Raw genomic sequence first — 71489 nt, 5'->3', positions numbered from 1 at the left:
CTTTGATATCCAATCGATAAACATGTCGATACACAAGCGTGAAGCTGAGAAATTGAAAATTAGACAAAATTATCGGTATTCAATCGACAAACCATCAATATACCATCGACAATTAATGTGAAAAACTAGTTTTAAAAAATTATCGACATACTATCGATATACAATCGGTAATTCATGCTAAAACTTGATTTTGGCAAATTATCGATAAACTATCTAGAAACTATCAACATACTATTGATAATGGTCTTCCTGACCTTGTCTTGATTATCAGTCAAAATATATCGATATACTATCGATAAACCATAAAAAAGCCAGCAACTGCGAGAAAATCAAATCTCGGTATTTCAGACAAAAAAATAGCAAAATAACACCAGTGCAAATAAGCACCACACATATAACGAAAACAAACTACATACAATTCCCAATGTTTAAGAAATTGTTAGAAAAAAACTTACCCATTATTGGAGTGAATAATTATCGAGATTAGAGTGTGGTCCGGTTGTCCACCACACTCACACAAACAGAGAGAGAGAGAGAGAGAGAGAGAGAGAGAGAGAGAGAGAGAGAGAGAGAGAGAGAGAGAGAGAGAGAGAGAGAGAGAGAGAGAGAGAGAGAGAGAGAGAGAGAGAGAGAGAGAGAGAGCCCGTTTGGCACAACTTTTAGAAAATGTAAAAGTTACTTTTCGAAAAAAGTTGTGATAAAAATGTATTTGGTAAGCAGTCAAAATATAGCTTTTTGAAGAATTTTTTGAAAATCTACAACTAAAAGCTAAAGCTGCTCCAACCCAACTTTTAGAAAATATTGTTTTAATTAAAAGACTATAATAAGTTTTTTTTATACTAAAACCATATTTACTTATTTATCATATATTAAAAAATAAAAATATTTAAAATAAATTAATTATAATAAAATAAATTATTATTAAATCTCTTATTTTTTTAAAAAATAATTTATATTTTATTTTAATACTAACAAACAACATCAACTTAGACCTTTTTTTTATATACTTGAATTTTTAAATTTTTTCTTAACATTTGATAAAACATAATATAAAAATACTATAAATTATTTTTATCAAATGCATATAAATTTATATTTGAAAAAAATTAAATATATAGAAAATAAAATATTATATAAAATAAATTTTTACATATTTGTAATTATAATAAACTAGATTATAACATTTTCATTATCATTATAATAAATCTTAACAACTCAAAGTATTTTGAAATTTATAATTTACCAAACACTGTTGCAGCTGTTTTTTCTCACAGCACAGCTGTAGTTGCTTTTTCCCACAGCACAACTGTGTCAAACTAGCTCTAAGAGACAGAAGGTGAAGTGAGGGATTGTGAGAGAGTGAGTTGAGAGTGACGACTGAGATAGAGAGGGAGAGCCAAGAGAGGGAGAGAGAGTCCCATTTTTGGTTTTTTTTTCTGTTATTAGACAAGGATAAAAGGGGAAATAATGTAATCAAGTATAAATTACTTTTTTTTTTTTAGTGTAGCGTAATGGTATTCTTACAATCAACTAATAGCTTATAGCTTAAAGGTTTTGGGTTCGAACCCATGACCATCCCTCCCTCACCACTAAGCTAGCCTTAGTGGCTTAAATCAAGTATAAATTACTTAGGTGTTTAAATTTTAGTGAAAATTACACTATATATGGGATTCTATAAAAAAGTTTGATAAATATGGCTTTTTTAACTTTACCACTTTTATATGGCATTTGTTTAAATTTAAAGTTTTTTATGGTATTTTTTTTTCCACTTTTTTTAAATTTAATTTTTAAATCCCATATTTAGGTAAAAAAAATCACAATCTCAACCCTAAACGCTACTCTCTCTCTCTCTCTCTCTCTCTCTCTCTCTCTCTCTCTCTCTCTCTCTCTCTCTCTCTCTCTCTCTCTCTCTCTCTCTCTCTCTCTCTCTCTCTCTCTCTCTCTCTCTCTCTCTCTCTCTCTCTCTCTCTCTCTCTCCAATCGGACTGAAACCTTTCTCTGACCACCGATCAGTGGTAGCTCCGGTGACCAAATTCCTTCTCGACCACCGCTACTGCCTTTTGCCTTCTCTTTAAGTTTTTCACTGATCAACTCTTATGCTATTGCTCTTCAAGAAGAGACGACAAGTACTGAGTGAGTAATTCATTTTGGAAATTTATTTACATCAATCAATTCATTATACTCTATTTTCAAACCAATATTTTTTTAACTTAATTTCATACCCACCATTGTTGATTACATGCATTTTTGTTTCCAATTTATTAGGTTAAATACCAGGTTGAAAAGAAAAAAGAGGAAGAGCTTAATCATACACAAATTAAGATCAGCTATACTCATTCACTTGTGTATCTATTATCATTATTTTGAATTTTTGTACTATTTTCATTTTCATTTATCTTTAAGATAGAGTTTTTAATATTGTGCTCTTGAGTTTTTAGTATATTCTGTTTTTATGAATAAAAAGTTTTGATTAAAAGCTTATAGTTTGATCATTCATGGTATAAATGGCTAGATTTTGTGATTTGCCAAGTGAGGTTGTGGAGAAAATCATGTTTTTGGTACCTCCAGATTGTTTAGTACAGTTTAAATTGGTGAACAAGTTTTGAAATTTTTGTATTTCCACTTTCTTTAACATTCTAAAATTTGTGGCCAAACACCACCTCATGACCAAAATCTAGTCTTTTATGTCCTTACTTTGTTTCATAGAGCCTTCCCCCGGTATCCCAGGTTGGCCTTTTGCTTCTTTTTGCTGATTCTCAATTTTTTCTTATGGTTCACATGTTTTGAGGATTTTATAATGGGGTTTTAATTTACTTTACATAACTGGTTTTTTTTGTTCGCTATAATTGGTTTCTTGTTATAGTAGTTTAATTTTATAAGTCATTTCTTAAGAATTTTTACGTGTATTATTTTTTATATAATATATATATTTTTTTTTTGTAAGTTTTCCATATTTTATTTATTTTTTATATGAGGGAAACTGGTTTTATAAGTTTTGTTAGAATTTTGTATGAGTTCACAAGGTTTTTTTTATGGTTTTATAGGTTTTGTTATGATTTTTCATAGAGTTAAAACTGGTTTCACAGGATTAACAAGTTCGAAACTGGTGGTTTCACATGTTTTGAGAGCTCTGTAATGAGTTGCTCTTATTTAGGATGTTATTGTGTATCTTTTATTTTAAGTTTCTTTTTATTATTTTATTTCTAGATTTGAAACTTGTTTTCACACTTATTTTTTGTTTTTAGATTATTGTTGTTTATTGTGTGTTGCTTTGATTATCTTTGTAATTAATATTTTTTATTTTTGTATTTGCGTGTGTGTTTTTTTTTCTCATTTGGTTTCTGATGAAATTGGTTTCAGTTAAATTTTATTGTTTATCATTTATGTTTTGTTATGATTTTTCATATGGTCGAAACTCGTTTCACAAATTCAAAACTAGTTTCACATGGTTCACAAATTCAAAACTAGTTTCACATGGTTTACAAATTCGAAATTGGTTTCACAGATTTTAAGGGTTATGTAATGGGGTTGTTCCTTTTTTTTATGTTATTGTAAATTTTTATTTTAAGTTTCTTTTTATTATTTTATTTCTAGGCTCGAAACTGGTTATCACACTGTATTGTTGTTGTGTGACGAAACTCATTTTAGTTTAGTTTTTATAATGTTCATTGTTGTTGTAAGATGAACTGGTTTCAGTTTATTTTTTGTGTTTTGTTCAAATGGAATATGATTCCTCTAATAAGGATACAATGAAAGATGTTGCTAAAGATTCAAGTGTCGACTTTGAGAAGAAACTTTCTCTAATTAAAATTAAAATTTTTAGGAAAGTTACTTACAAGAAAAAAGAAAAAAAGTAAATATGATCCAAATTTTAAGGATTTATCTTTGTTATGTATCTTTTTTTTTTTTTAAATATATTAATTTGTTTTAATTTATCTTCTTATGAATGTTCAAATTTTTTAGTTGGTTGTACTAAATAACTGATTTTCGTGTTTAATTGTTGGTATGTTATTTTACGTAATTGAGGTTTATGTTTTATTTTTTCTTTTGTTATTTTAGGAAACTGGTTTTACTGTGTCAGATTTACGTAATTTACTTGCTTTATGTAACTAGTTTTTCTGTGTCACTTTTTAATTGGTTGTTTAACATAACTAGTTTCAATAATTTAAATTTATTTATATGTTAAGAATTCTCTTGTGGTATGTTTTAATTTTTTTAATTAACTAGCTATTTCGTGTTTCAATACATCATTTTATTGTTTTAGGCTTCTTATGTTTTTGTTTCTATATTAATTATTAGTTTTGTTTAATTAGCTATCTAATGTAACTGGTTTTTGCAGTTTAATTGTTATTTTTTTTCTTCTAAGAACTAGTTTTTATGTTTCAATTTATATAATATAACTGGTTTATGCAATTTAATTATTAGTTTATTTCTTTTTTTAAGGAAACTAGTTTGTATGTTTCAATTTATCTTTTGATTGTTTTAGGTTGTATTGGTAACTGGTTTCCCTATTTATTTATAATTTTTGTTGTTTTACGTAACTGGCTCTAATATTTTAGTTTTTGATTCGGTTGGTTTACATAATTGGTTTCTCAGTTATAGTTTTAATTAGCTGATTATTGTAACTGGTTTCAGTGTATCAAATTCCAACGTCTAACACCAGTTACAACTCCAATGTCTAACAATGATGAGTTTCCAGTAATGAAGACAACTCCGACGAATTTTCTGATGATAATCTGACAACGATAACAACTTCAGCGAATATTCTCATTTTATTTTCTACTTTTTTTGCGGTTAATATTTTATTTTAGTGGATAATGACTATTTTGGATAGTGGCTGGGTTGATGATTAAGTCTTGAAACTTTTGAGAAGTTTTTAACTAATTTTATTTTGGTATTGTATTTGATTTGTTCAATATTCCATACAATATCTAAAATACAAGTATGTAAAATTTATTTATAATTTTTGACATCCATAACATAACTGGTTTTTTTCATTAAGATAACAACTCTAGCAATTTACTCTTATTCTATTTTCTACTTCTTTTGCGGCTAATATTATTGTTTAGTGGATAGTTAATGTTTTGATAGTGTGTTGATGGTCTAATATTGAAATTTCTGAGAAGTTTGTAACTGGTTTTAATATTAGTATTGTGCTGGTATTAGTTTTGGCATTAATTTTGATAGTGGGTTGATGATCAAGTTTTTGAACTTATTAAAAACATGTAAAATTTATATATGTGTTTTGACAACTGTGTAACTGGGTTTTCCATTAAAAAAATGGTTTGATTACTTGAAGTAAACTGCTATCTTAATTTATTGCCTTAACAAAATTATATTACTATTGTTTTAGCTTCTGTAGTTTTTTTTTTTTTTAAATAAATTATAGTTACAGTGTTTGTGTAAATAACTGGTTATTTTATATGACAAAAAATGAACCACAATTTTATAGTTTTTTATGGCATTTTTTTTTATCTATAATGATTTTCCCATATTTTAAAGTATTTTTTGAAAAAATGCCATATTTAATGCAATTAAGTTTGCATGCCATATTTATCAAAACTTTAATTCATTTTTCCATATTTTTGTAAATAGCCCTAAATTTTATTACAGAATATTTGTTAAGAATGGAAAATTAAATATAATTTCCCAAAAAAGAAGGAGGCTCTAAATGGGTAGATAGGGTTGGGAGGCCCAAAGCTGCCCAATGCCTTATCTAACTTGCAATTTTATTTTTGTTTTAAAAATATCCTACTTTTTTTTTTTTGAAACGTTAAAAATATCCTACTTTAACTTTGAATTCTTATTATTTTTATAGTATTTTAAGATGAAGATGCCAATCAATTCTAAGCCGGTGGACTATATGCAATATTATATAGAAATAATTATTAAATTTAAAAGCAAGGCTACATGTCTCATTGGGCAGTGCATGGAAGCATGCATGGCACTAGGGCTCCACGTATATTTCACTTCTGCCTCACTCACTCCATATCCGACAATGGTTTTTCTCTCTTGTTTTTATTTTTAACGTTTGGACCAACCTATCTTGTTTTTAATGTTGGGTTTTCTCTCTTGTTGCCACTATAACTAATTTTTATTAATTTTTTTAAATTAGAGTATGATCCAACGTTATTATTAGAAGCATTTATATAAATTGGTGTTCATATATTCAAAAATTAAATTTGAATTCCAATATAGGAAGAGGTTAGACATTGTAGTCATATTCAAATAAAATTTTATGAAAAGACTGCTCAACTGTGAATGTTGTTTTATTAATTACTAGCTAGCTAGCTATAGCAAGGCTGTCACGGGACGGTGAAGTCATTTATAGTTAGCCAATTGATTAGATATGGTCCATTTTGGGTAAGTGGATGAATATGGATTAGTCTTTTTTTTTTTTTTTTTTTTTTTTTTTTTTTTTAAAAAAAATAACCATCATCAAAATTTTTATTTTCTCTATTTTACGTTAAAAATTTACATTTCAATGTATATTAGGAGTGACAAAATGCCTTATTGTGTCTTTTACGTGTCATACTTGAACCGTTTCTATATTTCGTATAAGGAGTGTCAATTTATTTTTTGACTCGTGTCTAATTTTTTCAACTGTAACCCGACCCGTAAAAAATCGTGTCGTGTTCATATTGACCTATTTTGACCCATTTTGTTATTATTGAAACTGGAGTGTAGAGAAAAATGATAGATTTAAGTTCCATTAGAAAACTTATATACATTTACAAGTCATAACAAATTGTAACTTTTCTCCAAGTTACAACATGTAGGTTACAAAAATATAGGTTAAATTCATAGATTACACATTTATTTACAATACACTTAATATATATTATTCACATAATAATATATTTATCACATTTTAATCTAAACTTATTATATTATAAAATAATATAACAATAATCCTCCACTAGATTAAAATGTGTGACATACTTGTAACACACTTGTAACATTTATTTAATCAATCAAAATATATAATATTCCCTCACTTTGATTGAATAAATACACATTTTCAAAAAAAGTCTTGCTTAGGTGAATTAGGTAAAATGTCTTTCAACTTGAATTTTATCTTAGTGTAGTTATCACAAAGTTTGATAAAATTTTAGTTGTCGTAACATTGAACCACTATTCCTTTACTACAAATCGGTGATAACACACACACCCTCACTAATGCTCACTTGAGACCGCATGTCTCGCTCTTGCACCGTTAATGGTCATGTGCAAAATTCCAATTCATAGACTCTCTAGAGAATACTCCCAATTCTCATAAGAGGCAGCACCACCTCTAGTCTATATAGGTGGAGTTTTAGTGTCTCACTACTCTTTAGACACTTCTTAAGCTTAAATGAGTTTTCTTAAGCTTAAGCTCCATTAAAAAAAATTAATTTTAACCCTCAATTTTTACATTATGTACTCATCCATAGATGAGACAATTGAGTACCATATTCACTCTATTGACTTGTTATTACCTATTGAACTTAAGACTAGATTTTTACTAGTGTTAAGATAGGTTACCATCAATGAGCAAAACACTAAGGGAGTTTAGGTCCCATCCCTAAAAAAATTCATGTTATAATTTTGTACAGAGATTAAGCGATTTGTTATAACCTCTCACTATTGATTCCATGTGAATCATGCATGCCAAAATATAGTGTTCACTTTGTAACCACTTTTCTTCTTAAGTACTTAAGCTTTGAAATTCAATCAAAAAAGATTAATTTTCACACAACTCAAATTTTCAATAATTTTGATATCAAGCATATCAAAATTAAACACTAATTTAGACATCAAATATGTCTAAATGATACTTTATTTTAAGACACCAAACATGTCTTAAACTTTTTACATTGGAGTATCACCCCCACACTTTCGCATTTCACTATCAAGACAATATCTTGGTTTTAAAATACAGAAGACCACTTTGTCTCTATAATTTCTCTTAAATTTTAATTTCCTTCTTGAAATTATTTTCACCGAAATTTGACACCAAATATGTCAAATTTTTTACATATGCACATAGCCAAACTTGATTTAGAATTTGAATTTGAATTCAAATTCAAATAAATTAATCAACAATGTCTCAACACTTTTTGATTAGATTTATGGCTCACCCTCACATTTTTACCATAAAGTGTATATAAAATATCACTTTTATGTATTTTCTTGTTGAAATGATTCTTTAACGTCACCTTAAAAAATATAATTTGACATTTTTAATTTTCTCAACAAAACTAAAATATCAAACTCACATTACTACTCACAAAATAATGTGATTATTTTTACCCATTATTTTGATTTATCTCCTCAATGAGATTAACCCAAATATTATACCAAAGTAACAAAATTCTCATCAATTTTTTTCACGACTTTAATTATTTAAGATTCAAAATTGCTTCTCCAATTTTATTTTTTGAATCCACATTGATTCACTTTATTTGAGTCTAAAATTGCTCTTCCAATTAATTTATGACTTATTTCACAAGTTTGGATCCACTATGACCTTCATTGTTCTTGCTTATGACAATGCAAGTCCAATAAAAGTGTAACTCTCATAGTCTACTTTTCCTTATCTCAAATATGAGATTATTATCTTTTAAAATTATTGCATTCACTTCAGGGAACGACATTGAAAAGTAGAACATTATTATAAATTTCTTAAAAATTTATTAATTGTTCATCCATAAAAATATAAAAAATTATTCAACAATTTTTTTTATAATATTTCAAAGAATATATGAATACAATTTTTGCATAATCTTCAAGATGTATGCAAAATTTGATCTTTAATATATATCACATGCAATAATTTCCAATATAAATATTGCAAGTAATAACAATATACAATAACATGACTAATATATAGAATTCGAACAATCTTTAAAAGTAATTGAATCCAATTCGTATCATTCTCTGCAGGGAATGATGAACAATAAATAGATGTCTCATGTATTTAAATAACATAGTCATGTTCATTGTTATTCTTATACTTTGATGTTTTAATGCAATTTTTTTAATATTCTTTTTTGGGTATTCAAAACCCTCTACAAAATTGCATTAGTAATAATCATTTTTAATGATTCTTTAGTTGTATTCACATAAATACAATATTTTTTTTTTACAAATATAAAACATTTACTTCAGGAAATGTTTGTCAAAATCTATATCGATATTAGATTACTTTTCATTGTCCTCAAAGAATACAAGAACATATATAAATATGTATTCATCTCTTTCATCATATACCAGTCAACTATATAATAAATATTACGTTTGTATAATCTTCAGGATATATGCAAGATTTTATTGAGGATGCATAATCTTCAATATATATGTAATATTTTATCGAGGACACATAATCTTCTGAATATATGTATAATTTATATAGATTTTCTCTACTATATCATAGATACATATATTGTAAATATTATAAATGATAAGAACATATAATATATATTTATGAAATCAATAATAAACATAAATATATATATATACATATATAATATATAAATATATAGATAAAAAGAAAAAAAAAATTCTTGAAATTGTTTCAGTCAGATGAGTATATATATACATATATATTTAGTGTATCGTGACTTTAAAACAATTCAAGAACCTTAATAAAATATTTATATTGGGGCTTGGATCTCTGGCTTGGACAGAGACTCGTGCTGATAACGTGTTATAAAATAATATAAAATAGATAAGAAGAAAAGAAGAAGAAGATGATGAAGAGATAAAGAGAAAGTGAATAAGAAATTATCAGTTATTTAAGTATGGACTAAAAGAATAGAAAACTAAATTAATAAGTAGGAAAATAAATCAAACATGGTGATAATTTTCATAATAATTTTTAATTATATACATATATTTATAAATAATTCTATAAATATCGTTGAATTAAATAATACCTATAAACAGGGACGGATCCAATTGTTTTAATGTGGGGGCTATAGCCCACACTAGCAAAAATATTGCCTTTTAAAAAATTAAATTATTTTTTTTTAATTTGATAATTATAGACTAAAATAGTAAAAAAAAACCCCACAAAATTAAATAAATCTAGTAAAAATGATTATAATATATGTACAAATATTTTTTAATAATAAAAATCCCCACAAAGAAAAATTTCAGACTCCGTCACTGCCTATAAAATACTGTTGGCGCTACTCCCTTTACATGCCCAAATCAATGTTTGGCAGTTTGGGTTATTTAAATCTTTTTTTTTTGTCTCTTTCTAATAATCCACAGTAGTTTTTTTTTTTTCTTTTTTAATTCTTTCCAATAATTTCTATAATTTTTTTGTAATTTTATTTCTCTCTTCTTGCGTGTAATCATCAATTTTTTATTTTATTTTTTAAAAAAAAGAAATCTGTCTCCTTCTTGCCTCCCTCGTGCACTCCTTATTCTTATTTTATTTCTTTATTTCTTTTACAAAAATATTTATCTATTATCTTTAACTTCGAAACATTATGAAAAGTAAAAATAATAATTACAAAATGTGGAAATTGATCCTCTAAACTAACTTATTATCCAACTCATTTAAACCAACTAACTTAACTAACTTTCAGTTATGTTAGTTAGTTAGTTGGTGCTATCCTTGTTTGAGTTAGGACTATATATAAGTCTAGTCTTTTCACTTCTAGAGGTAGAGAACATAAGAAAGACAGAGAGAGAATAAGAGAGAGGATTAGAGGGAATTGCTTAGGGTTCTAAGCTGAGAGTTCTGTTCTTGAAGAGGGTCAAGAACAAGGGGTGTACTCGGGTTGATAGAGAGAAAACTGTGACTGTTTTCTCTGGTGTGTATCGAGTACCATATGAGCTGTGATTGCTCTGGTTATTGTAATTGTACTGTTGCTCTCTTATTCACATATTAATGAAGATTGGTGATGTTTCTCAGCTGGAGTATGGTCAGGGATCATATTGATCTCTAGGACCGGAACCAGGATAAAATTGTGTGTTGTTCTTTGTTTGATTTCAGATTTGATTCATTGTGGAGATTAATTGGTTTATGTTCATTTTACTGTCAAAGTTGTGAGTTCATTGCAGATTTTATGATTGAATCCTCAAGGTTATTTCCGCTGAAATTACAACAAAATCAGAGCTTTAGGTTCAAGATCCATTTGAGGAATTCAAGAATCAAGATTCAATCAAGACTCATCTGCAACCAGTTATGACAGGATATGCAAGATTTGAACTTGAGAAGTTCAATGGGACAGGGGACTTTGGCCTATGGAGGGAAAGTTTGAAGGGAATTCTTGTTCATCAAAAAGTGGCCAAGGCATTGAAACCCAAGGAAGAACTCACTGACAAGTTGCAGAAGGAAGAACTTGAAGATATGGAGGAATTGGCATATTACACTATCATAATGTACTTGTCCAATACAGTGAGAAGGAAGGTTCAGAATATGAAGACAGCTCGAGAACTATGGAGCAAGCTTGAAGAGATTTACATGAAACCCTCTCTAACTAACAAGATTAATTTGTTAGAATCTTTATATGGTTTTAAAATGTCTTCTCATTTGTCTTTAGATGATAACCTTGATGTATTTAACCAAATCATTATAGGGTTGGCTAACTTGAAGCACACTGTTGATGAAGAAAGCCAAGTTGTCATTCTTCTCAGATCTTTGCCACCTGCATACCAAGAATTAAAGGCTGTGATCAAGTATGGAAGAGATACTCTCACCCTTGATGATGTTCTTGGAGCCTTGAAGTCCAAAGAACAAGAAATGTCCAAGGAGAAAGACAATGTCAAAGATGAAGCTTACTTGGCCAGAGGAAGAGACAACAATAGGGGCAGAGATCACTACAGAAAGGATCATTTCAAAGGCCAACATAGATCCCAATCAAGATCGAAATCAAGAGGAAAATACCATAAGGACAGAAAATGTTATTTCTGTGGGAAAGTAGGTCACATCAAGAGGTTTTGCATTGAGTTCAAGAACAAACTCAAAGAAGACAGAGAAAAGAAGCATGATTCAGCTTCTAATGTTGAAGAATCAGATCGTTGCTCATCTGATGGTGACTTGTACATGGTTTCAGATCAAAGAATCACAAATGAATGGATTCTTGATTCTGGATGCACATACCATATGTGTCCTATTCTTGAAAATTTTATTGACTATAGGAAAGTAAATTGTGGTACTGTACTAATGGGAAATGACAATTCTTGTAGGGTAATTGGCATTGGAAAGGTTGCTCTTAGGCACTTTGATGGTACTATTCGAATGCTACATGAAGTAAGGCATATACCAGAACTTAGAAGGAACTTGATATCACTTGGTACTCTTGAGGATGAAGGCTTCAGTTACAAGTCTAACAATGGTCATATGAGAATTGCAAAGGGGTCTCTTACTATCATGAAAGGTGAAAAGAAGAATGGTTTGTACATTCTGCAAGGAGATACAGTAATGGCTTGTGAAGCTAGTATTGTGCAACACCAAGAAACTGAGATGGAACTGTGGCATAAAAGGATGGGTCACATGAGTGAGCAAGGGATCAAAGAACTGACCAAGCAAGGGCTCTTAGGCAATTTCAAACCGAACTCATTACCTTTCTGTGAAGCATGTGTGTTGGGAAAGCATCACAGATTGAAATTCATGGCTGGCCACCATTGTTCTAAAAGACCACTAGAATATGTTCATGCTGATTTGTGGGGTTCTCACAAGGTTGGAACTCACTCAGGTAAACACTATTTCTTGTCCATTGTAGATGATTTCAGTAGGCATGTATGGGTTTATTTACTTAAAACCAAAAATGAATGTCTTGAGAAATTCAGAGAATGGAAAATTGAAGTGGAAAATCAGTATGAAAGGAAATTGAAAGTGCTTAGGACAGATAATGGTTTAGAGTTCATTAATACTGAATTTGGCTTGTTATGTTCTGAATTTGGAATTGTTAGGCATAGAACTTAAGCACACCCCTCGGCAAAGAAATGGTGTTGCCGAGAGGATGAATAGAACCTTGTTGAACAAGGTTAGGTGCTTGTTGATTAGTTACGTTTAGGTAAAATCTACTGGGGAGAGGCTTTGATCACTGCATGTTATTTGATTAATAGGAGTCCCAGTAGAGTGATTGATTTAAAAACCCCATATGAAAAATTGCATGGCACTGCACCTAAACTGAATCACTTGAAAATATTTGGCTGCACTGCATATGCACACCAGAAACTTGACAAATTGGAACCTAGGGCAATTAAATGTTTCTTTCTTGGATATCCTAAGGGTGTTAAAGGATATAGACTATGTCATGTTGAACATGGAAAACCTAAGATTATCATATCTAGGGATGTAGTCTTTAATGAGCATGATTTCATGCACTTGATAGCCAAGGAAGGCAAAGGTTCTGATGTTGCAGGTACTAACAGGGATGACCTTGCTGAGTTGGAGATCAACACTGACAAGATTGAAGTCTCCATTGATTTACCCCACAAACCAGAAGCAAGGACATCTCTTGAGGTGGAAACACAGGTGCGTACACAACTGAGGTTGGTATAGATACAGCTGAGGTGGAAACCAGTCAAGATGATCAACCAGATTTGACCAACTATCAATTGGCTAGAGACAGGTCAAGGAGAGATATTAGACCTCCCAGTAGGTATGCTGAAGCTGATTTGATAGCCTATGCCCTGGCTGTGATACAATCTGAGAGTGAACCTGAACCAACGACCTATGAAGAAGCAATTGCATGCAAATCAAAGAAGAAATGGCTTGCTGCAATGGGAGAAGAGATGCATTCCTTGAAGAAGAATAGAACTTGGATTCTGGTGCCAAGACCAAAAGACAAGAAAGTTGTCTCCTGCAGATGGTTGTTCAAAGAGAAAGAAGGAATGTCAGAGGGTGAACCACCTAGATATAAAGCTAGATTGGTAGCTAAGGGATTCACACAGGTTGAGGGAGTTGATTACACAGATATCTTCTCACCTGTTGTGAAGTACAAGACCATTAGAATGATGTTAGCCATTGCTGCACACAATGACTTGGAAGTTGAGCAGTTGGATGTCAAAACTGCCTTCTTAAATGGTTTTCTGAATGAAGAGATATTCATGGAGCAACCACCTGGTTTTCAGGTGGAAAATGGCAAAACTGATCTGGTTTGCTCGCTTAAAAGGTCATTGTATGGGTTGAAACAGTCACCTAGACAATGGAATCAAAGGTTTAACCAGTTTGTTCAGAGTATTGGTTTTTCAAGGTCAAAATTTGACTCTTGTCTTTACTACAAGGAACTAGGAACACCTAAGGTTGTGTACCTACTACTATATGTTGATGATATGATGATCATCAAAGAAAGACAAGGCTGAAATACAAGTCATTAAGAACAAACTCAACTCTGAATTTGAAATGAAGGACTTGGGAGCAGTCAAGAAAATTTTGGGGATTGAGGTCATGAGGAATAAGCAAGAAGGAAAGATGGTGCTAACTCAAAGAAGCTACATTGAGAAGGTGATCAGGAAGTTTAACTTAGATTCATCTAAGGCCACTGCAGTTCCACTTGCAGGGCACTTCAAGTTGTCTAATGAGTACTGCCCTAAAACTGAAACTGAAAGGGAAAATATGAGAGGTGTACCATATGCTATGGTTGTTGGATGTCTAATGTATATCATGGTCAGTACTAGACCTGATATAGCACATGCTCTAAGTGTTTTGAGTAGGTTTATGGCAAACCCTGGATTAGAGCATTGGAATGCTGTAAAGTGGCTGATTAGATACTTGAAAGGGACAATCAAGTATGGTCTGATCTATCAGAAAGACACATCTGATGTGAGGTTAGAAGGCTATGTTGATGCAGATTATGCATCAAACAGGGACAATCGAAGATCTACCACTGCTTATGTATTCATGGTTAACAAAAGCTGCATATGTTGGAAGTCACAACAACAACCAGTGGTGGCACTGTCAACTACTGAATCAGAATTCATGGCCACCACTGAAGCTTTCAAGGAAGCTATATGGTTACAAGGAATACTGCAAGAGCTGCTACTGCTCAAAGACAAAGGGACAGTCTATTCGGATAGTCTGTCATCTATTCACTTGTGCAAGAATCCCGTATACCATGAGAAAAGCAAGCACATTGACATTAGATTGTATTGGATTCGAGAGAAGATTGAGGACAGGGTTCTGGAATTGGAAAAGGTGCACACGAGTGACAACCCTGCTGACATGGGAACAAAGGTTCTTACATTCAGTAAACTGATGCATTGCCTCAGTTTGCTGAACATTGGTTCTTGCTGAACATTTCGAGATATCACATCATCAAGGCTTCAGTGAAAAGACTCTGATAAATTGCTTTAGAGAATCAAGGTGGAAATTTGTGGAAATTGATCCTCTAAACCAACTTATTATCCAACTCATTTAAACCAACTAACTTAACTAACTTTCAGTTATGTTAGTTAGTTAGTTGGTGCTATCCTTGTTTGAGTTAGGACTATATATAAGTCTAGTCTTTTCACTTCTAGAGGTAGAGAACATAAGAAAGACAGAGAGAGAATAAGAGAGAGGATTAGAGGGAATTGCTTAGGGTTCTAAGCTGAGAGTTCTGTTCTTGAAGAGGGTCAAGAACAAGGGGTGTACTCGGGTTGATAGAGAGAAAACTGTGACTGTTTTCTCTAGTGTGTATCGAGTACCATCTGAGCTGTGATTGCTCTGGTTATTGTAATTGTACTGTTGCTCTCTTATTCACATATTAATGAAGATTGGTGATGTTTCTCAGCTGGAGTATGGCCAGGGATCATATTGATCTCTAGGACCGGAACCAGGATAAAATTGTGTGTTGTTCTTTGTTTGATTTCAGATTTGATTCATTGTGGAGATTAATTGGTTTATGTTCATTTTACTGTCAAAGTTGTGAGTTCATTGCAGATTTTATGATTGAATCCTCAAGGTTATTTCCGCTGAAATTACAACACAAAAACTTAATTTTAAGTACACTATATTATCTTTTGTTAAGATATTTTTATGTGATCTTTTTATTAGTAACACTTACCATATAGCTTAGTAGAAGAATAGCTTAGTAGAAGAATTAGTATATATATAATAATTTTGATAATATAACTAATTCTATTATGTATAAAATATTATTTAGTAATTTTATAATTTTTTATATTAATATATTAAAATTATTTTATCAACTAATTTTTTTATCAGTATATCGTATCTACTTTTAAATATAACAGAATGAAATTTTTTATAGTAATTTACAATGTACGTTAAATTTTATTAAGTTTAAAGTTTTATGATTTTTCTCTTAAAAATTTTTATAAAAGAAACAAAAAAAGTTATTTACATAAATGTATACATTTTTTTAAATAATTACAAAAAATGTGCAAAAAAACACAATTTTAAAAATATACACATTTCAAAACATATTTACAAAAATTCATACATATTTTTAATTAAATTATAATAAATATATTAATGATTTAACTTTCTATATATAGATTTGTATAATAAATATTTATAACCAATTGATATGATATTAATGAAAAGGCCACAACTAATTAGCAAAATATATATATTAATAATTAAAAAACATAAAAGATTCTAATTATAAATTTGTATACAACTCACGTGAATACCATAACTGTTATATTTTTAAAATTGAAATCATATATAATCATAATTGCAAGGGAAATGAAAACTAATTATGATATTATTTTAATAATCTGATTATGTTATATGATTATTAAAAAACTTATAGCTATACGTATATTATCATAATCTAATCATAATTATCAAATTCTAATTATGTTATATGATTATTAAAAAGATTATATTATCAGATTTTATTGGAAAAATATTAAAAATTGATATTAATTATACATATGATCATATCAAGCCAATTTAATATATTTTAATGTTAATTAACATATATTTTGAATTAGTGATATATATATATGTTCCATATTTTACTTTTCATTCATTCATTCTTTTTTATTTTATATATGTTGTTTTTTTTTCTTTTTTTTTTTGTGGTGTTTCTTATTATGTTTTGTTGTGTATGGTATTGTAATATTTTTTTAATATGTTTATATGTTTTTAGTGTTTTTTTAAAATTTATATATGTTTTTGTTAAACTTGATGGGTTGTTTTTGTTTATTTTTTTTAATGTATTTTTTTGGTGGAAGAATTATTCATGCTCCATTTATAAAGGTCCTTTTTTTTTGGTATTTTTATCTTTTTTAGTTGTTTTTTTTTTTTTGTTTTTTTTTTTGGTGTTTCTTATTATGTTTTGTTGTGTATCGCATTGTAATATTTTTTTTAATATTGTTTATTTGTTTTTAGTGTTTTTTTTTTAAAATTTATATATGTTTTTGTTAATCTTGATGGGTTGTTTTTGTTTATTTTTTTAATGTATTTTTTTGGTGGAAGAATTATTCATGCTCCATCTATAAATGTCATTTCTTTGTTTTTTTTATCTTTGTTAGTTGTTTTTTTTCTTTTGTTGTTTTGTGGTTTTTTTATTATGTTTTGTTGTGTATTGTGTTGTAATATTTTTTTAATATTGTTTATTTGGTTTTAGTATTTTTTTTAATTTATATATGTTTTTGTTAAACTTGATGGGTTATTTTTGTTTATTTTTTAATGTATTTTTTTCGCTTTTTATTATTAATTTAAAACTGTTTATTATTTTTAATCGTTAATTATTTTTTTATGTCTTATATTTAAAATATTACATCTGTATATTTTTTATAAATCATCTTCTCATCTATGTTATTGTTTTGTTTATTTTTTGGTTTTATTTTTTTTTCATGTGTGTATTTTAAGTACTTTTCATATAAATTTATTCATGGTGTTTATTTTCATGTGTTTATTTATATTAGGATTGAGATTTTTATTTCATGTGTTAATCAATAAAATTATGATTATATATGTTTTAAATTTTAAAAATATTGCATTTATGTTATAAATGATGTTGCCGTGAGTTGTATGAGAACAACAAATAATATTGTTTATAAATAGAATTTTTAAATTATTAATATACAAATTTTGTTAATTAGTTGTGGCCTTTTCATTAATACCATATCAAGACATAAATATTTATTATCCAAATCTAAATATAGAAAGTTGAATCATTAATATTTCAATTATAATTTAATTAAAAATATGTATGAATTTTTGTAAATATGTTTTCAAATGTGTACATTTTTAAAATTGTGTTTTTTTGCACATTTTTTGTAATATAATTGTTTTTGTTGTACACTAATGAAAAAACCCCTATTTTTAATGGTGTTTGTTCTTTTTCGGAGACAGTAAAAAAATATAGAGATGCTTTCCACATATCAAAATTATTATTTTATTATTATTATCTTTTTTTTTTTTTTGAGAACTTTATTTCAAGATAATTTTTCGTTAAATATATTTGGTTACTTATTTCATAGCTAACTTTAAAATCATGATTTTATTTTTAGATTTTTAAGTTATATGATGTTATTTTGTTGTTTGAGATAATTTGGTGCTACTTTTTTAAAACATCATTTACATTAATTTTAAACCTAATTAAGAAATAAATAAATTATAATAAAGTATAAAAAGTTACTATAAGTTTATTAACAAAATTAGTATACTTTTATTTTTAATGTAAGATGTTTAAGATGTTGTGTGGTTTTCTTGTAAGTTATTTCAAAAGTCTATCAAATTTAATTTATCAAATAAGTTTAATTAGAATACAATATTTATCTTTTAAAAAAATAATTACTTATTGGTTAACTAAATAACAAAAAATTAAAATATTACTTTTTATTTTAGTCATTTTTTCGGTTACAATAAAGAAATATATACTTCTCACATATTAAAATGATCACTTTAAAGAGTAGATTGAAATAGTATAATTTTTTAGACTAAACCATTATTGGTATAGCCAAAAAAATATTTTAAATTTATGAAAATAGAAATATATTTTTAATACAAAAATTTAGTACTTGTATACCTAAAAAGGAGAGAGAAAAAATGTAAGAAATACAAATATTAGAGGCTTAGAGGAGGTGGAGTGAGGGGAATTTTTTTTTTTTTTTAACATGTATGCGCCTAGGACAAATAAAAGAAATAGTCAACATATTACAGTACACGTATCACAAACTATTAAGATTACACCAGTATTTAAATAGCTAACAGTATGGCTAGTTTTGATTTTGTAAGGCTAGTATGGCTAGTTTTAGTTTTGTAAGGCTAGTATGGCTAGTTTTTGGTTTTGTAAGGCCAGTATGACTAGTTTTAATTTTGTAAGGTCAGTATGACTAGTTTTAGTTTTGTAAGGCTAACATGACTATTTTTAATTTTGTAAAGTTGTCACAGGGCTAGTTTTAATTTTGTAAGATCAGTTTGGTCTAATAATAACACATCAAATGTAATGTAGTCACCATCAGCAATGAAGATGAAAATAGATAAGTATCTACATCAAAGAATTCTATGTGACTATTTATATAAAATTTCATACTTTATTTTATTTTATTTGTAAGGGAAATTTCATTTTTTATTAAATATTTATTATGTATTAATTTTTTTCTCTTTATTTTGCAGGTGTTTTACTAGTGGTTCGATAGTGACAACTCTCAGTTTTGAGGTTTTCTTTTCCGATATTATGGTTTTATTGTCTAGTTCTCCTGGGGTATCTCTGCATGCCCTTAGGATAGACAATGAACTATTATCGATGGAAGAAAATTCTCCTCTAGTTGCGTAATTTGGTTACCTTTGTTATTTTAACCTGTATCGGTTTCCCTTCAAAAAAAAAAAAAATAGCTAACAGTAAATTCCTAAAAATTTAATATTGAAGTTGTCTCGTGAAATTTTTCCTTTATTTTTTGGAAAATATATTCAATCCATTTCACATTTCATCACATGATTTCAAAAGAATTTTTATTTTTAAAATTTTTAAATAAAATAAATAAATAAGTGTTATAATTATATGTGTAATAAAATTTTAAATGATGAGGTTATACGTGTTATAATTTAAAATTATAAGATATTTTGCTATAGATATTTTAATAATTTAAGTGCAAAAAAAATTAATTATTAAATAATCATTACTTAGTAACAAATTACAAAAAATTAATTAATAATTATAATTAATTTAATTTTAAAATATAGTTGATTTTAATTAAAGTTTAATTAGAAAATAAAATATTAAGTTACTATTAAGTTACAAGTTATTTATTATTTATTTTTATTAAATTTCTAAATATATCACAATCATTCAATAATAGTAATCTAATGGCTAAAAATAAATGTAACCATCATGGTTACACATTTGATGTAACCATTAGAACATCCTCTATATATATATATATGAGTAATTTGCGGCATAAATACCTAAGTTTAACTCTCAGTTGCATAAAATGCTAAGTTTAATTTTTGGCGGTAATAATAGCTAAGTTATAATTTTGAAACTTCTGTAGGTACCTGGTTAAATAAATTGTCACGTGGCAATTCCTGATTGGTCCAAATCATTGAATTTTTATTATTTTAAAAAAATATTAGTTCAAATATACCAATAAAAAAATAATACGTGGATATAATGACTTAACATTTAACGGTTAGGTACCTACAGAGTTTCAGAAATATAACTTAAGTAATATTACCGCTAAAAATTAAATTTAAGTATTTATTTGCAACTAAAAATTAAACTTAAGTATTTATACCACAAATTGCTCTATATATATTTTCAATAAATAAGATTCATTATATTGCTCAACAATCATTCACAAATACCAATTAACAACTCAATGAAAACAAACCTGTACAACTATATCAATTACATCCTTTTGAACAAATTTTCGAAAACTAATTCTTATCCCCAATGGAAATCGTTACTATGTAATACACATATTAGCCTATTTAAACAATCATGTTGAATTTTTCGAACTGTGTACTTCACTTGCTACAATTTTGATTCTATAGCACCTCATCTATCCCTTACCTGCCAAAGGTTACAAACCGTTGCTGCTAATATATATGGACAACATCATGCCTTTTCGGCTTTTGCTCAATTTTTTAGCTTTGGATATGAGCATTGTTATTGGGCACCAGTAGTACCTAGCACCCTTAAGACGTGTCGCCTGCGATTGGCTAGCGGTACTCCCTAAAAGTTATTATATTAAATTATATGGCACCCGATATTAAATTAGATCAATAGCGATATTGACATGTAGGAAGGTACTTGGCACCCACTGGTACCTTTTATCATTTCTTTTTGGATATCCAACGCAGAATTCAACAATGTTGTCAAACTTTCCTTCCAGTTTAGCCAAATTTTGATATCTCCAAGCACTTCTAGCTGTAAGGACAAGTAAAAAATAAGTGGTTGATCTCTTTACTATCTTCTCACAATAGACAATGAAAATCTAATGTGGTTCAAATCTATTTATATATTTCTAAATATATTTAATTTTTTGTTGTTATGAGTTTATCATCCTTAAACATCATCACTAGATGGTTTTGAACAACGATAAAATATACACTCATCGTTACAAATTCTAAAAATGAAAATGACAACAAAACATAAATTGTCGTCAATAGAAATTCCAACGATAAAAGTTATCGCTGGAACCCTACAATAAGTTTTTGGCGGCAGAACATCTACTTTTGGCTTAAAATTTTGAAATGTAATCACTTTACGAGACGCGCAATATGTGTCTTTTTCAACGACAACTATTTATTTATTTATTATTAATAGTTAATATTATATTCGTAATAAAAAATATAAAATTATAGCAACATTTTAATTAATACAAAAATTATAATATTTATAGTATTAAATAGTAAATTTGAATAGTGAGTAAAGTAAATTGTCATAAAATTAAAGTAGGTCAATATAATTATAATTATAATTAAATTAAAATGTATAAATATATAACTAATAATCCTATAACTGACTTTGTTGTCCAATTGTTGGATACTGAGAAGATCTTGATCATGCGGCTCCACCAACCCTAGCCATGTACTCTTCTACGACTTGGCCATGCTCCCGCATCTCCAGATAGGGGATGGGTGTTGATGGCCAATCAACGTAAGTCGCTTCACGAACCGCACACCCTGAAGTGAATCCTACAAACAAGTTGTCATGTATGGTTGATGACCAAAAATAGTCTCTATGAGGGCAATGTCGTTCTCCTTTATTGGGGCAATTCTCAGAGTAGAGGGATGCCCCTCAACGACTATGATTAGCTAGTGAGTGTCAGACCTCTATCTTTATTTTTATAATTTCATTTTCAATATCACACAATTTTTATAATTACTATTAAAAATTTATAAGTATATAGCTCAAATCTAACCACCAACAAACCACCATTTTGGAAACCCAGAGCTACACAATCATCAACCGACAAGGACATCACACTATATGTTTGGTGGCAATTACAGTTAAGACGCTCAAGTACGAATTACTGCTATGAACTTTCATCGTCAAAACTTTCATTCTGACCAAATTCTACGACCATTTGACAATGGTTGATATCATTTGAATAAGCGTAGCGAGAGGAACATCGTCCACTAAGTCATTTTGGTTTACTCACCATTTTTCTATAGTGAGATTATGGGTATCTCCGTCTTTTTAGAAGCATTATCTAGCAAGATTGTCGTTAGCTTTTTAGGGCTAACGAGTTGTACATTCGTGATCAACTCGTTAAGATTGTCGTTTTGATATTGCTATGTCAAGATCCATCACCATTCCCGAAATATTGTCATCAGCAACTGCAAATTGTCATTGTGCACAACTAAGGGTGAGATCTTTAACCATCTTTAAATGGTAACATGTTACATATCATTAGACTCGGTCTAAAGAGTACATTGTAATGATTTTTAATTGAAAAGTGTAGGATAAATTAACTTTTGGAGAGACAAAGTTATTTGAAAATTATGAATTGGGGGCTTAGGAACGTGTCTTATAGAGAAAGTTTGACCGATCCTACAAAGATAGGGACAGTTTCAGTTTTATTTGTCAAGAAATATAGTGGATCTTAGCGACCTTGTGTCAATTATAGAAAATTAAATAAGATGACTATTAAAAATAAGTATCCGTTGTTGATGATTTATGATTTTTTTTTTGTATTATAGTAGAGTTTTTTGTCATTTTATTAGCTTGGCAGTTCAAAATTATTTTCTAATTGAGGTTAGGCTATAATATCCCTAAGACTTCTTTAAGAACACGCTATAGACTTGAAATTTTTGGTGATGCCCGTTTGGAATAATAAATGCACTTGTGTTGTTTATGGATCTTATGAATAGAATTTGTAGACATTACTTGAATAAGTTTGTGGTAATTTTTATTGACGATATCTTGGTGATTCCAAAACATGCAAGAATCATGCTTAACGCTTAATAATAGTGTTATAGACTTTGAGGGATCAACAATTATATAATAAAACGAAGGGTGACTTCTACATGATTTAAGTCAAATTCTTATTAGGATATGTAATTTTGTAAATAGCATCACAAAATTTTGCAAAGATAAACTGTATCCTACAATAAGAAAAACGCTTTGAGAGGGCACCATAGAGCATATTTTCTACATCACTTTTAATATAGCTATAGATCGTAACTTATTTTAATATTCTTCACTTTTCAGAATAAATTTTTCTTGATTTTTTTTTTGGTGGGTAAATTACTCTTGATTTAGTTTATGCTATTGAAGCAAATTAATTTAATCAAATCGAATTCTTAGTAAAAAATTAAAATAGAGTAGTTGATTTCTCCTTAGCCCTAACGATCAATTTCGTTGCAGACTATAGTGTTTGATATTTGGATTGATGGGTGTTGATTATTAGCTATTTTGGAAGTTTGTATTTATTTATTTATTTACTTTTAAAAAGTTGCAAAACGTACACTACTAATTACCCCTTCAGTCGTAGAGAACTTGTTATATATTCTCAACCACTAACAGTAATGGCGGGCCATTGAAAAATAAAAAAGCACCAACAAACAAAACAAATTAAATAAATAAAATCATGCCACACAGACAAGATTAAAGCACTCAAAATCATGTCATAGAGACAAAATTAAAATATTCAAAATCATGTCACATAATCGCAAAATTGAATTGCAATAATACAATCTCGATCAAGCTACACTTATGTCTAGAAAAGGTCAGCAGGCCCGGCCGAAAAAAATAAAAACTTTCTGTATAGTAGCTATAAATTTAGGAACTAGAGAAATTTAATTTTTTGATTCGATTGATGTTAAATAAGAGAACTTCATAATTACTAATATTACTATAATAAGAAGAGTTTTTACTTGTACTCTAAAATATAAATAAATCCGTATTATTTATTTTCTTTAAAAATTGTTTTTAAAAAAACTAATTAAACAGTTTTTGTTTTTTGAAAATTATTAAAAAAGAGGATAAATAGTGGCATAAGTTCTAAAAGTTTTAAGTTTGTAAGTGATAGAATCCCAATGTTTATTTTTAGTGGCATAAGTATCCAATGTTTATAAAACTGTAATTTTTCTCCAATTTCATCAGTATAAACTCTGTTATTTTCTTAAATAAGCCACATATAAGGTCCAAATTTTAGATCATTGGGTCTAGATAGAAATATACAGTATCAATTACTTCCAAATATTCCTTTAATAAATTTAAACGGAGGAAAATTACAGTTTTACAAACATTGAGTACTTATGCTGCTAAAAATAAACATTGGGTTTATGCCACTTACAAACTTAAAATTTTGTATACTTATGACGCTATTTACCCTAAAAAAAATAATAAATTGTGTTCACATTTCTTAGAATATAATATTAAAAAAACAAAACAACAAACATACTCTTAGTTTTTATTTTTCTTTTTTATTAGAAAAAGTTATCTTAGTAAAATGATGTGTGTAGCTATTTTAATTATTTCAAAATAAAGGAGCAAATAGAAATATTCTCACTAATATGTGTATATAATTGACTATACTGATCGAAGGTTTCCTTATTTTATTCTGAACAACAAAATAGAAGGTTTAGGGTTCGTTTGGAACGCCGTATTAGGTCGTATTGTATTGTATTGTATTATATTGAATTGTATTTTATGCAATATTTTTATGTAAAACTATATGTGGTAATAACTTTTATGGACACCTAAATATATAATATTTTAGTATAAATTAAAGTTTAACATAGTATTATACAAAAATATGATATATAATCCAATTCAATATAATACAATACAATACAATACGACCTAATACGGCGTTCCAAACGAGTCCTTAAAGATTTGTTTCCTTGCCTAACAATTATTGTTTGGAGCTTGGTAAAACCATTTTATTTATAGCATAAAGGTTTGAGAGTATCTTTTCGCTTTGCCGCATACGATTGTATTATTATTTTAATATATAAAATATTATATGATATATTTTTGAAAAGTTTAATAAAAATATTTCAGTAATGAATGCATAACCACACACTCACATTTAAAAAGAAGACAATGAAAAGTTTATTTAAGTACAAGGTGTTTTGTAAATACAAGAAGATAAAGAATTAGATTCGGATATGAACATACAAATACAATATATACATTATTTTGTTTATTATGTAAATATATATTGAGTAGTCATTGTAGATCATCGACCATCCACGTGTTTATTAAATGGTGCTCCCACGAACATCGTGTTTCGTGATCCACGTGTCTGTCATATGGTTATCCACGTATATAATTTGGAACAAATTAAAAAAACATTCGCATAAGCCACATATAAGAATATTGTTATTATTAAAGACCGGGTGCTTATAATACTCCAATTTTTGTTTTTTTTTTTGAAAGAAAGTATGTTATTCAATTCAAATCAAATCAGCTGTTACAGGAGCACTAAGAAATTTAGGACAAGCATCAGTCTAAACATTAACCCCAACAGAACTAGTAACAGACTTAGCTAGTGCGTGAGCCACACCATTCGCATTACGCGAAATGGCACAGCAAGAACCACCACCAACAGCAGCTAATAGAGAAATAAATTCCTCAACAATTGGTTTAAACATAAGAATAGAATCAGGAGAATTAATCCAAGAACAAACCACAGAAGAATCCGACTCCACACGCACCACAGAAAATCCCAATCGGTTGGCCCAAGCCAGACCCACCCGGATTAGATTTTTTTTCTTCAAATTTTAACTTGTATCAAATTATTTTCTTTAAATTTTTTTAATCTTTAAAAAAATTTCTTAGATTATTGAGATTAATAAATTTAAAAAATTTTGTTTAATTTTATTCAATTTTATTATTTTATTGATTGTTTATGTACTAAATCATGCTATTTAAATTTTAATATTTACTAAATCATGCTCTCAAACTTTAATGTGCAATAAATTATGATCCTTAAACTTTAATTTATATTAGACATTTTTTACTAAAATTAGATAAAAATTCTTAAATTCAATAATTTTAATAGTTTAAGAGATATTTTTAATGACATTAAAAATTTTTAAGTAGCATAATTTAATACATATTAAGGTTCAAAAAGATAAAAATACTACTTAACTTAAACTATATAAGATTTAAACCAATAATAATATCCATTAATAACTTTGAATATTTGTGATGTAATAATAAATAGGGTTTTGAATTGTGGGTTGGAGTGTCATGTAGTTGGGATAACCTAGAAAGCAGCATCCACGTGCACCAGAACAACAAAAAAGAAAAAGAAAACCATTAATTGGTCCATTCATGTTGGCTCATCTTCTAGCCATTTGTCTTTGGCCTTTGGCGAACATTAGGAATGAAGAGGCGTCAAAATCAAAATCTCTCAATACATATTTGGATTGGATATTTGGTTTAGTTCCATTGAATTATATCACAAATACTAATTCCATTAAAATAAGTTGTACGTGGCCCTAACCAAATTATTAATAACTATATATAAAACTAAAAAGGGATGCAAGGGTAGAATTAGCAGGGAGTGCTCCTCTCCTCTCCTCTCGTCTCCGATTTCTTTTTAAGATTTTAATCTTCATCTTGCCACTATATAATTTTCATTGAGAATAGGGTGGAAACCAAAATATCACTTAATACAAAAGTAAAGTTTATATTATAAAAATTAAAATATAGACATTATTTATTATTCAATATATTAATTATTATTTAAAATACAAACTTAAAAATTTATAAAAATAACACTAATGTATTAAATACAAATATAAATTATAAATTATATATAAAAAAATAACTAAAATAGTAAATGGATCCCGAGCAAGGACGGAGGTAGAAAATGTTTGTAAGGGGCTAAATTGCAAAAACAAAAAAAAAATTAAGACGCCAAAAACTAAATTTTTAATAACAATACAGAAAAAAAAAATTACAAAATTATAACTAAAAATTTGAAGAAAAAAATATTTGGGGAGAGGGGTCAAGGCCCCTCCTTCCTGTTAGGACACGAAGTGTCATCTCTGTCCCCCTCCCGTTTAATAATCGGGGACAAAAGATGATCCTTGTTACCCATTTAGACGAGGAATCATCACCCTATTAAGGGCAGGTCCCCTTAGGGCCCATCTCATAAGGAAAATGTGTACATCACTTCACTACACTTGATCAAGGAAAAAGTTGAGGAATACCTCTTTTTTGTATCTATTAATCAAAAATATTATTATATTATCATTCAAATGTACCCACTTTTGTAACTAATTTGCCCAGTAAATTTTTACCCTCCACTTAAGTCTAACACATAATTTATATAAACTTAAAGGGTATAATAGGAATAACATTTATAAAAGTGGGTATATTTTAAAGGATATAAAAATAAAGGTAAAAATTGAAACAAGTAAAATAAATTGGGTATACAATCAAATTTCCTCCTTGATCAATTGATAAGTTGGACTCCCTATACATAGGGGTGTTCATTAAATACCCAATCTAATTCGCAAAGTGTAGATATCTGTACTTGTGCGGATTGAATATTGATTGATATGTAAAAGTAACTAATTCAATCTGATCTGTATATATTTATATATATATTTTAAAAAATTATATATAAAATTAATATTTAACGTAAGAAAATAGTAATTTAAAGATCTAATACATATGATACTGTTTACCGAGATTTTCAGAAACTGGTTTTAATAAGAGTTAAGAAATTAACTCACGTAATCAAAAGTAGAGATGTAAATTTTTACGTGGTTCAGGTGCTAATGAACTGTAGTCCAAGAGTCAATCGTATTTAGCTAAATAGCCTTGATGTATTACAATGGAGCTTTTTACAACCTTAAGAACCCTAACTTCTTGCTATAGTGTTTACACAATGAATAATCAACCCTTTGCATGAGGGTATGACGTAGTATTTATAAGCTAGAATCCAAGTTCGGGTATATCCGTGACCTGCTAGGATTTGCATGTAAGCCTAGCCCACTAATGGGGTAAATACGTGATACGTTAACTTTGGGCCCATGTATCGAGGCCTGGCTCATGGGGCGGAGGTGATCCATACGCTTGGGGACCACACGATATTTAACAGATGGCTTGTTGCGCAGCTCTTGTGTACTGTAGTGTCAGAACCATGGCCGTCGAACAAAAGGGAGGTTTCCTTTTGGTAGGACGTGCATCCTTAGGCTCTGACACAAGGGACAATCCACTGATTCATTAGAATTTTGTGTTAGTGGGCCACCACGTCCTGGACTAGGATTCCGGGATGCCTCTTCAACTGCCCTTTTTAGTTATATTACAGATGCTCATCCAAAGGGTCCCATCGACTTCTCCGTATTCGAGCAGGATACTCTTCTGGATTCAAAGAGATATGGTCTTGGATATAAGTATCCTAGGCCTCAGGAAGGAATGAGGCCCATCCTTCCGTATAGATTGGGCCAGTAGTCTTGTTAGGGCTTCTAACCAGGCCTTAGACGATTAATCGTGTGTAGGGAATGCCACGTCTCTCCTTCCAGAAACACGGATAAAATTTTCCCCCCAAGATTTTAGGACTAAAGAGTTGCAGAGGCTTGCGGTTTTCTCTCTAAATGGTCATGGACACGTGAAAAATTCAACAAAGGAGTGACCTTTTTGAATTTTGTATTCTTTGGCCGTGAACGACTACGGACCTTTGGATTACAGTTTGCAGAGCATACATGGCACTAGTTTCTTGGTTTGTGAAATTTTTTGTGTGTGGGGAAGGCGCATGAGGCTTAAGGTAGTGTGTTGATGGCTGAGTCATGTCAGCACTTGTATCAAAGTGAACGTTCTAATTTGAAAATGACTTGATTCTATTGTTACGCATTAAAGGTTGACCCTTCTGTTCTCTGACGGTTAGATTATTTTTGTGTTTTTTAAGAGGCCACCTGAGTTGTTGATCGAGGAGGCACATGAATTGTCACCCTTTTCTTATAAATGAAGTGAGAAAACACAGTTCATCAATTTTACCTACCCATTTCATATTCTGAGTTTAAATTTTCTGAGAGAAAAAAATCAAATTTTGCTTCTGGTGAATGTCAATTTGTTCGACGATTGCCTTAACCTTCTTCTTTGGATTTACGCAAGAGAAAATTTAGGAGCATCACCACCAAATTTGATAGCTTCTCTTCTAGATCCATCGAGGCTGTTGGATCTCCAAGTAGAGATCGACAGACTACTCGCTTAGGATTGTGAGCTTCAGGCTAGGGTTTACCGTCTTGAGGAGGTTTCTGTTGGCGAATTGCCACCGAAATTCTTGCCTCCTTCATATCTTTTGTCATCATCCAGTAAGTGCTTTTACCCTTCTCAAAATTCTAGAAATTCTTGGTAGGATAGATATATATTTTGTTGATGATTTAGGCGACAATTTTCATGTGGGCTATAGGAGATAGCGAGTATGACTTAGGTTCCTCAGGGTCGTTACTATGGCATTGTTTGATGTTCATTTTTTGTGCAAGTTGAGTTCAGAATACCATGGAGTTTGTTTGAATTTACATTCCTCTGTTTGGAACCCTTACGATATCAAATGAAGCATTGGGAACCATCAATTCATTCTTGTGTTCCCAATCTAATTGTCTAGGAGCAAAGTTATGTGGGGCCTTTGCTTCCATATGATGGGTCCATTGGGGACCTATACAAGTAATTTTAGGGGAGACTCTCCCGTTCCCCTAATATTTCCCTTAGTGCGAGTATTTAACTACTTGGTTTTTCTTTTGCTTTCTCTCTAATTAATCATTATGTCAAACGTCTTCGACCTTGAAGTGGTGGAGCTGATCGAAGAGAAAATTAAGGACGTTGCTCCGGACGGGGTACCGAATGAGGAGAAATTCAAGGAGGTAGCTCCTGAAGTATTATATAATGCTTCCTAGTGGGATATGGACCAGATCCCCAAAATTTTTTGCAACTACGAGATGTTGAAGTGATATTCCAAGTAACGAGGAGTTTGCCACATTCTGAGCCTTTGCTGGAATAGGCTTTCACTCCAAGGGAGTCACCTGCTGCGTTCGCGGACGGATTCAGCACCTGGAGCTAGGCGTACATCGTATGCGGAGTGCATCACCTGCTGTGATGTTACTTTGCAAACTTCGAAGCATTAATGGGGATTGCTCCCTTCCAGCTCATTCTGCAGTCGTACAAGCTGCTAGTCGGATAGTACATCCTTTGCATAGATCAAAAAATGGAGTTTCCGTAACTAGAGGATATACTATACTTTTACAGTGTGAGGTCATAGCCCATGCAGAAGAAAAGATCTAAGATTGAGTTCTACAAGCTGGAGAGGCGCTCCAAGATGGTTTGCCCATCCAGTAGTGTGAAGCATATTTCAGACTGTCGGGACTACTGGTTCTTTAAGTCCAACTTTCCTTTGAAGGGATTTCATACACTGCCACTTGACTTCTTGGTTACGGGTAAGCTTCACCATTTTCCTTTTCTTTGAAATTCTTTCCGCACTCAAAAAATGGTTTGCTAATGTAATTTTTTTTTTTTTTTATCTTTCAGGCAATATTACACCTCCTAGTCCTACTGACTTCTTGGTGGCAAGGGAGGCCTCGTATATGGGAATGCCTTCGTCAATGTTGAAGGTGGAAGGTTGGTCACCACAACCAATCTTAGAAGAGTTAGGTTGATTGCCCCGCACCAAAGTTGTAATGACTGTATACTTAGAATATGGATTAATAGATAATTATCATTAATTATATATAGTGTTGTGGGCCCTATTTAAGAAATGGGCATTTAAATTATAATTTCTCAATTCTGAAGATTTTATTAAATTCTAGGTGTATAATTTATAATACGTATGAATTTTGATATTTTAGTGATTTATACCCAGTAACAATAGAAATGTGATGATTTTGCCAATAGAGTCACATAGTTATGGTTTAACACTATTTGTTTAGCGGGGCAAGATTATTGGACATTTAGAATATTGAGTTTATGCGGGGTAATAATTTTTTATCATTTTATCCCAAGACATTTATGTTTCTTAAGAGGAAAGAAAGGGGTATTTTGGTCAGTTTGTCTTAAGTTGATTATTAAGTAAGTTTAGTGGATTTTTTTAGATAATACCTTAATTTATTGGCTGATATTATAAGATAAAAAACAATTATTAAGATCAGTTTGATTAATTAGAGTTAGAAAAAAATAAAAAATCAAACCTTTTTACCCTTATCCGTTCCTCTTTCTTGGCCTCTCTAGAAACCAAAGGAATCAGACCCATTTCAGTTCTAATTCTTAAGTAATTGCAACAAGTTTGAAGGGAAATTGTTTGATAAATCAAGATAAAGCCCCATCCTCCATCTTCATTGTTTCTAAGTTTTAAGCTTGATTTTGTTACTTGGTTTTGCTACTGTAATTCTGTTAGGGTTTGGGTTAGTTCGAGGTCTGATTGTGAAGTGGTTTTAAGTTGTTTTTTATTGATTGGAGTTGGTTTTGGTTATTGTGGTGAGAGTATAGCAAGTTTGAGTTTTGGAATTCAAAGCTTTCTCTACAATGACATCTTTTAGTTCTGAGATTTAATGTTGTATTTTCTGGCTAAAATATGTTTACTTGGATGTTATCAGGTGTTTTGGAGTGTTGCGTGTGATTTGGATAGAATTGAACTTGGAATTAGGTTTATTTTTTATTAAAAAAAAAACGGTCTATCATTTTTTTAAGAAATGGTGAACCATTTTTTCAGGAATAACCCCAAAAAGCGGTCCACCGTTTAGGGAATCAAGTTCACTAGATGGTGTGGTTTCGGGAACCTCAATTTTTGTAATTTCTCAATATTTAAGGTATTGACATACTATTTATCGATAGAGAAACTTTTTCAGCTTAATATTTAGCTTTATTTATAATTTTCACCAAGATAAAAATAAAATAAAATAAAATAATAATCTAGATTAATATTTAGCCTTATTTACAGCTTTCACCCACTTAAATATGATGTCTAGCAGTGTTGTAACTTGTAACTTTTATTATTATTATTATTATTATTTACATTTTAAATGTAATATATATCCCTTGAGTTGTTGATGTAATCATTTGACCAACTTATTTGCTTCAAAGCTTAGCAACCTTCTAACAGTAGTAATAATAAGAAGAAAAGAAAAGTAATGGGTGTAGCACAGAATCTAGTATAGCCTTACAAAAACACACACACTTTATGTCCCCTTTATTTTAATCTATACTAAAAAGGTAAAAAAAAAAAAAGATGAATGAGACCATTTATATTTTATTTCTCATGATGATGTTGCCCACGAGAAAACTAAATTTCATAAAAATTAGATTTATGGCTAAATGTTACACCAATAGACTAGTAGTCTACTATTATGGTGTTTTAATTACATAATGCATTTACATCAAAAATGATGATATATAATAATCTATGGTCATCAGTTTTCTCAACCAAAATGTATCATTTTTCATTCGGTGGTCGGCCACTGCCAAATAATTTATCTGACTGAATAATACAACTAATATTTACCAAAACTAAAAATAATGTATCTTATTTATTTGTTTTTGGTTACTATAATTCATTTCATTATATTGTCTTACCTTGTAAGAAATATTCATTACCAGTTCATCATAGCTAAGTAAGGCCACAATTACAATGACTTGCTGTCTCAATTTTTGTTCTTCAGAGACCAAAATGCTTCCACCATTATTGATAGTCTCAAAACAAAAAATTCTACTTTTTTTCTCTTCATTAATTTTTTCCTGTTATTGTCAAAAATTTAGTTCTCTAATAATTTCAATAATAAGAAATTCAATACACTTCGTTAACCAGTCATGTCAAAATGGACTAGGTCATGCTATTAATTGTGTTAAATGAGAAAATTAATACCCATTATTATAGATAAATAAATAAAGCTTTCTTTTCTTTTCTTTTCTTTTTTTTTTTAATAAAAAATTAGAGAAAAAAGAAATAGTTATGTGAGAAACGACAGAATGGGCCGAGTGATTTGAACAATTTAGTGAAACGGAGAGACAAGAGCGTGGAAACAAAGACGAAACGACAAGGTCCACATTGTATCTGGCTGGCAAAAATCAAAATGGTCCGAATTTGAAAAGAAAGAAAGAGATAAAAAAAAAAGAAAAAGGCACACCAAATTAGTGTCTTAGCTATACACACGCAAGTTGTATAAATTAAAATTAAAAAAGTAATTTTTCTTTTTTAAAAAAATTAAAATAGTTATACTCAGAGAGAAAAGAGAAGGAATAATTATTAATTATTAATTTAATTATAATAAATTTGTCATTTAATTATTAAATAGGATTAGAAAAAAAGCAGAATATGAGGAATTGGGATCCGAGAAGGAGAAAGAGAAGAAGAAGGAGAAGAGGGTGGGTTGTGTGGTTGTGGGAGACTGGCCGTGCCTCTGTCTGTGATTGTCACAGTCGTGGCTACGAGAGGTGGGCTCCGTTGCCGGTTGCCTGGGTCAGGTCCTGGGTTTCCCCTTTTATATTACAGTTTACAACCACTAATCCATGTTCGCCATTTTCTAGTTTCTTCTTCCTCTTCTTCGGCCCACAGCCCTTCATTCTCTCTCTCTCTCTTAGTTTTTTTTTTACCTCGTTCGAGACATTGGTAACCTGAAAAGATTCTCTAATTCCGCTTCACGATTTCTTCGAAAAAAGCTCTTTCATTGGAATTGTTCAGAAATCCAACGCGTTTGCCTCCTTGCTCGGTACATGAATCTCTTTCTTGATTAGTTTGAAGTAAATCAAGCAATCTACGCTTTTCTTCTTCTTCTTTTTTTTTTTCTTTTAGTGGTGGGAGATGTTGCAATGTTAATATATTTGGTAGTTGATCCCCGATTCTCTAATTATCCCGTAGCTTTCATTTTGAAGTTGTAAGCATTAATTGATCTTGTTCTGGGGTTTGTTTTTTTAGGCTTGTCATTGGGGTGTGTACGTAAACAGTTAAGCATTGCATCGTTTTGTTATTAAATGTAATTTCATTTGCTGCTGATCTATTAAAGTTTCATTTTTTTTTTTGTGTGTGCGCAGATTGAGTTGCTTTTGTGAGGTTTTATGCATCAACACCTGAAAGCAAGAAACTCTGATACTCAATGTAAACTTATATTTGAATACCCTTTGGATCATCTTCGGATTCCATAAATAGATCTACAAAAACTTCCAAAGTTTTTTATCCATTTCAAACCTCGTGAAATTTGGTCTTATTTGTGTAGTGATACGAGAGTGCTAGTTTAATCAGCATGTCATTCAAAAGCTTAGTTCGCGAGCTCAGAGAGATGAAAGAAGGCATTGGCAACATATCAAGAAGAAGGATAATGGGAAAGCTTAATCATCGGAGGAGTAAGTCACACATTGCCCCTGAAGGGTCTTCGTCAACGGTTTCATCGTCTTGGACTTGTTCTGCATTGGTTCAGCAGGGCCGGTGGGCGAACTTGCCACCTGAGTTGCTTCTTGACATAATCCAACGCGTAGAATCCAGTGAGACCACCTGGCCTGCTCGGAGGGATGTGGTTGCTTGTGCCTCTGTTTGCAGGTCGTGGAGGGAAATTACTAAAGAAGTCGTCAAAACTCCTGAGCAGTCCGGGTGGCTTACTTTTCCCATCTCACTCAAGCAGGTATTTTTCTTCTCGTGGTAATATAAGATTGTTTTGATTCTATTTTACCCACATGCTAATTTGTGATTTTTCTTTTCTTTTATGTGATTATTCAAAATTATCAGCCGGGGCCAAGAGATTCTCCGATTCAGTGCTTTATTAAGAGGGAAAGAGCGACTTCAACATTTCGACTGTATCTTGGTTTAACTCCTGGTAAGAGCTTTAGAGGATTCTTGTGATTGGTTTATTACTAGTTTAGGGGTGAATGGCGCTCATTCTCTATTGTCAATTTGTGTTCTTTCACCACTAAAGAAAGTTATAGTTAAAATCTGGTGAAATGGCTTCTTCTGCCCTTGATTCATGAAAGTGGTAGTTACATCTTGATCTAAGTATGGCCTTGCTTGTGGATCTAATTAGTGGAGCTTTTCACTATCTTCATAGTGTGTTAATAATTTTACTAAAATCTACGGGAATCGTGGGCATTATCTAGTATGACATAGCTTTTGGTTCTGAATATAAGTAATGGTCTGATAATTAATCTACAGCTTTGGCTGGCGATATGAGCAAACTGCTGTTGGCGGCAAGAAAAATCAGACGGGCAACAAGTACAGAATTTGTGATATCCCTGGCTGCAGATGACTTCTCTCGAACAAGCAGTAGTTACATTGGAAAACTAAGGTGGGATTATACGCAGGGTATTACAATTTTTCTGTTTTGTTCGGTTTTCTCATCATGAATTGTATAATTTTAACAGATCTAATTTTTTGGGCACAAAGTTCACCATTTACGATAGTCAGCCTCCATGTGACCCTGTGATCCAAACAAATTGTAGATCGCGGAGAAGAATTCATTCAAAGCAGGTATCTCCAAGGGTACCTGCTGCTAATTACAATGTTGCCACTATATCATACGAGCTTAATGTTCTGCGTACAAGAGGCCCAAGGAGAATGCAGTGCACCATGCATTCAATCCCCATTTCTTCAGTACAAGAAGGGGGAGTTGCCCCGACTCCAACGGAATTCACAAATGGCCTTGAAGAGCAATGTTTTTCATCCCCATTGTCAGTTTCAAACGCAAAGAAGCCACTTGTTGAGTTGAGCTCCAGTAATCTCACAGACTCTATGGACTTGGTTCAGTGCACAAGGGATCCTCTTATTTTGAAAAATAAAGCTCCAAGATGGCACGAGCAGTTGCAATGCTGGTGCCTTAATTTCAAGGGACGAGTTACGGTGGCATCAGTGAAGAATTTCCAGTTGGTGGCAGCTGCTGAGCCTTGCCAAAATGTTTCAGCAGCTGAGCAGGAAAAGGTGATACTGCAATTTGGAAAGATTGGGAAAGACATATTCACAATGGACTATCGGTACCCTCTTTCTGCTTTCCAAGCCTTTTCAATCTGCCTAAGTAGCTTTGACACGAAACCTGCCTGCGAATGACCATTACATACTGGTCATCTAGAAACTAAACTGTAAATATCTTTTGAAACTAAGCACTTTAGGCTTTTGCCCTTGATCACGAGCACAAGAATCTTAGTTGGTCTGGCACTAGTTTATAATATATTGTCTTATCTGATATGAAAGTGTGATGTAAGTTTACCATTTATTTATTTGCACTAAAGAGGCTCAGAGTTTTCGCTTAGAGTATGTATGTATGTAACCTTACTTTAGCAATTCTAAGCTTCACTTTATGTAGCCTCTATTGAGCTCTACCCTGTTATATTTCTTTTCTTTTTTATTTTATTTTTAATTCTTGCTCGAAACGATGATAATAGGAAAGATTACGTGCGGTCTAGTTTTTGGTATCTTACTTAGTTTATTAAAATCAGGTTTTAAAAGACAAGTGCGTAATGGGTGGCATATTTTTCTTATAATATAAGAAGCAAAGGCTAGATAAGAACCATGCGATCTTTCAACCAGTTATTGTGATCATTATCGATCTTACTCCTGTTGTAAGAATTTATTGTATCATTTTATTGTTTTAGACTATAAGAACACTATCAACAAATGAGTCTTGAACAGAACTCTTTTCTGTTTTTTTTCTCCCAAATTTGTAGCAGCAGCAATCGTGTCAACGCTCTTTTGGATTTTTTGGGCTTGAGTTGCTTGGTTCCATAAAGAGTTTTTAAGGCATTGTCGTCTAGGGGTCATTGTAAACTCAACCTTGCAGGTTTGGGTGGATTTTGAGTTACAATTTCAACTGCTTGACCTCGTCAGTTGTGTACTGAGAGTAGGTCAATTGAACACCCGGATTCTTTTCTTCGATTGAAGCATTGAATACAATGGAGTTGTTAACGCTCTGTGCATTGCTATTGACATAAGCTTTTGGTGAATGGGCTTCTCTTATCATTCGGTCTATATGCCTCTCTCCCGAGCTTGTTTCTCCATCAGTGGTGTTTTCATTTTTAGGGCTCTTCTCTAAGTTAGTCTTGTAACTCCGATGAATGTGAATTGATTCTTCCTTTTTTGTTGATTCAGAGCTCATGTGCATTGCCGCTCCTTTGTTTTCACCAGTTAAGGTAACGACAATAACAGGCTTTTCATCCACTTGGGTTCTAGTGGTGAGTTTTTTAACAAGCTTGGAAATGTCTTCTATGATATTCTTGTGTAGAGAAACTTCTTCCTCTATGGTCAAAACAGGCTTTTGAAAAGAATTGTTTGTATTTCCACGTATCGGATGCGATGATTTAGCAATTTCGGCATCATTACCAATATAAGTGGTGGTGGCTATAGTCTTCGTTCTGTCAGAAACTTCTCGTTTTTGTTGCCCTTCTAGTGCTTGAAATGTAACATTATGTTTCTCTAATTCGGGTTGGAGCTTCAAATCTGACTTCTGGGGTGGGACATCTACCTTGTTAGCTTCTTCAGAGAGTGACATGGTTGTTTCCAAAGGCATTGGAACTTCTTTTAGCTCCCTTGCAGCAAGAGCATCTTGAGAGGTTTTTATCCTTTTAGTTTCAGATGTGATTTTCTCTTTTGATTCAGCCCCTCGCAATGACACCATAAAAGCTACTTCTTTCTCTAGTTCTTGCTCATGATTTGATGATTGAACCTGAGCTCTAACTTGAGGTTTCTCAGGCGAAGACGGAGATTGAGATACAATGTCATCCTTTGCTTTTTGTTGAGTAGCTTTGCTAATTGGAGAAGAAACCCCCAGATTATCCATCCAAGCATGTTGAGAAGTAGGGGACTGAGATTGAAATGACCTTCCCAACTCTAGTTGAGACTCAAAAGTCACACGAGATTGTGAAGGTGATGTTGCCCCTGACTTGGAGTCTCTTTTTGAAGGTGACGATAACACAGAGGTTAAACCACCATGGGGTCTTACTTGAGGTGGTGAGGTAGGCTTGGAACTGATTTGTGATTTTCCTACTGCAAGAGATGGAGATGGTGGTTTAGTTACATCAATTTCAGCAAATGGGGAAGAAGTAGCTTTTGAGGCCTCCATTGTTGCAAAAGATGGTGATTGAGCTTTAACAATTGCATTTGCAGGTGTTGAAGTTGGCAGGGCACTGACTTCCGAGGATTCACTGGTTGTACTAGATGGCGACGACAACACAGATGTTAAACCTCTATGGGGTCTTACTTGAGGTGGTGAGGTAGGCTTGGAACTGACTTGGGATTTCCCTACTACAACAGATGGAGATGATGGTTTAGCTACAACAGTTTCAACAGATGGTGAAGAGGTTGACTGGGAAGTAGCTTTTGAGGCCTCAATTGTTGCAAGAGATGGTGACCGAGGCTTAACAATTGCATTTGTAGGTGTTGAAGAAGTTGGCAGGGAAATGGCTTCTGGGGATTCACTGGTTATACTAGACGGGGATTGAGTTTTACCAGTTGTGGGCAGTTGTGTTACTTTTGTAGAGTTGGTGGCAGTGCTTGTTGGTGATGGGGGTTTTACAGCTATATTTGTCGAGGGTGAAGAAGTTGATTGAGGAGTGGCTGATGTGGACTTGGTGAATTGAAGAGATTGATTCTCTTTTGGGGACTCGGTGGCGAACTGAGATGGTGTTTGGAGTTTGGAATTTTGAGATGATGGTGTTTCTTTTTGTGATTCATTTGCTAAAGGAGTTGGTGTTTGGGATTTGGAAATTGGCACAAATGGTGTTTCTTTCGAGAACTCAGTAGCTACTGGAGATGATGTTTGAGGTTTGCTTGTTGGGGCAGAAGATGTTTGGGGTTTGGTAGTTGGAAAAGATTGTGTTTCTTCTGGAGATTCAGTAGTTGCTTGAGATGGTGTTTGATTTTTGATTGTTGGGAAAAATGAAGTTTCATTTAAGGATTCAATGGTTGGACGAGATGGTGTTTGAGGTTTGACTTTTGGGGAATCAGTGGTTGCATGAGATGGGGTTTGAGGTTGGCTTGTTGGGGCATAGTATGTTACTTTTGGGGTTTCAGTAGCTACACGTGATGGGGTTTGAGGTTTACTTGTTGGGGCAGAAGATGTTTCTTTTGGTGGTTTGATGACTGTACTAGGTGGTGATAGAGGTTTGTCTGTGGGGACAGAAGATGTTTCTTTTGGTGGTTTAATGACTAAGCTAGATGGTGATTGAGGTTTGGTTGTTGGGGCAGAAGTTGTTTCTTTTGGGGAGTCGGTGGTTGCACGAGATGGGGTTTGAGGTTTGCTTGTTGGAGTTGAGTATGTTACTTTTGGAGATTCAGTGGCTACACGTGATGGGGTTTGAGGTTTGCTTGTTGGAGCTGAGTATGTTACTTTTGGAGATTCAGTGGCTACACGTGATGGGGTTTGAGATTTACCCGTTGGGGCAGAAGATATTTCTTTTGGTGGTTTGATAGCTGGACGAGATGGCATTTGAGGTTTGAATGTTGGGTTAGAAAATGTTTTTTTTGAGGATTCAGTGGATGCATGAGATGGGGTTTGAGGTTTGGTTGTTCGAGGAGAGTGTGTTTCTTTTGTGGATTCAGTGGCTGTATGAGATGAGATTTGGCGTTTACCTTTTGCGGTAGAAGATGTTACTTTTGGAGATTCAGTGGCTGCACGAGATGGTGTTTTAAATTTGGGACTTGGAGTAGAAGATGTTTGGGGTTTGAGAGTTGGGATTGATGGTGTTTCTTTAGGTGACTTAGTGGCTGCACCAGATGGTGTTGGAGGTTTTACAGATGGTTTAGATGGTGTTTCTTTTGGAGACTCATTGATTGCAGTTGCAGGAGAAGGAGATGGGGATGCTGATGATGGTTGAGCTTCAGCTTTAGAAGGTGGTTGAGACTGAGAAGGAGGGGGCTGTGAAGGGGCTCTCCCAGCTGGTCTAGAAGCACGTCGTGAAACGGATGTAGGACGAGAGCTTTGTGTTTGTTGCTCTGTAGAGCGCTGAGACCATGGGAGTCGAAAGCGGAATGGTTGTCTTCGTTCTGCCATGGATAATTGTGATGGAATTGGATGATTATTTTTGTCACATTTTGTATATCGATTCAAGTGTGCTCGCACGTATACACATATATAGCGCCATACAACCGAAAACTTATACTTCAGAAACTTTTTGGGGATTAAAACATTTTGGCGTTAAAGACTTTTATTCTATACCTTTCTTCTCTTCTCTTTCAAGGGACAAAGAAATATTAGATTATTTTATGTTCAGACAGATTTTACTTCATTTGGGAGACTAGCATCTCGTCTGTGGTGCTCTCCATATTCCATTTTCTATCACTTTGCTGTATACATCTGTCAGCTTACATCTTTTTAAACCCGTAGCCTTTTTGTTATACATGGAAAGATATTAAGAATATTTATTTAATTAAAATCTATCTTAGCCTTGTCATTATTCTTTCTTGGGCATTGACTCGTGTGGTTGAAATCTAGAAGTAGAATGTGACAAACTTCTGTTATTTGATAAGATAAAAATTCGATGCCCCATCATAACGCTTATTAAGATTAATCAAACTTATATAATAAGAAAAGAAAGTTGATCAAATAAGGAAGCTAGTTTTCCATATTTGGCACGTTAAGGTGGTTTCTTGACAAAATTAAGACCTAAAACTTATCTAATTAAAAAGAAAGGTTCTCTTGATTCACTCATTCAAGAAACGAATTAATCTAAATGACATTCGCAAGTAAAGAGATTAAGATAAAGATTCTGCTGCTTCATGTAATATGGAGGAAGGATTATATGTGGTTACTGGTCCGTACATTTACTCTGTACTCAGTATTTTCAATAAACTTAAAAAAAAAATATTTAAGGTTTGTCTATTGTCTACTGATCTGTTTCCTATAAACTTTCTTCTTCTCTTCTTCTTTAAGTATATGTTGTATTTATTAGAGAACATGTTTTTATCATAACAGAAAAAAAGATGCAAAGAATTGTGAAAGCTGTGAATTCATGCCAGCAAATGGTGAAAGCTGCAATATTAGAGCATTCATCACATGGGAGAGACAGGACCAAAATAGAGAAGATATTTTCCCGTTTTGGTTGGTCTTTATCCGTACAAGAGAAAGGATTAGAAAATGTAACGGTGGCAGAGGTACTCATGGCCAAAGGTGGAGAAAATACAGGCTCTTGGCTCTGTTGCCATTCAGACGACATAGTCAATGATGCCGTTAAAAATGTAGGTTAAAACTAATTAACAAATATTTCATATTTTGTCTTCCTTTATAATAATGTGTTAATTAATTATATGTGAAAAAGGGTTTATCCTAATTACAGATGGCTCGAAACAACATCGGATCTTTAGTTGTACTAAAGCCGGGACACGTACAACATGTTGCTGGGATCATTACAGAAAGAGGTGTAAACATCTCTGCATTTTTTTTTCTTTTGGGAAATTTTTGTTTTGCATTTTCCCAAGTCAACGATATGCTTGTCTTTGAGTTTGACTCACCTAACTTTGTGTCATGTATCTATGCATAACTCACACAGATTATCTAAGGAAAATAGTTTTAGAAGGAAGATCTCCAATACATACAAGAGTAGGAGAAATAATGACTGATGAGGTTACTTCATTTTTTCTTGTTCTTTTTCTTCTAGAAAACGTTTATTTTTATATCCCTATAATAATAAGCTTGGCCTCGAATTTTGAATTCAACAGAGCAAATTAATTACAGTGAAATCTAACACAAACATTTTTGAAGCCATGCAGATTATGACAGGTAATTAATCTTAATTCATTATTGATGCATAAAATGCAATCGAAATTCTTGTCAATATCACAGTACTCTTTCTTTAAAATGCATGCAGAGAAACAAATTAGGCATGTTCCAGTAATCGATGGTAGGTTGGTTGGCATGATCTCTATCAAGGATGTTGTCCGAGCAGTGGTGCAACAGCAAAGTGGGGAACTTAAACGATTGAATGAGTTCATTAAAGGAGATTACTATTAGATTCGAACTATAATATAATTATGACTACAGCTAATGAATGTTATCATGTATGGTATCAAATAAATTGTCTTAAAGCATTTAATATGAAGTATCTTATTCTGAATCATAGAGCATAATCATGTGTTCATTATCATATAAACTTAAAAGAGGAGAGGAAGAGCATGGTACTTCTTTAATTGTCTGCATAACAAGCCTAATAGTTAACAAAGCCGTAGTTATGGTGAAAGTAGAGAGAAAGGACTCTGATCTTTAAATGAGATCAAGATTATCAAGCTTTATTTTTTATAGGCTAATTAGTAATTTTTTTCCCCGAACTTTGACATGTACTAAATCGTGTCCCTTGAATTTTTTTGGTCGTTAGAAATTCCTCTGGAATTATTGAGATTGTTAAATTTAAGGACTTTTGTCTAATTTCATTCAATTTTACTGTTTCAGTGATTGTTTATGTACTAAACCATGCTCCTCAAACTTTGATATCTATCAAATCATGCCCCTCAAACTTTGATATATACTAAATCATGCCCCTTGAACTTTCATCTATGCTAGAATTTTTTTACTGAAATTAGACAAAAGTCTTTAAATTTAACAATCTCAATAGTTCAGGGAGAATTTTTAACGGCCAAAAAAGTTCAGGGGGCACAATTTAGTACATGTCAAAATTCGGGGGAAAAAAATTACTAATTAGCCTTATTTATAGAGTAGAAGAGTACAAAGCTAAAGGAGGGAAGATAGAGCTGGAATCCAAAAAAAGCTAAAACAGAAAAATAACAGTATTAACAACTAATTACAGCTGAAACAAAACTGTTAAGACAACTAATTGTTCTCTTCTAACACTAACTGTATCCTACTCAATCTAAAAATACATCTAGGAGAAGCACTGTGTCATGAGTCATCAGTTCAACTCTGCCAATAGATCAAAATCACTTCTAGATAGTCAATTAACTATCTCCTTACCCTATCAGTTACGTGCAAAAGTTCCTTAACTTTTTTTGCCATCTGAAAAGATTAACCAAAAGTTCAAACCCCATAATAGCCTTAGCTATGACATTGTTTGTTGCACAGGCACTCAGTTGTTTTCAATTCAATGCAGTAGGTGCCTAGGTGATCTTTATTCACTATGCCACAGCTTTTTCACTTTTGCAAAGAAAAGTTTGCAATTAATAATGCAAAGTGGGAATAGAAATTTCGAGTGTTGTGTGTGGTCATCTCCATTCTCTATTCTCTAGGGTCACTCAAGAAGAGTAGTATAAAGCTATCTGCCTTTCGAGAATATTGACATATCCCTACCCAGCAACCAAAACACTCTGGAAGATGGTCTCTGTCTTTTAGAGACGCATGGGGATGATGAGGTATTAAGTGTATGAGGAGTAGAAAGTACTGAGGCACTACAACATGTCGTCTGCCCGAAATACTTGAGTAACTCTAGTGCAATTGATTTCACCTTGGAGTTTCCATTTACTGATAGATGGACTAAACACTCAACTATTTCTTCACTCATTACAAGTTGACAATATTGAGGTCCATCATGGCATAGTGACTGTAGTATGTTCAATACATGTTCTTGTTCCTTTACACCTTGCTCTAGTAGTTTTCCAATGGCAGCAATGTTATCAGCAACTCCAACCCTGGCCTCCTCTATGCTACATAACTTCTTTATAATTTCAATGACATACACCGAAAGAAGTCTGTCATCTAAGAATAGAACCAACTTTGGGATGTAATCCAAATACACCATGTGGTAACCTATGTCCCTATCTGTGGATAGATTACTCAGTATCTTCATAGCAAGAATGTGGAACTCTCTAGTGTGAGTTTGAAGGACTTTTAACATGGAGGGAAGAACACCAGAAACCAACATCATGGAATGATAGCTCTGTTCATGAGATAAAATTTCTATGATTGCAAGGACTTCTCCAGTGATCTCTGAATCTAAGTAGGATGTCAACACATAAATGGAGTCTCCTAATTGAAAGGGTGGCATTTCATTCCTGCAAGGAACACCCACGAAGTTTACTATACTTAGATGTGGCAATCACTTATGCACCTATAGTAACACATAGCATTTAATTTAACAAAACAAACACCAATTATTAGTTACTGCATTATTATAGAACACTAAAGATAAAAAGGAGCAAGAGCAGAATAAGGGTAAGTACACGTAGGTAGTCTAGCTTGGCACATAACGGAATCTGTTGGATGGAAAAACAAATTTGCAAACGGAAGTTGAGTTTGGCAGGTTTATCCGCTAATAAAAAAACCGTTTGGGGTTAGTTGTAATCAAAAGTAAAATTTATGGGGTTTAGCCGCAAATTACCCTTTATTATTCTAAAATCACTTCAATCTTAGTTTCATCATATAGATAAAATTACCTGTTCTTAGTCAAAATTGCCAAAAGCACTTCTGCCCCTTCTCTTTGTGCTTTTAGATTACACAGTTCTCTTGCTTTATTCATAAATTTGATCAATGGATTTACGTAATCATCCGAAGTTGTCCAAAGATAACCTTGGTCACTACTATACAATTTCTCCTTTACATCCTCCACTACCTTGCACTGTGATTCCCATGAAATTTCTGCAAACTTGAAGATCAAACCTAATACATTTCCATGGCTACAATCAGAAGAGTGAGAATTTTGAGATTCAGAATTCATCTGAATAACCCCGTTCTTGAAGTCATAATTTCCAGCACTGCCTGATAAATCTGAACCGCAACTATTGCTAGAAGAGTGAATTGACACATTGCTGATCTGAAGTTTCAAATGGCCCATAGAACTGCCAAAGCTGACAATAGAACTGTAACCTGAAATCTTTAACCTTGAAATCGAAGCAGGAAAAGGTTGTAGACAAGGATTAGGAATAAGAATTTCATAGATGGAACACCATTTTGTGATGAGTGCCTTCATTGCACAATTTGGAGTGACTAACATGTGATCAAGCTTTGTATTAGTTATGGGGCAAGTGTGATTACACTCATCAAACCACCTCTCTATCCAAATTCTCTCAAATGTCTTCCCAGAGGCAATAATCACAGGATCATACATCAACCTCCCAGAGATGGGACATTTAAATTCTTGAGGCGGTTCGGGTGATGAAACACACTGATCATCATAATCAAGAAGCTCTTCAGCAGATGTGGTACTATTGCTTTGGCATTGCAAGATCACATTCCCATGTTTCCTTAGAAGATTCAAAAGATAGTGCAATATTTTTTTCCTTGTTTTTGAACTATCACCTACTTTATCAATCAGCCTCTTAATAGACCTTTTCTCTATCAACACTGCCAAAGGGGATGTAATTTTAAGCTGTAGAGCTGCAAGTTTAAAAGCCTCGAGTTCTTTTCCGGTGGCGGCAGCTACGTCCTGCTGCATCAGTGCTAGTATAGCATTTCCAGCCTCTTTGTCTGCAGAATCAAATAGAAAATTTGCATTCCTTAGATCATGAATGATTCCTGATACCTGCATAATAATGACCATTTTTCTTAATTAGTACAAAAAAAAAAAAAATGTTTGTGAGTTTAATTCCCAGTAGTCAATGACTTACTTGACTTCATCAGATAATTAATTAATACTGATGTTTACTTTAATTTAGAGAGTAGAATTCAACTACGTACCTTTGCAGCCAGCAGTAATGGAACCATATTTTGAATTTGGCTTAAACAAGAATCCAAGGTTTTACGTATCTTTTCACATCTTGACAGTATCGTTTCTCCAGTAATTGCCTGAACACATACACACATTTATTCAATGAAACATAACTAAAGTTCCCAGTCAGAAATATATTTATATATATATATGTACCAAATAAAGTTTACTAGACTCAGAGCAGTGCTGAATTATTGACTTGGCTTTATCCATTGAATCTTGCAATGAGCATAGTGCTGGTATTGCAGACGAGCCTCGTGGTCGAGAAGACTCGATGGCTGAAAATATCTGTGATATTCTATCAAGGAATTTCAGGAGCTCTACGCATATTAATCGATGCACCTAAAAAAAAAAAATCAAATAGAGATTTAGTTTTATATTCACAACATATTCTTAAGCAGTGGCTCTGTAATTAGCAAATAGATTAGAATATTAAAACACTAGTCTATCAAGCCATGCCCAGCGACCCTTGTGCATATATATATATATATATATATATATATAGATATATCTCAATAACCGGGCCATCCATATCAAAATCTAATTTGTAACTCCTAGCTAATAAATATCATTATCATGATATATGGACTCTTATAGCCTAATTAATAAAGCAAATAATATAATATAGTCATTTAAAGAATCTGAAAACAGATTCTTGAGAAAGACAAAAAAGGGAGAGAGAGATGAAGTGATAGAGAGGAAATGTGGAAAAGGTTTTTTTTGCTCAATCTCAAACTGATTGGCAAAGCTTTTATTTATACTCAAGACCATTTACAAACCGATTACAATTGCCAATAACAAAATTACAGAAAGAGAAAGCTAACAATAAACAAACAAACCGTTACAACTAATTACAGTAACAACTTTCTGTTATTCTATCAACACTGTGGAACAAATTGAGAACTAGTGATGATGGTTATTCAAACAAAGGAACATGAGAAAGGTTACAATAACCTGCTAAAATTTACTCTGATATCAGTACATGCACAATTAATCCAATTTATATATTAGGTTGAAATTCCGTGCAATGAAAGTATAATTAGTTTTCTTTTTAATTAAGTTAAATTAATAATGTTAAGTGTAATGTATGTTTAATTTTTTTTAATTAGGTAATTTATTTTTTTAAAAATTTTTGAAATGGAGTTTGAGAGGGATTTCTTTTTTAAAAATATTTAGCTATTGCTATATTGGTGAATATGATTATATATACATATTTTTTTAAAAAAAATTAATTAAATAACGTATCTGATAATACATATATTGTAATTTACTATATTCTTAATCAAAACTCACATAACTAAATTTAAGTGTGTATATATATAGATTGGATTCTTATATTATATAAAGGTTTTTTATTCTCAAACTTTAAGAAAAATATAGTGTGTGAATTAGTTTACTATAGCTAAAACGAAAAGTAATCAATTTCTTATTACAACCATTTTAATTTAAAATATAAAATAAATAATAATAAAATTAAAAATATTTATAATATTTTAAGCATTTTAAATTTAAATTTTTTTATATAAAATATTTATATAAATTTTATTTTTAAATATATATAATAATATTATAAGATTATCTAAGAATTCCGTTACTATGTATGTATACTCTCCATCATTGATCTAGGAATAATGGAAGAAACCATTTTCCATACTGATTTCACTCATTTTGCACATCTAACCAATTTGTGTAGCAATATTATTACTTCTCCTCTGGTCTTGTTGACTCTTATCATAATACAAGAGGAATTTCACCCCCAAAACCACTGAAGTTTATATACTTTTCTTCTCTGAAACTCGAATTCTGTCTATAAATTAAAACACTGAAAAGGTGACTATAACGAACACTAAGTATATAATTAATGGTGAAAAACACACTAATTACAATTATGTGTTTATTACCTTAACTTGGAAATAATATGGAAAATCTTGAACACCTGAACTACGTTCCATTTCATCAGTATATATAGTTGATTTGATATGCACCTTCAACCTGCATAATTATATAAAGTGAAATATTCATGAGCTTAATTAATGTATCAACATATAATGAAGACCCATTCAAATTAAATTGAACCTTAAGTAGTATATTCTGTTCGAGACACTATATATATTCCAAATTTCTCTCTAGCTAATATAAATACATATTAATTAATGAAAAACTAGAACAAATTTTCTCTGGAAACAAAGTATACGTAATTAAACTTTCCAACTAGTTTGAAATATATCAAAAACCAAATAGCTAAACAAAACCCACAAGCAAATATATAATATTGTCACAATTAAAACAAAGAAAAGAAATGACTGGAGTTGGAATGAAACTTTACAACATACCAAAGTTGTTTTCCTCCCTCGTGATTAGTACTAAGATAACATACCCAAAAAGAAAAGGAAAATCTCACAATTTCCCTAATGGAATGTCCCGAAAATTCTGTATGGTAATGAAGAGACAGTCACCAAACCACTTAAGAAAAAAGAAAGAAGAGATCTGTAATTAAGTAATAAGATTCTCCATTCAAAAAAAAAAAAAAAGTAATAAGATTCTTTGCATAAGTGAGTTACGTGTACGTACGTTATTTGGTATAGTCAATGAGTTGATCAGACATGGACATGTAGCTTCCTGGTGGTAGATTGTACTGTAAAGGAGATTATCTGCAGAAAATAAAATTCTTCCAGTATTATTATATATATATATATATCTCTCACAAAATTACTTTATATTCAAACATTCTTATTTCTTACTAGTCTAGTAGTAATGAAGAGAAGAAAAGTAATAGTCAACGTTAATTTTATTTTGTAAGAATGTGTATAGTTAAAGAGTATATGATAAGGTGCATATGGGTTCCATTTTATTTTATTTTATTTTATTTCCACGTATTATCAATAATCTCACACAAATATAATTCCCCAAAAAAAAACGACTCACCCACATTATTATTATTATTATTATTATTAGCCTCACAATAAGGAGCACGTGATACTATATATCCTCCGCGTTGAGTAAATAATGTGTATTAGGATAAAAACAAATTAATTAAAGTACTGTAATAGGAATGGGACAACCCAACGACTCCAAGAGTAGACTGACCAGTTTCTTCTTACACTTTATCATAAATTCCACAATATTCATCTGTAGTACTTTTAAACCTCACAAATGATGCTCGGCCGCGTTACTACTACTACTAATTATTATTAAACCATTTAGTTTTGTCAAAAATGAAAAATAAAAAAGTTTAATATAATATATATAATTTAACATATATATTTATATTTTTTAGTGGTAGGAAATCAATACCCATGTTTTAAGATAAATATGATATGACAATACATGGCATCTACTATTAACTTTAAAATTATTTAAATTATTATTATTCCGAAGGCCAAGTCTTTTTTGTAAAGACAAATATTAATTAAAACCAAAAAGAAATTCAAAAACACATATACTTCTCTCCCAATAAAATCATAGACATGACAAGTCGTCCCTCAAGTTTCATTCGTTATTTTATGGACAACTAATATTAACAAAAATATAAGCAAATTATATATATATTTATTAATTATTGACTGAAAAAGAACCTCTCGTGTCTACTTCTTATCTTTTGAAATATTATCAAGTTATGATATGAATTTTTTTATTTAATTACAATATATAATTTGAGACTCAAATCTAAAATTTTTAATACACGCTAACCTCAAATGACATCATCGAATGATTCTTCATCAAAGAAGATTCAACCTTCTAAGAATTAATGTATATTTCTCACTTACAAAAATGTTTTTTTTATTTTATTTTATTTTTTAAAAATCTCCAGCATGTGGTCTCAAAACACAAACATATGTTTGGTGGATTTAGATGATTATTATACTCTTGATGAGTAAAGCATACTTTCAAACTAAGGCGGGCAATTGTGTTCGACTCATTATTAATCATACCGAAATACGACTCGTATAAGTCGTTTATGTAAAGAGAAATGCTAAAAAACCACTAGTATCTAGTACCATCCAATGTATAATATTGCTATAGATAAATTTAAGTATAACTAGTATGGAATATATAATAATTTGTAAAACACTACTGATACCTAATAATAATAATTTTATGTAAATGATCAATTTTTATTTCAGTTAACTTATTAACACATTTATCTGCTGGCACAAGCCATTTAACATGTTTACTACATATTAAACTAATTGAATATAGTTTACATCTAATAATTTAATATTTCTAAAATTTGATATTTATAGTTATTTTTTAAGTAACCCTCAATAGTTAATTACCCATTAAGTGTTGCATATATATACATACACATATATGTAAATTCTACTCTCTTAAATTTGATAAATATATATTTCTACCTAATAGTTAGTTACACTACAAGAAATGTCACTTTTGTCAATACATTTTTGTGCTGGCAAAAGTTGGTATTGCGCTAGTAAAATAGAATTCACTTGTGATGTGTTGGCAAAAGGGGATTGGCAAATCAATGTTGGTATTAGAACTTTTGCCAGCAGAAAATAAAAAACGCTGACAAAAATAACTTTTCCCAGCGCGTAAATGTGCTGGTAAAAATTAGATTTTAGCCAATACAAATGTACGCTGGTAAAACTTTGATCTCTTTGCCAGCGTAATTTGTGAAATGCGCTAGTAAAAATTACTTTTACCAACGCACTAGCGAACTATACTAGTAAAAGTGACATTTTAGATTATTGAGTTAGTTTTACAACAGTTTGTAGCCACTTGTATTCTACTGAGTATATATAAATACTCATTCAATCAAATAAATAAGTTAAGCATTTAGCTTAAACATTCATACATACACTCTATGTTCTCTCTTTTTCTTCCCCTATTCTCATTCTTCATGGTATTAGAGCCAATTCACTAACGTCAATGACTTCCTCCGGTGACCACTCGTCTCAAGCTGGACCCACCAATCCTACAATTGTACCGACTCAGTCCTCTTTGACAGAACAATTATGGAATCCTTTTTAGAATTCTCTCACTGTTTCTTTTACTTTAAAAATCGATCGCACAAACTTCCTCTCTTGGAAATTTCAGCTCATACCTACTGTCATAGGTCATGATCTTAATGAATTGCTCTTCAGTAATTCGACTCCTCCTTTAAATCTCATCAATGGCGATGATAAATCCTCTGTTCTTGCAGCGGCGTCGCAAAGATCAGATATTACTGTCCTGGCTCCGATCTTTAATGGTCAAAGAAATCTTGGTCACAGTTGCTTGCTATTCAACATTGAATTTTGTTTGGAAAGCTTTGGAACAGAAGTTCTCAAGTCAATCGAAAGCAAAGCTTCTTCAACTTAAAGGTCAGTTGATAAATCTTCAAAAAGGTAGCTTGTCTATTTCTGACTATGTTGACAAGATTAAATCTGTGTTTGATTCATTGGCTATTGCTGGACATCCTGCAAATGTTTTTAACTTGATTTTGCATCTACTTAATAGACTTGGTACCGAGTTTGATTCTATTGTATCAAGTATTACTCTTGAAGTGAAGTTCTCTCTCTTGAGGAAGTTCAGGCTCTCTTGATGTCTCATGAATCAAGATTGAAAGACAGGCTACTGTTATGGATCTTTTAACAAGGATGGCAGCTGACCTCTCAATGGGATCAAGAAATGGACCATATAGACCTTTTAATGGTTTAGGAAGAGGAAATGGCTCAGGAAATGTCTCAAGATTTCCTAATCAAGGTAATGGATTTCGACCTGTTAACAACAACAAATTACTTTGTCAAGTCTGTATGTGATTTGAGCATACTACTGCAACCTGTCATTATAGGTTTGACAGAAATTGGGTTACTCCAAAGGCTTCCACAACTCAGCCTCAAGCTAACCTCACTGAGCAGTGTCTTGACTATGATCCTCAGGCATTTATAGCTCAAACTTTGCTAGATTTTAGTGATGATGTTGGCTGGTATGTGGATACTGGAGCAACCAATCATATAGCAATTTCTATGGATAATCTTGATTCTGCTACTCCTTATTTTGACCATGAAACTGTTACTATTGCTAATGGTAAGAAACTGGTGATTTCCAACATTATTACAACCACTCTTCCCTCCAATTCTTCTTCTTTGAATTTAAATTCCATTTTACAAGTTTCCTTAATCACTAAAAACTTAGTCAGTGTATCCAAGCTTACTAATGACAATGATATTTTCTTAGAATTTCAGAAAACATGTTGTTTTGTTAAGGACAAGGAAACAGGGGCAGTCTTACTCAAAGGAAAAATTAAGGATGGCCTCTATCTTTTAGGAGATGATAGCTCGAGTCTTTCCAATACAACATTACAAGTCCATCTTGTAACTACAAAAATTTAGTCCATGTCCACTTTTTTTCATTCTCATTCTTGTAATAAGTGTTACACTCAAACTTATAATTCAATTTCTGCTTGTACTAAATAGAATAATAATAAATCCTTTCTTTTCTTAATTAGATGTCTCTAATCCTACTATATATTTTTCAAATTCTGTTACCTACATTAATGTTTGGCATAACAAACATGGTTATCCTGCACCTAATATCCTAAGCAAGATCTTAACTAAAAAAATATACCACACTCTCTTAAGAATTTGAATTTTTGCAAAGCTTGTCAATTAGGTAAAAATCATAGGCTGCCATTTCCCTTATCTCAAACTCGAGCTACTCAACCCCTTGCACTTGTGCATAATAATTTATGATGTCCCTCCCACATTTCTTCTAAAGTAAACTATAAATACTATATTGTTTTTGTGGATGATTATAGTAGGTTCTGTTGGATCTTTCCTCTTACCTTAAAATCTCAAGTTTTTGAGTATTTATCAAGTTCAGAAGTCTTGCAAAAAAATAGTTTAATTTACCTATCAAAGTTGTTCAAGAAGATGGGGGAGGGGAATATGGCCATTTAAAAGATTATTATGTGAATCTCTTGAATTTATTTTATGAATTAATGTAGTTGTTCAAAAAAAATTTCTTCTCTTTATTCAATTTCATACAATCTGTTTTAATTCTGCAATTATTTACTGACAATCTATAATCGTAATTTATGAATTCAAATCAAAATTCTGGAATGTGAGATTTGAGTATGCTCTGATTATTTTGGATGTAAATTGATTTAGAATGAAAATGCCTAGGTTGTTTGTATGATTTTATTAGTTGGTATGTTTAATGTCATCTTTATGATTAAACTTACCATAGGAATATAGAGAGTTTTCACATAAATTTGGTTTATAAGTCTTGGCCAGATTATAAACTTTTGACTCAACTTATCAATTGATCAATAGAAAGAAGAGAAATTGAGTAATTACATTATAAAGTAAAATAAAGAATAATTGGGAATCATAATAATCTTTGTCTTTATTATTGTTATTTCTTTAATACTTTATTTTCTATCCAACAACTTTTATTAATTAAATAGAACTAAGTAATTAATGGATTGATAATTGATAATCAATTCTCGTGGGAATATTACTTTATTTATCATTATATTATTACTTATTTCGATTGCGTATACTTACATATTAAATTTTACATATTTTTATGCTGTAAAATATGGTCACGTAGGATAATTTTTTAGTGACCTGTATTGTCATGTGGGAAAAATTAGGACTTAACGAGGTTGGACAGACGACACCTCAAAAATGTAAACGAAACAGTATTTTGGAGGGTTTTCCCACCAAAATATGAGGTTGGATAATTTTTTACAAGTAAATTAATAGTTGAGGGGGTTTCACCACAAATTACTCTTTTTATAATATGTATTAAATTAAAATGTGTAAGATTCAACATTGACTAATAATAATATATCACTTCTTTTAGTGCTTGATATATACATTTTTTATATAAATATTTATATGTGCTGGTTGTATCTCATTTTTAATCATAACTTGCATGTCGAATTTGTTATGCTCCTAAACGGAGGTGATGACAAAGCAATGTTTAAAAGAAAAAAAAATTGCAAAAAAAAAAACTTATTGTAAGCATCTTTGAACAAAAAAGCAGTACTATTTCATATTCTGTTCGAACTGCAAGTGGCACTAATATATATAATGTGAAAAAATATATGATAATTAATGTATAATTCTAAAGGCTTACAATTATAATGGAGAAAAAATTCTATACAACAAACAGGTCAATCCGTAGTTGAGTAAGAATTCCATTTTATCATCTTTTATGAATGTCAACAAAAACGAATGAAGTAACAAACCAAAAAAGGCAATGAAAACAAATAAAAGTAAAATGTTACTTCTCCAAATAGATACTAATATTGTGCATGCCAATTCACTAATTTAATTTAATTATCTTATGCTATATATATATATATATAAGCACACTAGCAATATTAAGATAATCGTTTCTTTATGTTAATTGTATTACAGCTTATATATATATTTATTAATTAAATATGAATATATACTTAGGATACATGATCTGATCATGATCTCTTTCGGAATAAAATTTTCACATGCATGTATGTACCGTCAGTGATGACTTTCAATAAATCGAGTTTTAAATATTCACACAATTAATTATAAATAGTAGTTCTCTCTGTAAAGTACACAACAGAAGTAGTACTTCAACCAATTCAGGGAAAGGGAAAGTTAATTATTTCTTGAAACTAAAGCCATTGAGTTGAGTGATATTTCGAACACTATATATTAGGATAATTTAAGTACTATATATTGAGATCCAAAAAAGAATACTAACTTGACATATGCAATAAATATTTTTACATGGGACTACGTAACATTACGGCCGGACCCCTGAATTAACAAATAATTTGATTTATCTTACCAAAAGAAAAAAAAAATTAACATGATTTATAATATAATAAAACCATTTAAATGCAATATTACAAGCTAGTGAAGATGAAATGATATCATATTAATTCTTGTTTAAAATTAAGAGGTGTATATTATGGCAAGTTGGCCTGGGAGGAAGATAATTAATATCCCCGGGGTCCAAGTAAATTAGGTAACTGAGAATATCTTGGCTTGGTTGCATGCGTCGTTTGTGGCTCGTAATATAACAAATATATTTATATATATATACGGATATGATTTTGTCCCGTTATTGTACTTTCACGGATTGTAATCCGTGATGTACGACTGCAGCCGTCAGATGAGGAAGTTATTTGATCTGACGGATGAGATTGATCTAGGGATAATTAGGGTTAAAAAGTAAGAACGTACCCTAACACTCATTTAATGTACCCTGAGACCCATCGAATGTACCATAGAATACATTCCGTGAAAGTAATCATATCCCTATATATATTTATATATATATATTGTGGGGAGTGGATGTTCATACTGTTATAGCGCATCTACGTTAATGGTACTGACAATTGGGATCTAAAACCTTATCAACCTATGAAAAAATAAAATTCTCTAAATAAATTTCCACATGCTAAATAAATAAAAAATAAAAAAAAATTATAAACTATATATGTGAAAAGCTAGGGTAGCTACTGTTTAGTACTGTTAAGAGTACTACAGTAGTAGTTAAAATAAAATTAATTAATATAATTCTTTTCTCCTGAGTCCTCTCGTGTCTTTTGTTTTACATAAAAGGAATCCCATCTTGTTATATATATTATATATACAATACATATGTATAACCATAAAAAGAAAAATATTCGCCAACTTGGTCTGAAGGATCATCATCTCATAACACCACCGCCCCATAATCTTCCAGCTTATAAGGAGCATAGATAGCCATCACTACTTTGCCAAACCATCGATCGATATCACTTCTTATGAATAATATCTTCTCTTACATTATTACTTATATTCTTACCATTTATCATATTCAGACAGCTACCCAACTCTGCTCTTAACTTTTCTTTTCTAGCCACCACCCTTTAGATCTTATATACATATATATATATATATATCACTCTTTTTCTTCTCTGAAGTACTATATATAAACATCCACACTCACAGCTTATAAATTAATAATAATAATGTCATCATCTGCAGGGTCATCATCATTCTGTCATGCTTGGACGTCTAAGCAAAACAAGCAATTTGAAAAGGCTTTAGCTGTGTATGACAAGGACACCCCTGACCGATGGCAAAATGTGGCCAAAGCAGTGGGTGGGAAGACTCCAGACGAAGTCAAGAGACACTACGAAATCCTTGTGCAGGACCTCCTCAAAATTGAATCTGACCAATTCCCTACACCCAATTACAGAGGCTCTGTCTCTGCCTGCAACCACCTTAGAGGATTTCCTAATGATCATAATAATGATCAACACAGGTAATTAATAACTCATCCATCATCACTTAATTGCTAGCTTCCCACATTATGTACGTACCATTATAGTATAAGAATTTATTAAGTGCTATATTAATTAGCTATAATAACATGTTATTTATTGTTCTTATATATTAAGCACGATATTAGTTGTAATTCTGTACGTATGGGCCGGTGTTCATACATAAAATAAAACTCATCATCTGAAAATCAACAACAGATCGATGAAACAAATTAAAAATAAAAATAAAAATAAAATAATAATCTCTACTTTAGTTAAGATATATTGAGCCGTTTTATTATTATTATAATTAAAAAAATAAATAAAATGGGAGGGAGTTCGTAGCTAGTCCACGTATAGTGTGTAACAAATTGCCACCCCTACACTCTTCTATCTCCTTAATTATAGTATTTGACCAAAATTGACCGTGACATATTAAGATACCGACATGAGAACCATAAAAGGAAAATCTTTTGTATCTTTTTGCTATTCATATATTATTCTACTCGATCAACTTCCTAAGTAGAGAAAGCCCACATGAAATCTAATCCCTACTTCTTCTAGATCACATGCACATGGTCCTATATAGTTTGGAAATCATAACACAATAAAAGTATAAATAAATTAATTATTATATATATATTACTTATCGGTGCTATACCATGAGTATTGATGAGGATATATATATATATATATATATATATATTATATAATATATTCTACTCTTTAATTGAGGCTATCCAATTCTTTTTAAATCATATCCCACATTCCTTCTCTGATCTTGGCCGGATCCAGCTAAAGAAAAATGGCAGCATTATCATTTCGAAAAAGTACTAGTACAATCACCCACCTTCGTGCATTAGTCGGCTTATATCTTAATTGCTAAAAATAAAAGGATTTGAATTTTATTTATTTATTTTTTATTTGTTCCCCCAAAATAAGACTCCAGCTCTAAGATATAGTAGTTGTTATACAACACGTCAAAGTAGGGAATTTGTTTCTAATGCAAGAATAGTACGTGTTGTGTTGGGTTGTGAAGTTAATAATATATATATTTAATGATGTTTATCTACTATATGTATATATTTTTGTATATATACAAATACACTGCCTACATTCTTTAATTTGACTTGCTATATATATATTTATTTATTTTATGCAGGCGAATGAGGAATCTTAAGCTCTGAGCATTTGGCTATTGGGTACGTGATCAGAAAAAAAAAAAAGAAATATATTATATAATGTAATGCACCAAGGTATTAACTGGTTATGGTTAAGTTGTCTTTCCTTCCCTTTAGTACTCACAAGTGTTAATATATTTATTATATATGAAAACAAATATATATTTATATCTTGGTCATGTATTAATTTCTTTTACTTTACTCATTTTAGTTATATATTATCCTCTCCTAGCCTTGTTCTCTAAAGCGACAATTCGCTAAAAACAATGTTGTAACGATCCAAGAGCTTGTCTAGATTTATTATATTTAAAACAAATCACAACTAACAGATCTGATTCATAAATATGTACTATTAATATCAGCTCAAAACAAACCAAAAAAAAAAAAGGAAAGATAGTGAAAAAATATCACCGAAATATCAAAAGAATTTTACACCATACCATACGACCGCAATTTCATTCGGAAAAAAGTGAATTTTTGGAGATGCGGGGTATCGATCCCCGTACCTCTCGCATGCTAAGCGAGCGCTCTACCATCTGAGCTACATCCCCATTGATCTTTCACCCCATAGATACTAAACATAGTTACAATTGTTGTTTTTTTTTTTACTTTTTTTCTTAAAACAAATAAAATGAAAGTATTTTTCTTATTGGACTACATCCAATATTTTTAGGTCTATCCGGTTGCGATCCAATTATAAATTAGATGTTAAATTTTGGGAAACTTACAAAAATACTGGAATTTGAGTTAATTTTTATAAAAATACTGTCACACGGAATATTTTCAAAAATACTGTATTTTTATAAAACACCAGTAGAACACAGAACTGAACAACTCAAAACAACAGTAGAACAATAACAAAACACTAGTAGAACACTAGTGAAAACTTAACACTGTATACTCTAGTATGAAACTTATAAAAAAATACAGTAAAAAAGTAAAAAATACCGCCTGACAGTATTTTTGTAAAAAAATAACAAAAGTTAGTATACCATGTAAATTTCCCTAAATTTTACCATCTAATCCGATCTAATTAATTTTAGTCATCCAATCAATCCAACATTCATTGGATGTTAGATTGGATCGGTTCTATCTGTTAGATGTATTTTTTATATATATTTTGGTTTAATTTGGGTTTATTCAATATTTTAGAGCTAGTATTTTTTAGACCGGATCAGATCCATTCAATATTTTAGGTCCAGTATGTATTGGATTGGATTGGATCCATTCACCTATGAAATTCTCATTCGTTCATAAAGAGATTCGTTGTCATGCTGAGTGAAGTTGTTGATGTCAGCTCTACACTTGGCAATCTTCGCAAGAGGAAAGAATTTTAAAAGGAATTTCAGGGCCAATTCCTCCCAAGTGTTGATAGAATTGGATGGCAAAGATACCAACCAACTCTTAGCTCGCTCCCATAGTGAGAATGGGAACAACCTTAGCTTGATGGCGTCATCACTAACTCTGTTCATCTTGAATGTCTGACAAAGCTCTTCGAAGTTGGCAATGTGCATGTTTGGGTCTTCTGACAGTAGTCCCCCAAACTAGACTGAAGATTAGACCATCTGTAGTCTGGCTGGCTTGATTTAAAAATTGTTGGCGTCAAAGCCAGGTGACCTTATACAGGATCTGGCCCCTGCCAAGTTAGGAAGCAAATAGTCCCTCAGTCTACGGTCATTGTTGTTGTGACCATTAGCTTGGTCTTCTACTGCTCTTCCATTATTGCCATTATTGGCGTTGTCAGCCATGACTCCTTGTTCAATCTCTATTGCAGTTTTTTCCAATTTCTTCCTTCTTCTGTTCTTTTTACAAGTTTTCTCTATTTCAGGATCAACAGGTAATCTGACAGTTACACCTTGACTTCTCATAAACTAATTAAACCTAAAAAAGATTAGATTCTAAAACAAACAGAATTAGTACTATAATTGAAAAAGAAAAACCAAATTAGAACAATATTTAATTTTTAATAATATTAACTATCAATCCCCGACAACGACGCCAAAAACTTGTTGTGGTAATTTGCACACGCAAGTGTACATATCGTTAACAAGTAATAAACTCACCAGGAGTGAGGTCGATCCCACAAGGATTGTTAAGTACTTTAAAATTAAATCTTTACTTCTATTTGGCTATATAAATTCTAAGCAGAAATTAAACTAGAAAATAGTAAAAAAATAGTGAAAAATAAAGAGCAAGTAAGGAATTTAACAATGATTAAGGTTAGGGCTTCGATTTTAATTGTATCTATTGATTATGGCCTAATATGATTATCTTCCTGTTACCAACTTCTATGCAATAGCAGGTTTACTAAGGTAATTTATAGTCTTCTCAGATATATAAACCTCAATTACATGCAAATTTTCTACTCTCGTGACAAATTAAACATGCAACAGACAATAAACACAGAAACCTTATAAGCTATCTAAACCATACAAGTACTCTCGTCCTTTATCGAAATTCAGTTCTATTTCACTATAGCATAATTGACACTCACTTCTCAGATCTCGCATCAAAACCATAGACAATTAATTGGTGATCATGCAATTAAAATTAATTAAGTACGAAAGAAATAGAATACATAGAACTTGAGGGAAAATAAATCACATTAAAACCATAAAACAATACCAAACAATCTCCTTCTAGACCCTAATTAAGTGTTTAGCTACTCATGTTGATGCCCTCCTCTACAAGGAAGAGATCTACTGGAAGCAAATAGCCAGAACCCAATGGCTGGCTCAGGGGGACAAAAATACGAAGTTCTTCCACTGACATGCCTCCCACAGAAAGAAACAAAATCCTCAAACTTCATACATCGAGTGGTGGCATTATCACGACGGATGAAGACATCACTCATGAAATTGAAATCTATTTTCATTCGCTCTTCACCTCCAATAATTCTTCCGCTACTAACATGCAAATTGTCTTGGAGGGCATTGATTATTCCCTGTCTGACAACGACAAATCCTTGTTGGATGAAACTTTTTTGGAAGAGAAGTTGAAAAGGCATTTTTTCAACTTCCTTTGGATAAAGCTCCTGGCCTTGACGGTTTCAACTCTAATTTCTACAAAGCTAACTGGCCTCTCATAAAAAAGGATGTGTTGACCGCGGCGCTTAGCTTCCTAAATGGTAACGGGGACATTGCCCCTCTTAACACCACCCTCATCACTCTCATTCCTAAGGTCAAACAGCCTACTTCGATCAAGAATTTTAGACCCATAAGCTTGTGCAATATCATTTACAAAATTATTTCCAAATCTATTGCCAACAGGCTTAAATTAGTTCTAAACAACTTGATCTCCCCAAACCAGAGTGCTTTCCTTCCTGGTAGGCTCATTTATGACAATATCATCATCGCCCAGGAGGTTGCCCCCTCAATTAAACTTAAATCCAAAGGAAAGAAAGGTTGGATGGCAGTTAAGCTGGATATGGCCAAAGTTTTTGATAGAGTGGAATGGGCTTTCATCTCGACTATTTTAAGGAAATTTGATTTCCCTTCTCGATTTATACATCTCATTTCTGATTGCATTTCGACGGCCACCTTCCAGTTTAATATCAATGGCAAAGTCTCTGGTCATGTTTCTCCCTCTCGGGGTATTCATCAAGGTGACCCCCTCTCCCCTTATCTTTTCATGCTTTGTGCCAAGGGTTTTTCTTCAATCCTTCAGCAACAGGAAAGAAACCGGGCTCTTAATGGTTTCAAAGTGGCGCACAGCATCCCGAACATTTTCCATCTCCTTTTTGCTGATGACAGTCTCCTCTTCTGTCAGGCTTCCATTAATTCGTGCAACGTCATTAAAGAGGCTCCCAGTCTCTATGAAAGGGCCATGGGGCTTCAAGTGAATTTTCAAAATCTTCCCTTTATTTTTCTCCGAACGTTGCCCTTCGGGATCAAACCCTGATCTTTGATTTCATGGAGATCCTAGTAAAAACCTCATTTGAAAAATACTTGGGACTCCCTCAGCATATTGGTAGAACGAAAAAGCAAGTCTTTCACTACCTCCATGACAAAGTGTGGGGTCATCTTAATAACTGGAAGCACAAAGTCTTCTCGAAAGGAGGAAAAGAAACGCTTCTCAAGTCTGTTATCCAGGCGATCCCTACTTATACCATGGCTTGTTTTCGTCTCCCGATTGCCACTTATCACTCTCTTGAATCGATTATGGAAAATTTTTGGTGGGGCTTCAATGAGAATAACCGTCCCAAGACTCACTGACAAAATTGGTATAAGCTTTGTAAGTCTGAAAAATATGGGGGGCTTGGTTTCCGATCCCTCGTTCATTTCAATCAGGCTCTTCTTGCTAAAATAGCTTGGCGCATCCTCAAGCATCCAAACTCAGATGTGGCTAAAATCTTCGCAGCCAGATACCACCCGAACTCTTCTTTCATTACTTGTTCCCTAGGTCATTCCCCCTCTTTTGTTTGGCGAAGCATTTTTTGGAGAAAAGAGTTGCTGCACAAGGGTTTCATTTTTAAAATTGGCAATGGGCAAAACCTTCCACTACCATTAATCATTGGATTCCTGGTTATAACCAGATTATCCCAATCAGCCCGATCCCTGTTTGGGTGTAGCTTCTTTCATTACCAATAATATGACTTAGGACCTCTCCAGTCTCAATAACTGCTACCTTCCACATATTGTTCAAGACATTCTCTCCATTCCCCTTCCTCTCCACCCCGCTAAAGATGGTTTGATTTGGAAACTCACAAAATCTAGAATTTACTCTGTCAAAATTGGATACCATCTCAATTTCTCTTCTACCTCCCCTCCCGATATTCCCTCATCCTCTTCCCCTTCTCCTTGGTGAAAAAACCTCTGGCATCTCCACATTCCGCCTAAGGTGAAACATTTTGCTTTCTGTGCCTCCAACTCAACCCTCCCTACCAATATGAACCTTGCATTTAGGAAAATTATTCAGTCTCCGGTTTGTGATCGTTGTGGAAACCATGAGAAATCTGTTTCTCATGCCTTGTTCTTCAGCAAGAGCGTTCGAAGAGTCTGGAAAGGTACAGTTTTTTACCCTTATATTTCTTCTTCTTCTTCTTCTTCTTCTTCTTCTTCTTCTTCTTCTTCTTCTTCTTCTTCTTCTTCTTTTACTGTCTCTTTCCATGATATTGTTCACATGATTTATACTACTTTAATTAACCAAGGAAGAGGTAGAATGCTTTCTTTGTGTTGCTTGGCTTATTTGGCACAACAGGAACATAGCTCTTAGGAATCAATCGCAGGATCAGCCCCATGCCATAGTCAACCTAGCCAAAAGCTTTCTGACAGACTATAAGTCATCATCTCAAGCTTGCCAGCTCTCGGCTCCAGTGGTTCGGTCTCCCTCAGTCGCAACCTGGTCCCCTCCACCTCCCGGTCGACTCAAGATGAACGCTGATGCTGCAATTCCAAAGAGAAATTCAAAAGTGGGCTTTGGAGGAGTCATTCGTAATAGTGAAAGTCACGTTGTAGCCGCAGTTGCATCTTCCCACATTGGCGGTGGGGATGTGGCCACACTTGAAGCAAAATCTCTCCTCGCCTCCCTTCTTTGGTGCATTGAAGAGAGTTTTCCTATCCACCGGGTGGAAACAGATTGCAAAACTATTATTGACGCTTTGGAGAACCCCAAAGAAGACCTTTCGCATTTTGGTGATCTCATTAAACAAATTAAGGCAGCTTTGTCTCTCCTCCACGATGCCCGTGTTTTCCATATTAGCCGATCTACAAATATTTTCGCTCATAAATTGGCTAATTAATTAGGCTTCGGGGTTAGATGAAGTAGCTGTTTAGTTTAGATTAGTGATGACTCCTGTAATTTTAGTTCTCTTCTTTTTCTTTAAAGGCATCCCTCTCTTCAAAAGAATAAAATAAATAAGGAATCAGTAAAAATAACAAGCCCAATACAATCCCATCAACAAAACCAACACTTGTGCTTAAAATTCGGAAAGACCAGCTGGAAAGAAAATCAGAGCATGATAAATACTATCATAAACAAATAAATATGGTGAGTGATTCCCTCTTCTAACATCTATTTAATTATTGAAACGCATATATGTGTATTATTTGAATAATTTATCCAGTATTTAAATCGATAGTTTATCAAAAAAAGCATAATCCAATCCTGTCTCCAATAGTCCAGTTCAATCATGCAACCAAATGGACCCTGAAGGTTGACCAATTCACAAGTATTTTGCTATCACACGAAAAAGTGAAGTAAAACTCCACGACCACGCCTATCCATTAAAAAGGGGCATTGAAATATAAAACATATATTGAGTGGTGATTGGATTGAGATGAACAAAATTTACTCATGAAATAACATTTTTATCTAAAAATATAATGTAGGAGTCTCTTTGCAAATATTGAATAATGAAGTCAACCAACTGAAATCATGGTTTTATTTAGATGAAACGAAGCCATCATTCTCATTGTCAAAGTCAATGGCAGTAATCACACCGTTGATTGTATTTAACCAAAATCTTTTGGGCCGTACACCTAACCCGATAAAATTAGCTTTGCTACCAAAACTGGTGGGGTCCAACGACACACCAAGTCCTCTGGCCAACTCTCCTCCACCGTCGGATAACATCATCACCTTCTGACCCGCACCCAGTTGCTCACCCCACGCGCGCATAACGTACACATCGTTGACCCCGACACAGGCGATCAGATCCCAACCATTGGATTTCGCCAACTCGACACGCTTGACGAAACGGGATCAACCGGGAGTGAACGCCGCCGAGATGCCAACGACAACCACTTTCCTTCCTTTACAGAGGCTCGAGAGACTGACCGCCTGAACGACGCCGTTTCTGTTGAGGTAAGAAAGTGCAATGTTGGACGGCAGCTTCTTGCCTATCACGACGGGAAGCTTTTTGGGGTTTTGGTCGAGCATCGGGCGACGAGGATGGACTGTCGACGTCGACGAAAATGGGTGGATGGTCGGCGGTGGGCCCGGTGGCCCATAAAGGTTGAGTAAGGACGAGCGTTGTGACTTGGGGATGGTGGCGTGTGGGTTCCAAGATGTGGAGATGGGGTTTAGCGAGACGGTAAGAGGAAAATTTGTCTGATGGTGATGAGGAGTCGAAGACGAAGACGAAGACGACGACGTCGTTTTGGATAGTTTTGAAAATGTGGCTGCAATGTTGTTGACAGAGGAAGCCATGAGTAATGGGTTATAGTGTGAATGAGTAGTAGGTAGGTACTACGATTGTGAAAGATAGTGAGAGTGAAAATTGATGCTTTTAATCTAAAAGTTTACAACAAGGCCGAAAGGGATTTCCCTTTTTTTCCTAGAAAAATAAATATAATATATATGAATGTCTTGATGCCCAAGAAAATGTAAGTGTCACTATTGATTGGGCTTTGCTCAATACTATTACGTGGCCCATCAGAAAGCCCATTTTACCAAAACTTCGAAATTATTGTAGAAATTACACAAATTAAAAGAAAATTTTAAGCATATTTAATATGTATTTTAGTTATAGGGGCGTTTGGTAACACTTTTGTTTTTTAATTTTGAAAACAAAAAACAAAAGTAAAATTTGTGTTTTTAAAATTTTGTTTTTAAAAAGTAAAAATGTGTTCTATAACCACTTTTGTTTTACAATTTTAAAAACAAAAAACAAAAGTGTTATATAACTTTCAATTTTATTTAAGTAAGGTCCAGGTCTGGGTTTGGGGCCGGGGCCGTAGTCCGAGTCCAGGACGGGGGCCGGCGCCAGAGTCCGGGTCCCAAGGTCTATGTTGGGGTCGGAGTCCAAAATATTGATTAAGAAAAATATGGTTTAAAAAAATTTTTAAAAGTGATTTTTTTTTTTGTTTTTAAAATTTAGATTCTTAATTAAAAAATTGAAAAGTAAAAACAGTTTTATAGAACATGATTTTAAAAAATATTTTCACTATTCTACTTTTAAAAACAAAAAACTGATCAAAAAAGTGTTACCAAACGCACCCTATGTTTATATAACTCGTAAATATGCGCACACAATCTTTGAAACTTTTAATATTAAGTCTTTTCCAAAATGTAGTATATTACGGAAAAAAGTTTAATTTTTCTGAATTTCTTTTTTTTTTTTGAAAATTTTTCTGAATTTTTAGTTATTGAAAAATCAAGTTGTTAGATATTTATAACTTTTATGTTAAAAGTGAAACGATAGTTTTTTTTTCGCCTGGATATATATGCGCTAAATGATAAAGTATTTGTATCAATAATTATATTAATTTACCGAAATATTATTTACAAGAAACTGTGTGTTTCTTAAGGATAATATATAATTAGGGATAAAATTGTAATATTAGTCACAACTCATTGTAAACCTTTTATAGATGATCAATTGATAATTATGATTGGAACAATAAATAATTTATAACGTATCAATAATACATATATAGAGTGTTTTATGAACTCAAGGAATAATTAATAAATTAATAAATTTATTTAGTACTTGATTTTTCGGCAGTACTTGAGATAATATAATCTAAAAAATCTCAATTAATTGACTTTATTATTAATTAGAATTTACAAAATTGACTAGAACAATTTTAAATTTTTTTTCTATGGTGTGTAAATTAGAGAAAAAAAAGAGAAATTAGACTAATTTATTACTTATGATGTGTTGGTGATCAAATTAATAAATATATTTTAATAAATTTTTAATTTATAATTATTTAAGTTGAATTCCCCTTTTATTTAAAAAAAAAAAATTATTTCTGTTTGTAAATTTGAGAAGCCATTAGTAAGGACAAAAATCGTCACTGAAGGGTCTTTTTTTCGTCACTAATGAGTATTAGCGACGATACATTATCACTAAATAGTCATCACTAATATTTTATCGCTAAAAGTCAGTACTAGTGACGAAAGTCATCACTGAAAATAAATATTAGTGGTAGTACATATGTCGTAACTGATAGCTTTAATCAATGACGACATTGTTCTTACTAAAAATATTTACTTTTCATTAAAAAAAATGTATTTAGATTATAAATAATTTTATATTAAATATTAATTGGAAGTTAAAGCCATTTTTAGGTTTCCGCACACAATTTGTTCATAATGTGAGTTTTCATAACATCTTTTAAAATACTCTAATAGAGTAACAATATTGAAGGGAAAGATTTAAATCCAAATTTTAACCATAATTTGTTGTGAACAAAATGAGATAACATTAATGGTAAAGATAAATAAATTCAGAGTGGTCATTGTAGAGCTCATTCTCCCACTTACTAAAGTGGGCTGAATAATCTATTAGGTGACATTTGGTTGGGAAGAATAAAAATATAGAAATGAGAATGAGAATAGGAATAGGAATAAGAATAAGAATAGAATTGAATAAAATTTAAAATGCATAAAAAAATTGATAAAAAAATTATTTAATTTTTTCTCATTATGCATTAGAATGGTCTTTCTTATTTTCATTTCAAAATGGAATAGTCATTCTACCAAAATTGTGGAAAGGTCATTCCATAAGAATGACATTCTAATACTTAAATATGCAATCAAACAAAGGAATAAAATGAAAATTGTTTCCTTTCTATTCTATTCCATTTCATTACCTCCAACCAAATGCCACCTTAGAGTATTAGGAGAGTGAGCTCTTCAAAGACCACTCTGGATTTTACTCTACAAGATTAAGTATATAAAAATTAAAACATATATAAGAGGGTTTCATTACTAACTATCCATTAAAATATATGAAACTTGATATTGAATTGCTCAAATATCAGTATTACATCTCATGTGGTGTTATATTATTTTATTGAATAAATTATGCAATTTTATTAATAGTGATTAGCTAAAATAATATTCTGCAATCTAATTGGGACACCTCTTCCATTGGAGACATGTCATGATTAGAATTAAAAAACGAGCTAAATAATCAGCTATCTAATTTTTAGATCTTTTGACCAAAAAAAATAAAAAACTAAAAAAAAATCAGAAAAAAAAGTTACAACATCACATTTAACCTTAAGAACACATATATTCAGTTTCATCCACCACTTAAAAGACACAATAGTAAAAACTATTGTAGCAAGTTCATTCAACCTCGTAGCTTAAGCACTTAACAGCTCCTTCAGTCGCAAAACTTGTTATAATTCCCAACAAGTAACATCGATTTGATGGCGAGTCATCAAAAAATAAAGAAGAACCAACAAAAACACAAAACAAAACAATCATGTTACACAAACAAGACTAAAATACTTAAAACCATATCACAGAGACAAGATTAAAACATTTAAAATCATGTCACAAAGACAAGACTAAAACACTAAAAACTATATCACAGAGATAAGCCTAGTCGCAGTAAGAAAATTGAATCACAATAACAAAACACAACCCTGGCCAAACTGCACCAATGCCCAGGAAAGACTAGCGGGCCTGACTGAAGAAAAAAAGCAATCTCCTGTAGCTATAAATTTAGAAATGAAAAATCTTAATTTTTTAAATTAGTTCACAGTTCTATAATATTAATACTTAGAGAAGTGATATAATTAATTTTTTTTTTCTAAAAAGGTTGGTTAATTAATAAAATTATCTCATGTGGTGTTATGATACTCAAACACATGGTAGATTTTTGGTTTTAAGTAAAAGAATAGAAAATTAAAAATACGGAAGTAAACAAGAAAGTAACAAAAATAGTATGGTTTTTAATATGAAATGTGTATTATAGAAAGAAAAAAGTACAAATTATAGCCTTTTTATTAGTACTAGTATAAGTATTTAATATCATATGATTGAATAATATATCTCATCATCTTTCTCCTCTTTGTTCTGGTGTTAGCCCTCCTTTGCCGCATTTGGGACAGCTCTTCAATCCAAATCCTTGACAATCGAAACATCTAAAAGCACCATATATATATATATATATATATATATATATATTATTTGATTCATATAAAGAAATGTAGCAATTAGAACAAAAATATTTATTTATATTTATAAGCGAAATATGTAACAAAATATAAAACTTACTTCCAGCGCTCGAATATGTTCCCATTCTTTTTATTTTTCCCCGTTCCCTGAGCAAGATGGTTATTTTAATTTAATATGGTTAATTAATAACACTGTCCGAAGGTCTGGTAATTATTTATATACAAATAATAAGTACGTATTAATAACCTTTGGTCTATCCATATTTTTTCTAAAACAATTGTATACAAATAATAATACAAAATCGAAAAAGTAATTACTAAGGACAGCACCTTGCATCCAGGACACTCAATGGCACCTTTGCCACTACACGTATCACATCGCTTCAGTATCTGCATGTCATGTGTACATACATTTATATATATTTATATATATATTTATATATATATATATAAGCCGGGGCAGCAATCAATTTGTGGTAAGTTAGGTTGAATATGTGAGCAATAATTAATATGATCATATTATGACTATTATTATTATCATCATATATAAAGCAAATGTTTTAAGGTAATAATTTTCAAATCTATAACTAATATAAAGATTAATCCATTGAAATATATGTGTATATATATAAATCAAATAAATGATCTCCAAGCGTAATTATGGTAGTACGTAAATACGTACGGAGTTGAGCGAAAATCCTCCTGTAGCCAAAACTGGTGTTAGTCGGCGCCGGCGCCGGTGATATGAGGTGGTTTTGAGTAGGAAATAAGGGGTTTGAGAATGATTAGAGAGTAAGGGATGATTGGCATAGGCAATGAGATTTAGAGTGGTCATTGTAGAGCTCACTCGCCTAATTCACGTTAATATTGAAATTATTAAAAAATATATGCCAATAACATTAACATAACAATTGGTGAAACGAAAGAAAGATGAGGATAACAAGAGATTGCCTTGCTAATAATCTCACCCACAAATTTCTCCACGTCACCTCACCATCATCTTTCAATTATCTACAGATTTTTTTTTATATACATAAAACAAAAAATCAAAACAATGCTATGGATAAAATTTATTATTGATTTCTCGAACAATCTCACATTATAATAAAGATTAGGTATTTTGTATTTTAATAAAGTAATTTATCTGGTACAATTATATATCATAATTTGATTTTTTGTTTTTGTTTTTAAATTAATTTTGTATATATTTTGATACTTTTGAGTCAAATTTGGATAACCTGTCTTTAATCATGTGAATATTAAATTGAGATATTTACCTAAAATATTATTTTTCTTTAATTTCACATTTATACTTTAATAAAGTAATTTTTACATTTATATTTTTCCTACTTAATTTTTTTTTATTATATAGCTTCAAGGAAAGTTTTTTTTATATAGTTAATGGCTTATTTTTTTTTAAATCAGTTGCTGATATTTTTTTTTTGTTATTCTTTCGTTCTTTTTTTTTTTATTTCTCTTTCTCAATATTTTATTTCTAATTCTCTCTTTCTTTCCTCAATTTTTTTTTTATCTTTGTATATATATAAATATATATATAAAGTGTACATTTTTATATCTCATTTTTTTATACACTTTTGCACTCTCTCACAAATTTTATTTTATTATTATTTTTTTAAAAAAAATAAAATACAAATACTTATTCTATGTTTTTCCCTTTTTCATTTTTTTTATTATTCTCACTCTATACTATTTCAAACTATTTTTCTTTAATTAATCATAGTTTACATAAAAAAAAAATCTTAATTAATTTCTTTTAACCTTTACTAAAATATGATTCTTTAATTTACTTTCATCATTTTCTCATTTTTTTAAGAGTCTTTATTACAAAAGAATTAAGAACACTTTTATATTTTTTTTATATATTTTACATGATTAATAAAAAGTAATATATATTATTTAGATGTTTTATAGGTTTGTTTGATTTACATATTTTAAATAGATTGATCTTTGTTATTTTTCTATTGATTTATAACTGTCTTTTTGTTATTTTATAGTTATTTTATATAATTGTTTTTATGTTGATGTTTAGATGTTCTATAGTTATGTTATTTTTGTGGGTGTTTTTTTTTTTTTGTACAGTTGTTGTTTAGTTTATGTGTATTTTCTATCGTGCATATTTTCAATTTATTCTAGACAATATTTTTGTTATATGTATGTGTATTTTGTTTTGCCATTTCTATGTTATTTTTAAGTGGTTTTCATAATTTTTTTTTTGTTGAATAGTTATTTTTTTTATTCATGTGTATTTTTTAAGATGTATGTTTTTAGTTTATTCTTGATATTTTTTTTTTTTGTAGTATGTGTGTTACTTTATAGATGTAAATACATATATTTAATTTATTTTTTTGACACATTTTTTGTAAATATAATGATAAGAGTTTTTTTTTTTTTAATTGATACGTTGTGCAGTAGTAGATATTGACATATTAATTATATATTACCCATTATATTATATACCCTATTTTGAAATCATAAGATTATATTATTTCTATTGTTGAGACTCAGAAATCTGGACTAGATTGAAGCCCCTGCTAGATTGAAATCATAAGATACTGAAGCCCCTCTTACTAAGGCGCAGGGCAATGGGAAGAAGGGAGGTTCAAATGGAGGAAAGATAGCTAACAACGGTGGCAAGCAAGGCAACTCCCTTAGAGGAAAGAAGCCTAAGATCGGGGACAAGCCCTTAAGAGATTATGAGCCTCACTTCACTACCTACTCCATTATCTTGGCTCCAAGAGAGGAGATCTATACAGCCACATAGTCAACAGTATCGTATCACAAATCTCTTCCTTTCAAGGAGTCAGGGAAGAGGGACATGAAAAAATATTATTGTTACCAAAACAATTACAGTCGTACACTGATGAGTGTAATCAGTTGCGGGACGAGATAAAATTTCTCATCAGACAGAAATCTGTTGCTCTTTAACAGTATGTACGGCCTGAAGCTCCAGTTGGGTGCAATGCACCTCTCCAGCCTGCGCCAGTTGCAGGTAGGTTGGAGATCGTGATTGGAGGCCCCCACATAGCTGGGAATTCAAGGAAGACCTTAGAAAGGTATGCAAGATCGCTTCTACATGAACCAAGAGCCGAAGTCTTGGAGATAGTAGAACGTCCTCCAAGGTCTAAACGCTACGAATGTGAACTAAAAGTGTCAGCTACCCTCACAACAATCCTCTAGTTGTTGAGGTCCAAATAACTAATATGATGGTGGCTAGGGTAATGAACGACGACGGAGCGTCATCAAACATTTTGTTCAAGCAAGTCCTACTCAGAATGGTTTTAACTTTGGAAGACTTAGAACTATGTGAACAACTCATGTA

General features: G+C 31.6%; 7 protein-coding genes and 1 non-coding gene across 12 annotated transcripts; 4 read left to right on the top strand and 4 right to left on the bottom strand.

Annotated features, from left to right (window-relative positions):
* Window positions 1–33590: 33590 nt before the first annotated feature.
* On the top strand, window positions 33591–36588 carry LOC115700931 (tubby-like F-box protein 5). Its single transcript, XM_030628614.2, has 6 exons — window positions 33591–34012; window positions 34335–34398; window positions 34517–34918; window positions 35023–35110; window positions 35443–35575; window positions 35652–36588. Exons 3-6 carry the CDS (start codon window positions 34544–34546, stop codon window positions 36328–36330), a joined length of 1275 nt encoding a protein of 424 aa, XP_030484474.1. The 5' UTR covers window positions 33591–34012; window positions 34335–34398; window positions 34517–34543; the 3' UTR covers window positions 36331–36588.
* Window positions 36589–36685: 97 nt separating this feature from the next.
* Window positions 36686–40750, bottom strand: LOC115696694 (uncharacterized). Its single transcript, XM_061106768.1, has one exon. It carries the CDS (start codon window positions 40265–40267, stop codon window positions 37079–37081), a length of 3189 nt encoding a protein of 1062 aa, XP_060962751.1. The 5' UTR covers window positions 40268–40750; the 3' UTR covers window positions 36686–37078.
* A 207-nt stretch (window positions 40751–40957) lies between these two features.
* LOC115703187 (CBS domain-containing protein CBSX3, mitochondrial) lies at window positions 40958–42311 on the top strand. Of its 2 annotated transcripts, XM_030630708.2 has the most exons (6): window positions 40958–41086; window positions 41189–41451; window positions 41550–41631; window positions 41763–41836; window positions 41932–41992; window positions 42081–42311. In XM_030630708.2, exons 2-6 carry the CDS (start codon window positions 41197–41199, stop codon window positions 42221–42223), a joined length of 615 nt encoding a protein of 204 aa, XP_030486568.1. In that variant the 5' UTR covers window positions 40958–41086; window positions 41189–41196; the 3' UTR covers window positions 42224–42311. The 2 variants fall into 2 exon arrangements, with proteins under 2 accessions (XP_030486568.1, XP_060962754.1); XM_061106771.1 differs by lacking the exon at window positions 40958–41086 and having other exon boundaries at window positions 41101–41451.
* A 574-nt stretch (window positions 42312–42885) lies between these two features.
* On the bottom strand, window positions 42886–48709 carry LOC115700912 (U-box domain-containing protein 5). 4 transcript variants are annotated; one of them, XM_061106769.1, is made up of 8 exons: window positions 48605–48709; window positions 48435–48514; window positions 48197–48293; window positions 47765–47855; window positions 46020–46205; window positions 45833–45940; window positions 44593–45677; window positions 42886–44211 (listed from the first exon to the last, which is right to left on the bottom strand). In XM_061106769.1, the coding sequence occupies exons 4-8, from the start codon at window positions 47813–47815 to the stop codon at window positions 43476–43478; spliced, it is 2166 nt and encodes a 721-aa protein (XP_060962752.1). In that variant the 5' UTR covers window positions 47816–47855; window positions 48197–48293; window positions 48435–48514; window positions 48605–48709; the 3' UTR covers window positions 42886–43475. The 4 variants fall into 4 exon arrangements, with proteins under 4 accessions (XP_060962752.1, XP_060962753.1, XP_030484447.1 ...); XM_061106770.1 differs by lacking the exon at window positions 48197–48293; XM_030628587.2 differs by having other exon boundaries at window positions 48435–48670.
* A 6754-nt stretch (window positions 48710–55463) lies between these two features.
* Window positions 55464–57460, top strand: LOC115703185 (protein RADIALIS-like 4). Its single transcript, XM_030630706.2, has 2 exons — window positions 55464–56114; window positions 57275–57460. The coding sequence occupies exons 1-2, from the start codon at window positions 55819–55821 to the stop codon at window positions 57297–57299; spliced, it is 321 nt and encodes a 106-aa protein (XP_030486566.1). The 5' UTR covers window positions 55464–55818; the 3' UTR covers window positions 57300–57460.
* A 311-nt stretch (window positions 57461–57771) lies between these two features.
* Window positions 57772–57844, bottom strand: TRNAA-AGC (transfer RNA alanine (anticodon AGC)). Its single transcript has one exon. It is a non-coding gene; the product is annotated as a tRNA-Ala (tRNA).
* Window positions 57845–60701: 2857 nt separating this feature from the next.
* Window positions 60702–61193, top strand: LOC133032409 (secreted RxLR effector protein 78-like). Its single transcript, XM_061106343.1, has one exon. It carries the CDS (start codon window positions 60702–60704, stop codon window positions 61191–61193), a length of 492 nt encoding a protein of 163 aa, XP_060962326.1.
* Window positions 61194–67848: 6655 nt separating this feature from the next.
* LOC115700903 (protein PHOTOSYSTEM I ASSEMBLY 2, chloroplastic) lies at window positions 67849–69070 on the bottom strand. Its single transcript, XM_030628575.2, has 4 exons — window positions 68832–69070; window positions 68480–68539; window positions 68250–68296; window positions 67849–68116 (listed from the first exon to the last, which is right to left on the bottom strand). The coding sequence occupies exons 1-4, from the start codon at window positions 68982–68984 to the stop codon at window positions 68029–68031; spliced, it is 348 nt and encodes a 115-aa protein (XP_030484435.1). The 5' UTR covers window positions 68985–69070; the 3' UTR covers window positions 67849–68028.
* Window positions 69071–71489: the final 2419 nt, after the last annotated feature.

This window comes from Cannabis sativa, chromosome X (assembly GCF_029168945.1).
Source record: "Cannabis sativa cultivar Pink pepper isolate KNU-18-1 chromosome X, ASM2916894v1, whole genome shotgun sequence".
NCBI classification, from domain to species: domain Eukaryota; kingdom Viridiplantae; phylum Streptophyta; class Magnoliopsida; order Rosales; family Cannabaceae; genus Cannabis; species Cannabis sativa.
This window is presented reverse-complemented; position numbering and strand designations above follow the sequence as displayed.

Excerpts from the sequence above, each read along its gene's own strand:
- LOC115700931 (XM_030628614.2), top strand. The coding sequence starts at position 34,544 with ATGTCATTCAAAAGCTTAGTTCGCGAGCTCAGAGAGATGAAAGAAGGC. Across the intron at positions 34,919-35,022 it reads TTCCCATCTCACTCAAGCAG|CCGGGGCCAAGAGATTCTCC; the intron begins GTATTTTTCTTC and ends CAAAATTATCAG. Across the intron at positions 35,576-35,651 it reads AGTTACATTGGAAAACTAAG|ATCTAATTTTTTGGGCACAA; the intron begins GTGGGATTATAC and ends TAATTTTAACAG.
- LOC115700903 (XM_030628575.2), bottom strand. The coding sequence starts at position 68,984 with ATGACCACTCTAAATCTCATTGCCTATGCCAATCATCCCTTACTCTCT. Across the intron at positions 68,297-68,479 it reads TTGAGTGTCCTGGATGCAAG|GGAACGGGGAAAAATAAAAA; the intron begins GTGCTGTCCTTA and ends CATCTTGCTCAG. Across the intron at positions 68,117-68,249 it reads AACATATTCGAGCGCTGGAA|ATGTTTCGATTGTCAAGGAT; the intron begins GTAAGTTTTATA and ends TGGTGCTTTTAG.
- LOC115703187 (XM_030630708.2), top strand. The coding sequence starts at position 41,197 with ATGCAAAGAATTGTGAAAGCTGTGAATTCATGCCAGCAAATGGTGAAA. Across the intron at positions 41,837-41,931 it reads GAGAAATAATGACTGATGAG|AGCAAATTAATTACAGTGAA; the intron begins GTTACTTCATTT and ends TGAATTCAACAG. Across the intron at positions 41,993-42,080 it reads AGCCATGCAGATTATGACAG|AGAAACAAATTAGGCATGTT; the intron begins GTAATTAATCTT and ends AAATGCATGCAG.
- LOC115703185 (XM_030630706.2), top strand. The coding sequence starts at position 55,819 with ATGTCATCATCTGCAGGGTCATCATCATTCTGTCATGCTTGGACGTCT. Across the intron at positions 56,115-57,274 it reads CATAATAATGATCAACACAG|GCGAATGAGGAATCTTAAGC; the intron begins GTAATTAATAAC and ends TATTTTATGCAG.
- LOC133032409 (XM_061106343.1), top strand. The coding sequence starts at position 60,702 with ATGGCAGTTAAGCTGGATATGGCCAAAGTTTTTGATAGAGTGGAATGG.
- LOC115696694 (XM_061106768.1), bottom strand. The coding sequence starts at position 40,267 with ATGGCAGAACGAAGACAACCATTCCGCTTTCGACTCCCATGGTCTCAG.
- LOC115700912 (XM_061106769.1), bottom strand. The coding sequence starts at position 47,815 with ATGGAACGTAGTTCAGGTGTTCAAGATTTTCCATATTATTTCCAAGTT. Across the intron at positions 45,678-45,832 it reads CATTACTGCTGGCTGCAAAG|GTATCAGGAATCATTCATGA; the intron begins GTACGTAGTTGA and ends ATTATTATGCAG. Across the intron at positions 44,212-44,592 it reads GCAATTTTGACTAAGAACAG|GAATGAAATGCCACCCTTTC; the intron begins GTAATTTTATCT and ends TGTTCCTTGCAG.